The sequence below is a fragment of the Lycium barbarum genome, chromosome 5, assembly GCF_019175385.1.
Source record: "Lycium barbarum isolate Lr01 chromosome 5, ASM1917538v2, whole genome shotgun sequence".
NCBI lineage: Eukaryota > Viridiplantae > Streptophyta > Magnoliopsida > Solanales > Solanaceae > Lycium > Lycium barbarum.
In genome coordinates, this window is record NC_083341.1 from 130,758,379 (window position 1) to 130,830,467 (window position 72,089).

General features: G+C 37.1%; 5 protein-coding genes, 1 non-coding gene and 1 pseudogene across 6 annotated transcripts in view; 3 read left to right on the forward strand and 4 right to left on the reverse strand.

Annotated features, from left to right (window-relative positions):
- Window positions 1–1,736, reverse strand: part of LOC132642734 (F-box/kelch-repeat protein At3g23880-like) — a 2,152-nt gene extending 416 nt beyond the window's left edge. Inside the window, exon 1 of the mRNA XM_060359787.1 lies at window positions 1–1,736. This exon is cut by the window's left edge and continues 416 nt beyond it. Within this exon, the coding sequence (XP_060215770.1) occupies window positions 1–776 (776 nt within the window). The 5' untranslated portion in view covers window positions 777–1,736.
- A 15,810-nt stretch (window positions 1,737–17,546) lies between these two features.
- Window positions 17,547–21,581, forward strand: LOC132639815 (protein SUPPRESSOR OF GENE SILENCING 3-like; annotated as a pseudogene).
- On the reverse strand, window positions 21,552–23,197 carry LOC132642735 (F-box/kelch-repeat protein At3g23880-like). The gene has a single exon (XM_060359788.1). It carries the CDS (start codon window positions 23,146–23,148, stop codon window positions 21,718–21,720), a length of 1,431 nt encoding a protein of 476 aa, XP_060215771.1. The 5' UTR covers window positions 23,149–23,197; the 3' UTR covers window positions 21,552–21,717.
- A 3,452-nt stretch (window positions 23,198–26,649) lies between these two features.
- Window positions 26,650–34,326, reverse strand: LOC132641580 (F-box/kelch-repeat protein At3g23880-like). The gene is made up of 2 exons (XM_060358622.1): window positions 32,910–34,326; window positions 26,650–26,883 (listed from the first exon to the last, which is right to left on the reverse strand). The coding sequence occupies exon 1, from the start codon at window positions 34,087–34,089 to the stop codon at window positions 32,941–32,943; it is 1,149 nt and encodes a 382-aa protein (XP_060214605.1). The 5' UTR covers window positions 34,090–34,326; the 3' UTR covers window positions 26,650–26,883; window positions 32,910–32,940.
- On the reverse strand, window positions 32,046–32,150 carry LOC132643124 (small nucleolar RNA snoR134). The gene has a single exon (XR_009583568.1). It is a non-coding gene; the product is annotated as a small nucleolar RNA snoR134 (small nucleolar RNA).
- Window positions 34,327–39,672: 5,346 nt separating the features above from the next.
- LOC132639816 (uncharacterized) lies at window positions 39,673–40,548 on the forward strand. The gene is made up of 2 exons (XM_060356225.1): window positions 39,673–39,687; window positions 39,997–40,548. The coding sequence occupies exons 1-2, from the start codon at window positions 39,673–39,675 to the stop codon at window positions 40,546–40,548; spliced, it is 567 nt and encodes a 188-aa protein (XP_060212208.1).
- A 219-nt stretch (window positions 40,549–40,767) lies between these two features.
- LOC132639817 (uncharacterized) lies at window positions 40,768–41,238 on the forward strand. The gene has a single exon (XM_060356226.1). The coding sequence runs from the start codon at window positions 40,768–40,770 to the stop codon at window positions 41,236–41,238; it is 471 nt and encodes a 156-aa protein (XP_060212209.1).
- The last annotated feature ends 30,851 nt before the right edge of the window (window positions 41,239–72,089 follow it).

A 72,089-nucleotide genomic window follows, 5' to 3' on the forward strand; every position in this document is an offset into this window, starting at 1 on the left:
AGTGCCAATGGATAGCTGCCTTCTACATATCTCGGAAGCTCCAACCTTCTCCATGTCTCGTCTGCTAAATCAAGAGAGATAATGTTGCACACATTGAATGTATCAACATCAGCAGATAAAGCCCAGTAAAGCTTTCCATCGACAAATTTACCTGAAGAATTTACCAGAAAGTTGCCCTGAAACTTATTGATTGTTCTCCAAGAATCAGTCTTCAAACTGTAAATGTTGACTACAGTATCATACGAACCGCCATCCTCAGAAATACACTGAATAACTACTACTTTATAATCATCACGTGACTCATCATATCCAAAACCATATTTGCAATAGTAAGAGCAATCCTTCCTCAAGTTAGCTCCAAATGTAGGCAATTTCTTAGACTTCCTAATTGTGGGGTTCCATAGAACTGGCTCCTCTATCTTACTGTATAGACAAATCAGTCCATTGACAGAACCCACAATCCAAGTATAAATAGTGGGGTTTCCCATGGGAGAACCCATGTCAAATAGCTCAATCCTTTGTTCTTTGTAAAACAAGGAAGGGAGACAACATACTTTGAAATTGTCGCCGGATTCTTGAAGAATAACCCTATGGCAAATGCATTCTTTGTCATTAGCTATTAATTTCAAATGAGTTTTTACAAACTCAGGGCTAGAGATTAGTTGAAGCCATAATTTTGAAACACACATGAATTTCAACAGGGACTTCGGGGGCAGCTTTAAGAGAATCTCCATGATGATTTCACGGGGAAGAACAGGGATTATCGAATCAGCCATAAGTTTAATGGAGCTTTTTTGTCTTTTTGTTATTCCAGGATGTTGCACTTAAAGTATCCACTTTTTTTTTTTTTTTTTTTTTAAAAATCAAGGACTATTTGACGTCTGGGCAGAAGATGCTACGTGACTACTCATTCCGTCAATATGATCTTGTGGCAAAGCTGATCAATTAAAGAAGTAGTAAGGAATGAGAAGGTACATTCTATTTGAAATCAAACAATTAAGAATGCTAACAATAAGACAAAAAAGAAGATTTAAATTCCATTTTGTTGGAACGAGAAATTTACCAAACATAGGACTGAGTTTAACAATGCTATTTGACACAATGCCTAATTCTTACAGAATAGTCAATCTGGAATATCTATTGGTACCTAAAATGCTACAGTTGTGCCTAGACCCACTCACACGTAACATAAAACTTAATCTTTAAATAGTAGTTGAGAGCATATCAAACCGAAAACTATCTTAAATCAAACTTGCTTTACCGTGCTTGTAACAAAAATGCACGTCATGTCACAATAAATTCAAGTATGATACACTATGGATCTTCTAAATAATCGATTTTTGCATATAACTCAAAACAACCAAACTTCCCTCTGATTGCCATATATCAAAGTGTTGCTTTTACAAAATTGTCACCACAAAAAGAAATCGAAGAGAAGAAATACTGCAACACCATAAAACTAAGTATAATGTCGCCGAAACAGAGGTTTAAAATATCAATCAACACACATAAATTGAGAAAAAAGGTTAACAGAAAGGGGACTTACAAAGAAAGGGGAAGAAAAAATGAAGTAGAAGGGGAAAGGGTTTCTTGTAATAGAAATAGGGAAGAAGCAAAAATAGAAACTTATAGAGAAAGGGAAACGGCTGATATCTTCTCTTTGTCATATCCTATAGCCATGGCTGAGATCCCCAAGCTATGTGGCGAAGAGGATGATGTTTTTGAAATTTTCTGGATTTTGTACAATACATAATTATTTGAAAAGTACAACGAAATGATATGAAAAGGAGCACAAATGCTAGGTGAAGCTTGTACTGAATATGACAAGTTTGTTTTTTTCCCCCAATGTTCAGTTGATTAGTTTATTGGATAAGCACGGGAAGAAGCCACAAGGAAACCTTTGCTTATTTCTTAAAATCTAATATACGGTTTTGAGTATACAAGTCTTCTCTAAAGTATACAAATTAGTCGATATTAGTGTTCGATATGACAATATCAATTTGATTATATGAATCCTCAATCTCCGTATTCTAGAAACATTCAATATCTCAGATTAGATGAAAACCCTTGTATCAAACTCTCGATCAAATGTTACTATGCAAGCATACTCTTTAAAGTTCCAAATATTAATAACTCTCTGGACAAAGCCTGTTAACAATTCTCAGTCGTCTTCATTAGCTTGTTCGCAGTTGCTAAACATACGGACGAATCTGATTATATTTTCTGTAATTAATGCCAGTTGGAGCTTGTATGGAATGTGAGAAATTATCATCTTTTGTTTTTGTTCCAATCCCAAAATGCTTAGTTTACTGGAAGAGCTAATAATACTCTTTCCCCCTGAAAATTGGGGAAGAATCTACAAGGAAGCCTCTGTTCATTTCTTAATAATCAAATATACTATTTGTTGGTCTTGAGTGCACATATTTGTGTACAAGTTAGTCAGAATCAGTTATATGAATCCTCGATATCCATTTTGATTCATTTGGACCAGTTTCATTCTGATATTCAACAATATCGGGTTCTCTTCACATTCTAGACATTCAACAACAACAACAACAACATACCCAGTGTAATCCCACAAAGTGAAGTCTGGAAGGGTAGAGTGTATGCAGACCTTAACCTACCATGGAGGTAGGGAGGCTGTTTCCAAAAGATCTTCGGCTCAAAGAAAAAGGAAAATCTAGAGACAATTATATATCTAATTATACGAAAAAGGCTTATACCAAACCAAGTTCTTAACACGATTGTTATCAGGATTCAGGTTTATAGCAGATGATTGTAAATCTGGTAACAACATAGAACTACAAGTCTGATACTAAATATAGCAGATACGATGGAGAAAGCAAAACAGATCATTGTTCAACTTCAGCAATTAAGAAAGATCAATAACGTAACATACTAAACATCAAAAAAAGAAATCTCCAGGCTTCATTGTTTTGACCCATGCAGTCAGCAACAACGGATATGCGTTCAATATTAGCTTCCACTTCCTGAAATTCAATAGTACAAAACAAGTTAAGGTTGCATCGGAGAAATTTTCACATGACTAGTAAAAGCAGTAGTTTAAGAAAAAGCAACAGCATAGACGTGAGGGGATCATTTATCAATGTAAAAGGATGTTTTAATCAACTGGTTAGCAATGAAAATGAATAGATACATTCAGCTAAAGTCCTTAACTGACATCTAAGCAGCACTATGTTGAAACTTCAGACCTACTATAACTCTAACTCACCACAATCACCATATATACACATCAGTTCCATCTTCTTTTTTTATTTTTTTGGGGTATAAGTCAAAAGTATATCAAAAGTATATCACGAACAGTGTACAGATTTTCATCCTCCAGATGCCTTCGAACAAAAAAAAAAAAAAAAAGAAGTATATCATGAATAATTCATCAAGAAGTTGTGAAGAGTATGCATGGTTGGGCTTATGTCTCACTGTCGCTATCAAATTTAGCCCAACTATATACAGAAAAGAAGATTCTCCGTTTACACCAAAGGTATAGAAGAAAGGAAACTTTTCCAGATAAGAAAAATATAATGAAAACAGAACTCTAAATACTTCAAGGTAGTCCGCTCACACCACATCCTTCTGAAAGCACATCCTATAACGCGTTACCAACAATTTAGACAATATAAATAGTAACCCTGCTAAAACAAAATTACAACATGCAAACAAAGGAGTGAGGATATTTAACGAAGTGAGATGAAAGTTCAAATACATTAAAATTTTTTGGCAATCTCTTCTCATCTGTCTAAGTCATGGTTGTAGATTAAACCAATACATGTGCAAAATTTCTCTTGATCAAAAACAATTTAACACATCAATTTCAAATATGTATGGATGTGCTGCACCAATTAAGATTTAAGTTGTGTATATTTGTAAATCACGCTGACATAGTTTAAAGCCAAACTATTATTCAATATGTACTGAAGTTGTCTAACCTATGGTAGTACCATTGGTGAACAATAGTTTGACTCATTTATGCCATCACCATTATCAAAATGGCTCATCTACGCCATTTTTCATTAACGCTGGTTTTACAATACCAAATATGACACTTGGCCTCCAACCAGAGGTCCACGTCGTTTAACTAAACCTACAAATTAATTCTTAAATTAAACTAAAACCCGACTCATAAATTTGTGCTGGTTTAATTAAACGACGTGTACCTCTAATTGGAGGCCAAGTGTCATATCTTAGTTCGATGACATATCTGAGCCTTTTTTGTATTTTCTTCCCACAACCACGTATGTTACGTGGAACGTATTTATCATAACTAGTGTCAATTTCCTTACTAGCTTATTTACTACTCCCTCCGTCCCAGTTTAACTGTCGCTTTAGCTCAAAAAAATTATCCAAATAATTGTGACTTCAGGAATTCAAAAGGAAAGGTGTTACGGCTATGCGATATGGATCTTGTCACAGGGCAATTCACTGAAAAGTCTGTGCTTAACAGATCCTTTACCTTGTTTTTATTCCGTGAGCGACCTATTTTGCTAAAGGAAACAAATAAGCTCGTTAGAAGGGAGCCTATAACCTTAGGACTCGTTAGAGAGAGTCCCAGACCTCTTGTTCTTTGATAGAAATTTTCCTCCCTTCTTTTATTCCATCTGCGTCTTTAAATAGAGAACCCTATTACAAGATATTTAGAAAATCTAGGAATCTACTAACATAGAAAATCTATTCAGATAAGAATTCTAGTAAAATTAAACTACTGCCTATTTATAAGAATTCTAGTAAAACTAAACTATTGCCTATTTTAATGCGAATAAAATCTGCCAGCTGCATCAGATCTCCTTATCCTCTTTGACATTACTATCTTTCTCAACTTGAGGGCCCCGCCTTGCATAAACCTTACCCACGAATGAGTCTATAACATTAGCCCCCTCCTCTGTAAAGAGCTTGTCCTCAAGCTCGAAGTCTGGATGGGCGTTACGAAAATGTGCAACATCTTCCCAAGTAGCATCTGATAAATCAAACCCACACTAGTGCACTAAAATTTCCCAAGTTCCCCGATTAAGATGAGCACGTAGAATAGAACAAGGCATAGGAACAACACGACCATCCTCCAATGGTGGCAGGGTCGGAGGATCTGTTGGAGCAGCACCCTTAAAAGCCTTGAGGAGGGATACATGAAACACATTATGCAACTTACTATTGCTGGGTAGCTGTAACTCATACGCAACTTCTCCTATTCGACGTAGCAGAGGAAAAGGCCCAAAGAATCGGGGTGCAAGCTTATGGCGCAATTGACCCGCAACAGATTTTTGACGATAAGGATGTAAACGCAGCCAAACTAGTGAACTTGGATCATATGCAACCTCTCGGTGCCCTTTGTCATAATATTCTTTCATCCTAACCTGTGCTTGTTGCAACTTGCTGCGAATTTCACGCAAAACTGAATCAAGATCCAGCAAGGAATTGTCAAAAACCTCCACTCGTGAAGAACCAGCTACATAGGACAATAGACGAGGAGGATCTCGACCATAAACAACCTTAAAGGGAGTTGTTTGCAATGCAGTATGAAAGGAAGTATTATAACAATATTCAGCCCATGGCAACCAGTCAACCCATTTCTTTGGATAATCCCCAATCAAGCAACGTAAATACATTTTAATAGTACGATTTACAACCTCTGTTTGACCATCCATTTGAGGATGATAAGCAGAAGAGAATGCCAACTTCGTGCCACTTAGACGAAACAATTCTCTCCAAAAGGTGCTCGTAAAAACCACATCCCTGTCACACATAATCGATTCGGGTATCCCATGCAAGCGAACAATATTCTCAAAGAAAATGTGGGCAACACGAGTTGCATTATAAAGATGAGACATGGGTATGAAGTGTGCATATTTGGAAAACCGATCTACTACCACAAACAGTACCGTTTTGCCCCACGCCTTTGGTAAGCCGTCAATAAAGTCCATTCCGATATCAGTCCAGACCTACTCAGGGAGTGCAAGTGGTTATAGTAAGCCTGATGGACTTAGGTGTTAAGCCTTGTTGCGTTGGCAAACTGGACAAGCAGCCAAATAATCCTTAATAACTGACTTCATTCCCTTCCAGTAGAAATCTTGTCGTATGCACTGCAATGTTTTCTGTACCCCTTCATAGGCATTACCATGGTATCCTGACAGAATTGGCGAGATCAATTGGGAAGAAGGCGGCAAGTAAACGCGACCTTTATAAATGAGTAGATCATCTTTGATTGACCAGGAAGCATCAAGCTCGTGGCGGAGCACTTGCTGGACTAAATCTTGCAAGGAAGCATCCTTATGTGTATCCTCTCTAATCGCATCAAGTAATAAAACACGTGGTTGAGTGATAGCATACACCGATTCCTCCATAGTAAGGCGACGAGACAAAGCATCAACAACCTTATTCAAGTGTCCAGCCTTATACTCCACACAAAAATCAAACCCCATAAGCTTGCTAATCCAATGTTGTTGGGGTGAAGTGGTTAGCCTTTGCTCCAACAAATATTTAAGGCAATAATGGTCTGTGCGAATCAAGAATGGTCTGCCCCATAGATAAGGACGCCAATGTTGCACTGCTTTAGCTAAGCCAATCAATTCGCGTTCATATGCAACCAATTTAAAGTGTCGAACAACCATTTGTCTACTGAAAAAAGCAATTGGATGGCCATTCTATTGCAACACTGCTCCTATACCACTTCCCGAGGCATCACACTCAATTATAAACGGATCATCAAAATTTGGCAATTGTAAAATAGGAGCAGTTACAAGTGCTTCTTTGAGAGCGTCAAAAGAAGCCAAAGCTGCATTATCCCACTGGAACGAGTTCCTTTTAAGCATGTTAGTTAGAGGGGGTGATAATTGACTGTAACCTTTTATGAACTTACGATAATAACCTGCTAAGCCTAAGAATCCGCGCAAGGTAGTAATGGACTGTGGTTGAGGCCAGCCACTAATGGCCTGAACTTTGCTTGCATCTGCTGCCACGCCTGTTTTAGACACCACATGGCCAAGATATGCTACTTGTCTCTATCCGAATGAGCATTTAGACTTCTTGAGGTATAAGTTATGAGCACGCAACGACTAAAAAACTATGCAAACATATGAGAGATGATGGTCCCATGCCTTGCTAAATATTAAAATGTCATCGAAGAAATCCAACACAAACCGACACAAGTATGGTTTAAATACCTCGTTCATAAGTGCTTGAAATATTGATGGTGCGTTTGATAAGCCGAATGACATGATCAAGAATTCAAAGTGGCCATGATACGTACGAAAGGCTGTCTTCTCAATATCCACAGGATCCATGCGTACCTGATGATAGCCAGACTTCAAATCCAGCTTCGTGAAGAATCTAGTCCCATACAATTCATCTAATAATTCATCCACCACTGGAATTGGGAATTTATCCTTCACTGTCTTGGCATTCAGTTCGCGATAATCAACACAAAAACGCCAAGTTCCATCATGTTTACGGACCAACAAAACTGGGAATGAGAATGGTGATTTACTAGGCCGAATGATCCCTTGTTGTAACATATCTTCACATTGTTTTTCTATCTCGTCTTTCTGTAAATGAGGATAGCGGTATGGTCCAACCATTATTGGTTCGGAACCAGGTAACAAACAGATGCAATGGTCACAATTTCTCATAGGAGGCAGCCCTGTAGGTTCTTGAAATAAGTCAATGAATTCAGCCAAGAATTGCTCCAATTAAGTGGGGTTCTCACCTGAATCATGCAATAAATGAAGCTGCAATTTCGAACTGGTTTGCTGCCCATGAAAGACAACTTTCTTTCCATCTGAAGTAAAACTCATTGTGAGTGAAGCAAAGTACCAGAGAATGGTGCCTAGCGTTTGTAACCAGATTACCCCCAGAACAATGTCAAAGCCACCTAATGGAATAACAAAGAAGTCAGCTTTTAAAAATAGTATCATCAATATAAAAAGACATCGCACGGCAAATTCCTTTGCTGTAAACTTTTTCTCCATTAGCAACTGAAACATTGGCAATTGTCCCAAGTTGTACTTGCGTCCCAAGTTGTACTTGCATCCGCAAGTGTTGGGCTGCTGTATAACTAATGAAATTGTGTGTGCTGCCTGAATCAAGCAAGCTCAACAATGCTTGACCCTTCATGAGTGCCCTTAACTGCATTGTTCTTGCGCTTTTCTGTCCCATGATGGCATGCAAGGAAATTTCAAGTTCTTGCACATCTTTATGGTCAGTATTTTCATCATCTGGCTCAGCTAGTTCCAACCAAAACAACTTCTTACATTGATGCGCAGTCGAATACAGTCATCACAATTATAACACAATCCCTTTATCCTTCTCTCCTCCATTTCAGCCCTTGTCAATTTCTTTATAAAAGGAGCAGATGAACTTACAGATTTTGGTTCAATAATCCCACTTAGTGCATTGTTGCCCTTAAGAGTTAGAATTGTTGAAGTTGCAGTAGTATTGAAATATCCTTTAGTCCCTTGCCAGGTCTCCTTCCGAGAAGATGTTGCCCGCATTACCTTCTGTTTCTTCTCAAATGCTCGAGCTATATTCATGGCATGAACCAAATCTAGTGGACTCTGTATCTCAACATCAAGACGAATGGAATCGATCAGGCCGGCAGTAAAGAGATTAACCTGCTGGTCTACACGAACATATTTGCTGGCCCTAGCTAACCGTTCTTGAAATTGTCGCTGATATTCTTCAATTGAGCCTGATTGCTTCAAGTTAACCAGATCACCTTATGGATTACTTCCCAGTAGAGGCCCGAACCTAAGAGTACAATATTCTTTGAATTCCGACCAGTCAACTGCGTGATACTCTTGTTCTACTTGATGATACCATAACTGTGCCTCATCTAGAAGATGGAATGCAACCAATCCCACCTTATCCGCTTCAGCTGTTCTCTGATTCGAGAAGAATTTCTCACAGCGGTGCAGCCAAATCAATGGGTCATCGGATCCGTCAAAAGTAGGAAAATCCAGCTTTGTGTATCTTGGTACCCCACTATTTCCCGTCAATTGATTAGATCGATTTTCTGGTCTGTTTTGGTCTGTAGGGCTGGTTACCTATATTGCTGCTCACTCCCGCATCAAAATCTCTTCCTTGATTTTTGTCACGACCCAGCTAGGGGCCGTAACGGGTACCCGGGGCTAGCCACCGAGCACCATGTCACGACCCAACTAGGGGCCGCGACGGGTACCCGATACTTGTACCGAGCACCCCTTATCTCGCATCATACTTTTATTACTAAGTGGGCCGTATGAACTATACCGTTGTTTCTTTACTTAGTATTATCATTAATAACACTATTGCAAACATATACTAATAAACTTTACTAATTTAATATACATCGACAGGGACAACCAAGATTATGAAACATCTGACTGTACATGTCTGTCTACGAGCCTCTAAACAAAATACATATGGTAACAAGGAGGGTCGGGTACTGTCGTGCCCGAATATGTACACACAAAAAAATACCAAGAAACCGAGGCTCCGGAACAACTGGAGCGCTACTAGTGTACCGCCGATAGGGCTCCTAGGAACCAAACCTGTCCGCCTGCTCACCTGCGTGGCATGAAACGCAGCGTCCACAAGAAGGGACGTCAGTACGAGTAATGTACCGAGTATGTAAGGCATGAATAATAACATACAGGAAATATAGAACATGGATAACAACATCAAAGAAATACCGAGCATATCATGAGGTAGAAAAATAACCTGTGCATATAAGTGCCCTTGGGCGAATACCATGCATGCTTGACGCTGCGGAACGTGCAACCCGATCCATATACATATATTATTTTACTTTCTTAGGAAGACATTTATTTCCATATATATAGAAAATAGAACATGTCATATCGCCGAGGCGTCGGCTCCGATCCATTTAACCATATATCCCGCGTCCGGGCATCCCGCGTCCGGGACGATATCATGTACCAACTCCAACTGATCAGGTGGCTGTGCGTCTATAGCGCCTTCCCTTTTCCAATCTTCCCCATATACATATACATATACTTATAACATATAAACATCATGCATGAGAGCCTAAAGAAAATCGTGTCCGTATCGGAGTGACATAAGGTCGGTAGCCTCCGATTATCTTATGGAATAACCATGGTCACTTTGTCTCGCCTTGGAGGAACTAGTACTATAAAGCGAGACCATAAAGATAGAGTAGTATTAAGAGAAGACATATAATAAGATCACAAACCTCATAAGGCGTCACCTTGTATTCTTGAAGTCTTTAGAAAGTAGAGTCATGTTCAAAGAAATAAGATTGAGGATTAGGAACTAACTCTATTTTCTCATATTCATATTGAGCCCATAACTCGTGATCCTTGACCATGAAACCATATTCGTCATATTCATCATAGAAATATTCTCATTAGGATAGTCACAACACCTATGAAGGTTTTAGTGTAATCCGATTTCATTTAACAAGTTATAGACGTTAGATGCAATTGTCACAATAAGATATGGAAAGCTTAATTCAGTTCTATTGAATGAAAAAAAGGTTAATTTCAAACTCGGATTTCTAGGAATAGGATCGTCTCCGAGGCTCGTATTCAAACCTATTATGTCTAAGACATGCCAAAGAAGGAAAAGTGAAGCCTTACATACCTTATTTGCCTTTTACGCTTATCCGATCATGTAATATAACACCACTTCCATAGCCTCCATTGGCACACATAAAATATTATTTTCAATTATCGTCGTCACACTTTTTCGTCTTAAATAATTTTGGGACTTCATTCCTCCTATACACCAAGCTCTTGATTTTCATCATTCGACATGGTCGAATTCTCTGGGCTCGGGTAAATTTGCTCATGTTGGACGATTAAATTTTTTAGTCCAAAAATACGGAATATTATAGCTTAGACCGTATTCCATTCAAATAAATTTTGAACCTCGACGAGACTTATTTTGCTTCGATTGGTTTAACTTCAAATCCTTACGATGCATGCGTACCATCACTTTACCCACCTATAAGCTTGGTGGATAATCTCATTCCCGTTACTAATGTCATTTAACTAGCATGCTTTTGGTCACATTTACCAATTCTCAATTGCAGATTTTGGGCGAAACGGGAATTGAATTTGGAGAGGCGTAGAGAGCATACAAGGTATGTAAAGTTATCCCGATTCTTCTTTTGGCATGTCCTAAGTGTACTAGGATCAGATTTGAGCCTCGGAAAATATTCTGTTCATCGGAATCCGCATTTGAAAATATCCCTTTTTCATTCAATGGAATTGAACCCTATAAGTATGTTTTGATAAAGACTTGTGTAAATTTCCGCAAATTGTCTAGAAAGTTATGAAATGTCCTTAGAACCTCTATAGGTGACCCCATAAGCTTAATATACGTAATTTGAGCCCACCGCTTCGTTGTCCCGAGGTGGGCCCACTATTTCTGATTTTACCCTTTTTGTGTGTTTATAACTTAATTTCAAGCGGTTCTGAAGGAAACGCCTTAACTACTCTTCTAACTACCAATGATACTTATTCTAAATACTTTATTGAATCTCTGTAAAGGTATGATATTTTGTGTCTCATTTAGTCTCCCACTATTCCCGCTTTGCCTTTTATTGTACTATTGCCTTATTTTCGAACAATATAAAATGAAACGTTTTAACTATCCTTTTGACTACTAAGGAAAATTGTTTTAATGATTCCCTTGAGTCTGGTAAACTATTTTGGAATATGAAAATGATCCCAGTAAGGATTATTCTTCCGTAATTCATTATGACATACGACATACACTTACTATGATTCTGTCCGATTTCATTGGTTTGATTTGTCATTCGATATGCCTCATTGAGTCTCTGGACATATATGGTATTTTTATTGCATTTAGTTTCTCACTACTCCATTCGTGAATGCCTCAATGTTTCCCACACTGAACCCGGGCCAGGATATGTTGTCAAGCGTATTCCACTGCATTGTTCGCCGTGCCTCGATGTGAGGGAGCAGGTAGGTATATATGTACATGGGTTGTGGAGTATGCTGTGCCATGTACACACATTCTGATATGATATGATCTGATATGGCCATCTGATATGATATGTTACGTTACGGGGTTATCCCCTATTCTGCTCCTTATGTGTTGTGGCACCAGCGTCGGGGGGTGGCCACGTTCTGTTTGCTGAGTCCCTTGGCAGGGGTCGGATATGATATGGTATATGTTTCTGTACACACTCCTCATGTTTTGAAAATATGCATTTGATACTTCGGATGTTACACTCACTCCTCTGTAAGTTCTGTTTCGGTTATGATCTTGTTCCGTAATGGGACCAGGTACGACATATGTTTTCAGCGAATACTATTTATGCTATATGATCAGCATTTTGCTAATCTGGATATTCAGTTCATTTTCTGTATCTTCTGCTTCGATTATGACTTTGTTTACTACGTTCTGTGCTTTACATACTCAGTACATATTTCGTACTGACCCCCTTCCTTCGGGGGCTGCGTTTTCATGCCGCGCAGGTACAGACGACAGATTTGCTGACCCGCCTGCCTAGGACATCTATTCTGCTATTTTGGCAGTGCTCTTTTGTCCAGAGCCTATATGTTGGTACAATCTGCTGCTATTATATATATGTATGCTATTCAGGGGTATGACGGGGCCCTGTCCCGTCTTATGGTTCTGTTATGATCTGTAGAGGTCTGTAGACATACTTGTGTGGGTTCTATATATGTTTTGGGTTGATATGATCTGTGATAGCCTTATCGGCTTCCACGTGCTATATATGTTCATCTATGATAACTAGTACCGCCAACTGACTTTTATATTGATACATTCTGCTAATATGTTGATTTGGGTTATTGGGTACGTTTGGGTGTCCAGCACGGACACTAGTCACGGCCTACGGATGTCACGCCCCGAACCATGGCCTGGACATAACACGGCACTCGGTGCCTGACTACATGTGACCGAGCGAACCACATGACTTGCTGAATCATCATGATGCATAACATAAGCGGAATATAACGTGAATGCATGATGAGCCTTTATAAAACATAATAAGTCATAATACTTAATAAAGTACTTGTTTAAACATGAGTGAGCCAAAATGGCTATGCGACTTCGATTATCTGACATGACATAACTGTCTGTTCTAGTCTATGAAACCTCTATCATGAGTCTGACTGAAAAACATACTTACTGGGACAAGGCCCCCAGCATACCTTTAGATGCATAACTAATCATAAGATAAAAGTTGACTAAACCCCGAATGAGATGGGGCTCACAAATAAGCTGATACGAATGCTGTCCTACTGAGCAGATGTGTCATCCTGTATATCAGTACCTGCATCGTGAAATGCAGGCCCCCGGGCAATAAAAAGGGGACGTCAGCACATTGAATGTACTTGTATGTAAAGCAACCGGAAGAAACAACATGGAACATGGAATAACATAGTAAGAACTGAAACTGAAAACTTGGACATGAACATGAGCATGAGCATGAGTACAAAATCATGAAATTTAAAACTGAAACTGAGTACTGGAAGCATGAGATAGTCTGTAGTAATCTGTAATAATCTGTAATAATCTGTAATAATCTGTAATACCGACATAAACCACCACGGGGAGGAGCGTGGAGTCTGATCTCTGCCCGATCAGCTAAGCCATCTCGTACCTTGCCGGGGCACGAGACATGAACATAACATGAATGGATCCAAATCCCTCAATGGGGAACATATAAAGGAATCGTCCTACTGGGCGGAGCGATTCTTATCCTACGTTGGCATACGTAGTTTCAGGCTATCTGAGCCTTCTCGGTATTATTACAACTCCCGAACATGAAAATAATATAGTTGGCTAAGAAGCCCATGACTTTCGTGAATTAACTTGTACTTGTCTTGAAATCATGATTTCACGAAAGGACTTGTAAACATATTTTCATGAAATAACTTGTAAACTTGATCATGAGAAATACCATAATGCATAATCATACGTTTGTAGCTGACTTGAAAACATGCTTGTAATTTGTAAAATAACATTTTACAATTTCATATAAACATCATGAGAACACATGAGGAAGAATTCATGATTCATGGATTAAGTTAGGATTCCTAATGTCCGAAATGGAGGTTTAGGAACACAATAACGAACATATATACGGAATTCATGTACATACATACATACATAATTACGGGCTACCAATACATTGGGTTTAATGCCCTAGGAGTTGAACTTCATAGAATTTACTAAACGGATCATGGGGAAGAACATAGAAGTTCCCACATGTGGATGGAAGTTCTACATACCTTAACCTTCCGCTTTTGGGCGTATCACAATGTCCTTCACCCCCTTCAACTTCAATCTATAGCATACAAGTCATAGTGATTCTATATTAGCAACAGTATCCATGTTTTGTTCATCTAAGCATTTTATCAAACACTTAGTGGGCATGAAGCTCTATAACCCCCATTAATGGTGTTTTCTTCACCAAATCCCCATTCTTTTACTTCTAACAATTTCTACAGTCTCAATTAGATGCAATTAACATCATTCTTCATAATCCATATGAATACAACAATCCCAAGTCATCAATCCAACAATTCTAACATAGTTCATATAATCATCTTCAACAAACCCAATTATTATACTCCCAAGAATTCATCAATTCATAACTATAAATGATTGGGGAGTCGAAATATTACCTTTTGGGTAGTAACCACGAAATCAACACCCCCAAGTCCGATCTTGGGCTTAAAATGACGACAACGACTTGTACTACACTTTTTCCTTCACGAGCTTTGGGATTCGGGGCCTTAAACTTGGTTGATTTTCTACTTTCTCTCTCTAATTTCCCTTCTCTCTCACTTCCTCTCTCTAAAATCTGAGTTTTGGAGGAAAAATGGGCTATTAGGGTAATATTTTCTTTATATACCAAGGGGAAAATGGGTTGACCCAACTTGAAAACGGGTTGGGACCTATCTGTCTTAAAACGTCCATATCTCCTTATCCCGACGTCTCCTGTGAACCCACAACCTATGGTTGGACAGGTTTTTCAATTATCTACAACTTTCGTTCTTTGAGTTTTCCCAAATTCCCAAGTTATGATAGGGTTATGGCCTCCCGAAGTCAGGTGACCCGAAACGTATATACGGACCAAGATACGGTCACTGTTACGGTCCCGTAACACGAGATACGGACCGTAACTTGGTACCGTATCTTGGTGAAAATTTCCAGTGAGTTTCTGGAAATTTTCGGGACGTTACGGTCCACTGTTACGGACCGTAACACGAAATACGGCCCGTAACGTCGCCGTTACGCTGGCAGAATTTCCAGCGAACAAGCTTCAGTAAAATGGGCATAACTCTTTGCACAGATGTCCGTTTGACCCCCGTAAGATACCGTTGGAAAGCTATTTCAAAGGGCTACAACTTCCATCAAGGAAGTTTTCTCAAATTCCCAACGGATTTTCATGACATTTGACTGGAAGTCAGACGTATCAAAAACTTAGCCGATTCTATAGGATTTCAAGTGCCTTACTATTAGCCATATTGAGACGATCATATCTCCTTGCTCCGATCTCTGATTGGCTTGATCCTTATATCGTTAGAAAGGTATTTCTACATACTACAACTTCATTGATAGTACCTTCCAAAATTCCAAACCGATCAAGGAGTTATCGCTGCCCGAAATAGGCCTATCAACTATTTTCGCAAACCGTTCAAACCTTCCATGTTTCCACTAGAACTCTAATGATATGAGCTTAAACTCAGTCCTAAAATGCGGGGTGTTACAACGGAGTTGGGTCGTGACACACCACTCGTTCTAATACTCATCTTACTCATTTAATTCCCTTTTACCAATTTTATACACGAATTGTAGGAAAATCTTACTTTATATAGAAACATAAATACTTATATACATTTGCCTCTCGACCATCAAAATAATATATACATAATAATATCATCTTGTGAGACCATCTGACCCACACTGCGTATCTACGAGCCTCTACTGACATACTAAACATATAGACGGAACAAGACTCCGTCGTGCCCAAAATATGCATATATACCAAAAGAAGAATCATAAGCACCTCCGGACAATGGAGTGCTCTCAATCAGCTGACAACTACTAAGGGTCTGAACCAAGCTCACCTCTCTGTCTACCTGTGGGCATGAACACAACGTCCAAAGAAAACGGACGTCAGTACGAACATTGTACTGAGTATGAGAGGCATAAATAATAAAGAAAGACAGTGTTAATATAATGTGAACATCAATATGAAACATCTGAATCTGAATGACAATCATAAAAGAAGTAATGCATGTTGTCTTACTCATACTCATCATAATTTCATATATGCATAATATGCAAGCTGCCCGTCCATATCGGAACGGTGTAATAATTAATAACATTAGCCCGCGTCCAGGCCTCCCGCGTCCGGGGTACCATCTCATGCCGCCCACTAGTGGTGTCTGCCCATGCCAAAAGGTCATGGTGTATCCGTATAGCTGCCCGCCTTGGCGGTGACTGCCAGGCCAACTAGGCGCGGTGTAATATGATCATGACATGCTCATAAAAAATACTTGTAGTAATATGCTTATCATAATATGCTTATCATAGTACATGCATAAGACTCAAGATCAATTATACTCTGTCGGGGTGGCGTAAGGTCGTGATCCCCCGATTTCATTATGGAGCAATTATTAACATTCTATCTCACCTTGAAGGAATTAGTACATAAGGTGAGTGTAAGAAATAAATAGCATCATTATCAATATGGCATCATCATATCATATCTCTTATCTCTTATCTTATATAGACATTTATGGACTTAGGCTTCTAGCTTTCCGGAAAATAAGAACTCATGAAGAGGAAAAGAACTTATGCTATAGGATTCATGCCATTAGAAAGAAAGGACTAGCCTCACATACCTTTGTCGTTTAGCTATGTTATCGTTCACTTGCTCTCCCCCAATGTCACGTCGTTACCTTCACGGGAGAATTCATGTTAACATTAGTTAATAGATTATAAGGACGCGTCGTAAATTCTAGAGAAAATTGGGCAGCATTTCCCCTGTAAACTTAACAATCCTCGAAATTCCAACTTAGTCAAACGTCAATCAAAATACCAACAACAACAATACCAACAATTTCATATCAAACTAGACTTAAATCCATTTTTAAATTACTCCCAAAACAGCCCAATATACATTCGGATGCCAATGCTTGTATACACTTCTTTATACACTTTATTCTCCCAAATTCAAGAACAACAACTTATCAACAACATCAACAACAATATCAACAACCTCATATAGCAATATAAGCATCTAGAAATCTCTCAAAGTTCCAATAAAAAAACAACCCTCAAGGCAACCATATCAACCAACTAATCTATGACTTCATAACATAATTCCCTTCACTTTAAACTAGGGAATTCTCCCATGAATAACTTAATTAACAAGAATAGATTATATTACATACCTTATTGCCCAGAAAACTCAACTAAAATCCTAGCTCCAAGCTTCAATAATCAGCCACACATCAAGCACCAAATACTATAATCCTTTCTTAACTAGTTTCCAATTTCCTAAGATGAAATCTTGGTTTGATTTGGAGGAATTCAACTTGAAAGATTTAGAGATCTTTTTAGGAGATTTTGGGAGGGTTTAGAGAGAGTTTAGAGTGAGAGAGAGGGGTAGAAAATGAAAAAAAATCAGATTTTTTTCGTTTTTTTAGTCTCTGATTTTTACTGTTCACTGGCACTGTTCATCCGCGTCTACTGTTTACCCGCAAAATTATTTCATGGATTCAATTTTTTTTTATTTTTTTTTCTGAGGTGTAACAATTTTTGCTAAACCCGACCATGAACTCCTGCAATTGTAACGTTAATTGTTGCATTTTAGTAACCATTCTTGATTCAGATTGTGCCACTGCTTCTGCGATTCGCGCTTCATTGGCAGCCTGCGCCTCTTGAAGGAGAGTTTGTAACTCTTCAAGTTTGCTTGGATCGCCCATCGTGTTTGGCTCTAGTACCAAGTTTTTACGGCTATGCGATATGGATCTTGTCACAGGGCGATTTACTGAAAAGTCTGTGCTTATCAGATCCTTTCCCTTGTTTTTATTCCGTGAGCGACCTATTTTGCTAAAGGAAATAAATAAGCTCGTTGGAAGGGAGCCTATAACCTTAGGAATCATTAGAGAGAGTCCTAGACCTCTTGTTCTTTGATAGAAATTTTCCTCCCTTCTTTTATTCCATCTGCGTCTTTAAATAGAGAACCCTATTACAAGATATTAAGAAAATCTAGGAATCTACTAACATAGAAAATCTATTCAGATAAGAATTCTAGTAAAACTAAACTACTGCCTATTTTAATGCGAATAAAATCTGCCAGCTGTATCAGATCTCCTTATCCTCTCTGACGTTACTATCTTTCTCAACTTGAGGGCCCCATCTTGCATAAACCTTACCCACGAATGAGTCTATAACAAAAGGGTACAAAGGCGACAATCTTTCCGGGACAGACTAAAAGGCAAAGGGAATCACATAAATTGGACAGAGGGAGAACTATTATGTCCAATAAGCGATTGAATTTCCGCTTCCTTTGTTTCCAATAGAAAATTTTGAGTTCTGATAATTTTTGAAATTACCTAATTCAGCTCTCTTTAAAAAGGAAACTACTACTAAAGAACCCTCCATTGCCTCGTTACGGTGTTTAATGTTTAATGTATGTGAGGACATACCAATAAATGTTATTACTCTCCTTCCTTGAAGAATCTACAAAGTAAAACATAACACAACCAAACAATAAAACACATACCTCAAAGTCCTCGATTCTAGGCTAATATGACTAAACTCCTTAATAAACTAACTTTACTTTCTTTGAGATAAGCACAATCAAACAAAAGACAAAACTCTTCATGAAGAAGTCAATGTGATAAAAAAGATTTTAGGCATTTCATCACCCCTTCACTCATAATTTCGTACTGGTGAAACAATCAAGTCCGTGTACCTTGTTTCTAAAAAGTCTCCAAATGCACTTATTTAAGCAAACTAATGCTCTGAAAGATACTCCATCCAATCAAACTCTCTTCTTGTTTCTTGTGTCCATCGTTACATCACATGTAAAATTAAGTAATTTAGCCTCTTATCTTTCTATCCTCATATTCTCAATTTAACAAGTCTCACTATTGAAAGAAGTATAAAATAACTAGAGAAGTAGATTTGCGTCTTGTTCGAAATTATAATGAGAGCTTGTTATTGTTTATCTAGTTTATAGTAATGAACCCTTTCAAACAAGGATCCAATCCATGTACGGGTCAAATTCTGCCTATGCTTGAGACTTTGGAGTTAGGATTTGTATTGGTGTTGGTGTTGAGTATGTTAATATGATTTCTCCGAGACTGAGAACTTGACTATCCTTAGCAGCTATGCAGTAACATTTCAGTGTTTTAATGTGAACCCAATCTTTGAAAGGATTAAACACCTCTGCTTGGATAGGTCTTCCCTAAAGGTGAGAATTTTATATCAACGCCTTGGTTTGTTTTTAATTTTGCAGTATTTTAATTTTGCGGATGTTGGCCAGTCAAGAACTCTCAGGTTCAGAAGATAAAAGTAGAGGAAATGAAGATGTTGTGATGGATGTGTGGGCATACTAGGAGAGATAAAATTAGAAATGACGATATCTGGGACAAAGTGGGGGTGGCTTTGGTGGAGGACAAGATGCGGGAAGCGAGACTGAGGTGGTTCGGACATGTGAAGAGGAGATGCTCAGATGCCCCAGTGAGGAGGTCTGAGAGGTTGCTATGGACGGTTTTAGTAGATGTAGACCGAAGAAGTATTGGGAAGAGGTGATTAAATAGGACATGGCGTAGTCCCAGCTTACCGAGGACATGATCGTAGATAGATTTACACTGTGGGATTACACTGGGTGTGTTGTTGTATAAATTTTCTTATTTGAATTACCATTGTTTAAGATGAAGCTGAGTCAAAGTTGTTATTGTCTCTGTTGTATTCATGTAATCACTAATGTCTCTTGAAGTAAATCAATTAGGAAAATGTGAACTAACACATCAGGTAAAACTATAAAGAAAAGATAATGAAATTCACATAGATTTACACTAAATAGGAAAGTGAATATATGATAATACAATATTTCTTAACAGATATGGCTGTTGAACAAAAATATAAATTTTAATTAGGTGAAAATAGGTTACTATTATAGGAGTCAAAGAAGTGAGAGAATTAAAAGGAAATTTTAAAAGCTTAAACAATTTGTGCGTGATGAAAGGAAAAAATCCATTAAAAGACTAATGTTTTATGGGAATCCTTTCTATTCTATTATACATAATATTATTTTCTTTTTCGTCTCTAATCTGTATATTACCATTATGAAAATGTAGCGTAGACTAAACGCTGGCTTTAGACTAACAAAATCTTATAACCTTCCTTTTCTTAATTCTACATAATTAATCCGCTACTATTTGTGGTTTACAGGGTTGCACTTAAATTACACAGAGAGCTCGATTGCCTTTTGGTGGTGGAGCTGCGTCAGAGGGGAACTTCTGTTGTACATCCAGGTGAGGTGGGATGGCATCGAATCCAAAGATAAGGAAATAGTGTGGCCATGTGTGGTGATTATCATGACACGGCGCTTGAGACATATATTAATGACAAGTGGATTGGAATGGGAAATCCGGAGATACGCCATTATTTCAGCTCTTATGCTGCAGTCAAGGCTGTTCGACATTCATACAGTCCACGAGGCCATTGTGGTATCAGTGTATTGGTTTTTGAGGCTACTGTAGTGGGATACATGGAGGCTCTGCTTCGTAGTGAGCATTTTCCTGAAAAGGGAAGAGATAGAAACGGGTAGAAACGCAATCCAGTTCGCTTTTATCCTGGGGAATACATAAGCTTTATGATTACATGTAAGAGAAAAGAGACATGGACAACTTCAACCAGCATTCAACATGGGAATTCGAGGTTGAAGTTCGAGATGAAATCTTATAATGAAACTGTTTGGAATCCGGCGATGCAAATGTCGGAGGATAATTAACAGCTTGAATGGTTCAAGAACCAGCATACTCCGGTGAGTGAAAATCACCGTTAGACAGTGGAAGAGAACAAGATTATCAAGCTGAAAACAAAGATGCATCATGAACAGAACGAGGAAGAGGGAGTATCAAGAGCAATTTTTCAAGGATCAGTTCAAAATGATTTAGACTGTTGAGGAGGACAATTTGAGAAGATACGGCGTGAGATGTTCAAACAGTCTTTTGCAAATGCTTCCTCAACTGTTGAGGATCATCGAGTCAGGGCAGATAAAGTTACAAATTTTATCAAATTTCAGGACAAAGACATGGAAGTGTTTTTGGAAGAGAGGGAGAAGCCGATAAGAGCTCATGAAGATAGGAGACACAAACTCTGCGAAGTGGCGATTGCACTCGAGAAGAAATTTCACCTCGAACTGGCAAAGCTGATGGAGAAGTACTCCCTGAAGCAATCTGCTGAAGTTATGATGCTCCACAAACTTTTATATCCAAAAAACTTTTTGTTTCATGAACTATGATATAATAAAATGGAAAAATGCTTACAAGAACTACAAGCTATACGAGAAACTAAGATTAATGGGAATATATATAATTCAATGTTCTCTCATCTTAACAGGAAAGAATATATTCAATGCCTTGTCGTATATCTGACAAAAAAAAAGAAGCGTAAAAAGAGCATACCAGCTAAAATAAGCAAAACTCTTACAAGTTATCAGCTAAGTGATTGTGAAGTTCCGTGGTTATGAGGTTCCTGGTCAGCTATGAATACAGGATCAACTAGGCTTTCGACATAGATTTCAACAGCAGTGCACTTCTCAAATTTATCCACAACCTCTAGTTGTCTGGTTGAACCATCACATATCATGATAACTTGGGGAAGCAAAAGTAAAATTTCACCCTTATTTGACTCGCGAAATTGTATAGAGAATGTGTGAGTGGGTGGAGAATACACATATAGTACAACATTTAGAGGATATTCGATAGTGAACAATTTTGTCCAAGATACATTAGCTCCACAATCCTTCAGAATCCACACATCAGAAGTAGTAACACCTAGACGACAAGTATAAAGCAAAGAAAGATCACTTCCCACAACTCCCAGTTTGAAATGAGAATCGACTTCTCCACAAATGGGAAGCTCCAACTTTCCCCATGTCTCGTTTGCTAAATCAAAAGAAATGACATTGCCCACTTCGTGATTACTATAACCAGTAGACGAGACCCAATAAAGCTTCCCATTGACAAATTTACCCAAATAATTTGCTAGAAAGATGCCCTGAAGCTCATCTACTGTTCTCCAAGAATCAGTCCTCAAACTGTAAATGTTGACCACAGTCCTCAGAGTGGAAATTTTACCTAAATAATCGATAACTAGTATTTTATAATCGTCACGAGAGTCGTCATATCCAAAACCATAAAAGTTATAGAAAGAAGAGGTATCCCATGTCAATTTAACTTGTAACTTAGGTAATTCCTTACACTTTCTAGTTGTAGGATTCCATAAAAATCCTTCCCTTGTCTGAGTGAACAAACAAATCAATCCATGCACAGATCCCACAACACTAGTAGAAAAAAAGGGGTTTTCGACGGGAGAATCCATGTCAAGTAGCTCAATGGTTTGTTCTTTGTGAAACAAGGAAGAGAAACTACAAAATTTGAAATTTGTTTTGAGGCGTCGAAATAGAACTCTATGATGGCTGCATCCTTTGTCATTAGCTGTTAATTTCATATGGTTTTTCACAAAATCAGGGCTAGATATTAGTTGAAGCCATGATTTTGAAACAGAAGTGAATTTCAACAACGACTTCGGGGGCAGCTTTAACAAGATTTCTGTTGTGATTTCATTGGGAAGAAGAGGGATTATGGAATCACTCATGGTAGAAGCTGCAACAAAAGAAGTTGGACGGAAAATCTTCGCATACCATAAAAGAATTGTGTAGGAGAGAATGATGTTAATTGCCTGATGAACCCAATCCCGAAAAGATCGAAAGGAAAACATCTTGGAAATATCCGAAGTGAGATCAGTTCTGATGTCTCTGAAATTGTTGTAAGAGAGAGCAGACCGCAGGGAAATGTTTCGAGAGACAGCAGGGATTATGAATGAATATTCTGATGTCACGGCAGTGGTCTCAAGACAAAGCATCAACTTAAGTCCAACAAGGGTTTATGTCTTTTTCTAAATTTTTGGTACTCCTTTCTGTTTCACTTCATTCTAGGACAATTTCTAAAAAATAATGATAATAATGATAAAGATTATATTTGATGAGGCTTTTTCAACGTTCCATGAGTAAATTGATTAGCGGCATTTTTGATATGCCACCATGTTTATAACTATATAAACGATATTTTCAATTCTATTTAATTTGAAGTGTGAGGGACCTTCCAACAGAAATATCGTTTTTTATGGTCGATAAGTTCTTCTTCAGTATCATACTATTTATGAGAAATGTTGATTTAAGAGAGAATTTATGAAAGCCCGATGAGGCTTTAAATGACAATAATGCTCCTTTATGCGGCAATTTCCAAGCTAGCACCTAATTCAGTTCATAGTTTGACTTGATACAAAATTTAATAAAGAAAGTTTAATCAATGGCATTTTTGGTATGCTACCTTGTTTATAACAATATAAACGTTATTTTCAATTCTATTTAATTTGGAACGTCAGGAACCTTTCAACAGAAATAACGTTTTTTTATGATCGATTAGTTCGTCCTCCTTTAGTGTCTTACTATTTATAAGAAATGCTGGTTTAAGAGAGAATTTATGAAAGCCCAGTGATGCTTGCAACAATTTTCAAGCTAGCAGTCATTAATATATGTTGATGTTTTTTCTACCGGGATGCTAGTTTTTTTTTTTTTTTTTTTAAATGAAGTTCATCATCTTCCTTATTAATTATGAATTTTCTTCCATTAATTTCTGGAGTAGAAGAAAGTAACAACTAAATTTAACAACACAATTAGAGTTGAACTAAAATTGTACTCGCTTTGTTTCTAAATAAATAGTGTTTTTGGCTTTTCATTTTGTTTCAAAATAAGTGGTGCTTTAATCAAGAAGAAATTGATCTTATTCTTGTAGTGTTTGTATAACTAATACTTTGTTTGGATGGTTGTTACGTATTGTTTCATAATGTATTGTATTATATTGTATTATGTTATATTGTATTATACTGTATTGGTTTGCTGAATACAATGTTTGGATAGACTGTATCATTTCCCGTCACTACATAATTGCTAGACATCAACAATTTGAACGATAAATTTACAAGAAAAGTAGGGTACAACGTAGAGCTATCATAAAATGGTATAATAAGGTTTAAATATGATTATTAAGTAATAAGTAAAGACAAAATGAGAAAAAATAAATAAAGTAACGACGCAATAACACCAAACCATCGTTACATAAAATGATATTTTTCGTCATTACATAACGACGGATTTAACGATGCGATACAATAAAATTAAAGTAAGAATAAAGAAAAAACATTGTATTTAAACTAACAACACAATACAATACAATAGGTAACAACCATCCAAACAAGCTGTAAAGCATTATCAGGTTCCATGTTAAACAATGAAGGCCATTTTTATTCAAATCCCAAAATTAAGGGTCTATTAAATATATATGTTCTGGCACATAATGGAGAAGAAGGATATATTGTGGGTTAAATGGGTGCAAGGTATGTATATGAACAACACTGATGACTTCATGAATCATGATCCTCCATCGGACTACAGCTGGTATTGGAAAAGGCTAAACAAAATCAAGATGCAAATGCTCAACTGGTATGTAAATGCACGATATGCACTCACTACAAATAGGAAATATTCAGTAACTAAGGGATATATCCAGTTGATCGGAGAAGCACCAAGGTGGGACATTGCAGAACTGGTGTGGAATCGAGTTGCCGTACCAAAACACAGATTCATTCTTTGGCTAGCAGTGTTGGGTTGATTGCTTACTAGAGTAAGGATGCAGGAGATTGGTCTGGGATGTGAGGAGAACCAGTGTGCTGTGGGGACCCCTGGTGGGACCCTGGCCCTGGTGGCCCATGCATGCTTGACATGTCATGACATACTCAGGTATTGTACGTGAGAGGGTGCTTAGCCAGCTCGAGAATACACGCTGCAGCGCCTCGAACCCGCGACCTTGCAGTCACCTTTAAGAGACGATTCCCTCTGAGTATGTCATGACTAGTCAGCAGGGCGCAGATGCCACAGCAGTCAGTTATGGGGTCAGATACCCAGAGGTTCACAGCATGGTCAGCGCCCAGCTGTGGGTCCTCACAATCAGTGGTTGACAACCATCTTAAAGGGTGGTCAATGCTATAGATGCTAAAATATATATGTTCTCATTTTTAAAAGGGCCTTCTAGCGAAGTTACTTTGTGAGATAAGTATGTGAATGTGAGTGACCTTATAGGGACAAAAAAGGGAAAAGTACACAAAATACCCATCAAAAACAAAATATTAATTCAAATTTGCCCCTATACATACTAATAACAAAGTTACCTACACGACATTAACTAATCACCCGAATGCCCCTTTCAAATTGATGATCCATTTAATCTTATTTCCTTATATTATCCGCTTTCACCGTTTTCTTTGTTAATTAACAGCTATGTTCATTTAATTTATTTTTTGTCATTTTGTTATTTTTTTTCTTTTTATGTTTTGATTTTGTCTTTTTCTTTTTATATTTTTGTCTTCTTATTTTTCTTTCAAGGATAAAGATATAATTCGAAATATATTTCTATAATTTTTTAATTTTGCAATGCAAATAAAACTTATATCTAAAATGTAACTTTGTTTTTTTTTTTTCCACATGTAGAACTTGCTAAATAGGATATAAAAATTAAAATATCAAAATGAACATGCGTCTATGCTATCCTGTCAGTATATAATATATACAAGATTTGTATCATAGAGGCTTGAATTTTTTTTTTTTTTGAAGGAATGAACCATTACTTTATGATAGCATGTCAATATATGATATATATCATATTCGTATCATAGACGACTGAGCTCTTTTCTATGGGATGAGCAAGTCCTCTATGATATCATATCAGTATATATATATATATATATATATATATACCAAATTTGTTTTTATTCCAATCCCAAATTGCTTAGTTTACTGGAAGAGCTAATAATACTCTTTCCCCCTGAAAAGCAGGGGAAGAATCTACAAGGAAGCCTCTATTCATTTCTTAATAATCAAATATACTATTTGTTGGTCCTGAGTGCACATGTTTGTGTACAAGTTAGTCAGAATCAATTATATGAATCCTCGATATTCATTTGATTCATTTGGACCAGTTTCATTTTGATATTCAACAATAGCGGGTTCTCTTCACATTCTAGAGACATTCAACAACAACAATAACATACCCAGTGTAATCCCACAAAGTGGGATCTGGGGAGGATAAAGTGTATGCAGACCTTAACCTACCATGGAGGTAGAGAGGTTGTTTCCAAAAGACACTCGGCTCAAAGAAAAAAGAAAATCTAGAGACAATTATATATCTGGAGGTTGTTTTCAAAAGACACTCGGCTCACAGAAAAAAGAAAATCTAGAGACAATTATATATCTACTTATACGAAAAAGGCTTATACCAAACCAAGTTCTTAACACGATTGTTATCAGGATTCAGGTTTACAGCAGATGATTGTAAATCTGGTAACAACATAGAACTACAAGTCTGATACTAAATATAACAGATACGATGGAGAAAGCAAAACAGATCATTGTTCAACTTCGGCAATTAAGAAAGATCAATAACGTAACATACTAAACTTCAAAAACAGAAATGTCCAGGCTTCATTGTTTTGACCCATGCAGTCAGCAACTACGGATATGTGTTCAATATTAGCTTCCACTTCCTGAAATTCAATAGTACAAAACAAGTTAAGGTTGCATCGGAGAAATTTTCACATGACTAGTAAAAACAGTAGTTTAAGCAAAACAACAGCATAGACGCGAGGGAATCATTTGTCAATGTAAAAGGATGTTTTAATCAACTGGTTAGCAATGAAAATGAACAGATACATTCAGCTAAAGTCCTTAACTGACATCTAAGCAGCACTATGTTGAAACTTCAGACCTACTATAACTCTAACTCACCACAATCACCATATATAAACATCAGTTCCATCTTCTTTTTTTATTTTTCGGAAAAGGCTCAAATATGCCATCGAACTATCGGAAATAGCTCATTTATGCCACTCGTCAGTAGTTTGGCCCATTTATGCCATCGAACTATCGGAAATGACTCATTTATGTCACTCATCAATAGTTTGCTCATTTATGCCATCACCCGTTACGAAAATGACTCATCCATGTCATTTTTCATTAACGCAGGTTTTACAATACCAGATATGACACATGGCCTCCAACTAGAATATGGTTGTAGGTGGGTAGGGTGTATGGGTTAGATTTTTTTATTAATTTGAGATTTAAAATTGGGCTAGTTTAATTAAACGACGTAGACCTCTAATGAGAGGCCACGTGTCATATCTAATATTATAAAACCGGCGTTAATGAAAAATGACATGGATGAATCATTTTCGTAACGGGCGATGGCATAAATGAGCCAAACTATTGATGAGTGGCATAAATGATCCATTTCTGATAGTTCGATAGCATACATGAGCCAAAATATTAATGAGGCATAAATGAGCCATTTCTGATAGTTCGATGGCATATTTCAGCCTTTTCCCGTTTATTTTTTTTGGGGTATAAGTCAACAGTATATCTCGAATAGTGTACAGATTTTCATCCTCCAGATGCCTTTGAAAAAAAAAAAAAAAAAGAATATATCATGAATATTTCATCAAGATGTTGTGAAGAGTATGCATGGTTGGGCTTATGGCTCAACCACTGTCACTATCAAATTTAGCCTAATTATCTACAGAAAAGAAGATTCTCCTTTTACACCAAAGGTATAGAAGAAAGGAAACTTTTCCAGATAAGAAAAAAATAATGAAAACAGAACTCTAAATACTTCAAGGTAGTCTGCTCACACCACATCCTTCTGAAAGCACAACCTATACCCGTTACCAACAATTTAGCCAATATATATGGTACCAGTTTAAAAAAAAAACAATTTAGCCAATATAAATAGTAACCCTGCTAAAACAAAATTACAACATGCAAACAAAGGAGTGAGGATATTTAACGAAGTGAGATGAAAGTTCAAATCCATTAAAAAAATTTGGCAATATCTTCTCATCTGTCTAAGTCATAGTTGTAGAGTAAACCAATACATGTGCAAAATTTCTCTTGATCAAAAACAATTTAACACATCAATTTCAAATATGTATGGATGTGCTGCACCAATTAAGATTTAAGTTGTGTATATTAAATCACGCTGACATAGTTTAAAGCCAAACTATTATTCAATATGTACTGAAGTTGTCTAACCTATGGTAGTACCATTGGTCAACAATAGATGGAATATGACCATATTTGCAAAAGACTGTTTGAACATCTCACGCCGTAATTCTCTGGACAAGGCCAGTTACCAATTCTCTGTCGTCTTCATTAGCTTGTTTGCAGTTGCTGAATTTACCAATAAATCTGATTTATACAACAACAGCACCATACCCAGTGTAAACAAGTGGGGTCCGGGGAGGGTGGAGTGAACGTAGACCTTGCCCCTACCTTGGGAGGTAGCAATACAAATCTGATTTATATTTTGTGTAATTTATGACAAATACTTGTTGGAGCTTGTATGGAATGTAAGAAGTTATTATCTTCTGTTTTTTCCCAATGCCGAATTGCTTGGCTTACTGTTAATAATGCTCTTTCCCCCTGAAAAGCAGAGGAAGAATCTACAAGGAAGCCTCTGCTTCATTTCTGAAGAATCAAATATACTATTTGTTGGTCTTGAGTGCAAATGTTTCCTCTAACATTCTTTCTATATAAAAGTTAGCCGGAATCATTTATGAATAATGAATCCTTGATGTCCATTTTGCTTCATTTGGACCTGGTTCATTCGGATACTCAACATTATCGGGTTCTCTTCATATTCCAGAGACTTTCAAATATCTAATTATACAAAAAAAGGCTTATACCAAACCAAGTTCTTAGCGCAATTGTTATCAGGAGTCGAGTTTATAGCAGATGATAGAAAATCTGGAAACCCGGTAGAACTACTAGTATGATACTAACGCGATGGAGAAAGCAAGACAGATCATTGTTCAACTTCGGCAAACAAGAAAGATTAGCAACGTATCATAATAAACATCAAAAATAGAAATGTATAAGAAAGATAGATAAATAGGTTGTGTTATTGATGCGTTTGATGGGAAACAATATTCCAGATGCGAGAATTTATAGGATAGATAATGATTAACATTTTCTATATTATTTTGTTATTCGAATAAAACTTCCCTGAGTGGATTAGGATTCTTGTTATTTCTGTTTTATAGGATTTTTGCTATTGCTAATTTGTTAGGACTTGCTACTGTAATTCTATATAAGAGAGTTGACATTATTAATAAAATAAGTTGGATTTTATCAAGTCACAAAGATTTGGAACTTTCTCAAACAAGTTCCCAGATCTTCAATTCCCCGAATGAAATGCAAAATTAGGCAATCATAGGCAAGTGAAGGAACAAGAACAAGGGCTTAGACCTAAGTGTTTTGCCCTAGAATTTTCTCTCTCGAACTTTCCGCTAACATCTCTCTACATTCGTTTTTTGTCTCTGTTACTTTCCTTTTCTTGCTCAATAATTAGATCTGGGGCATTTCCATAATAAGGTGAGTAAACTCTAGCTGTATCAACTCTTAACTCACCGACATTTCCATCTATACAAATACAATTTTGTTCTTTTTAATTGGGTATAAGTAAAAGAATATCATGAATAATTCACTGAAGGTATGGCTCCACCATTAAGCAAATAAGCGGGACATGACTCATCTTCAGTTTACTGAGGACATGACCCCAGATAGGAAGATATGGAGATCGATTAGGGCAGAAAGGTAGTAGGTATTTTAGTGTTACCCTACTTTTATGTGGGTGAGGCAGAGGCTAGTCTCCTTTTCTCATTTTCCCCGTGTTTGGTAGTGTTATTTAGTATTCGTGTATTATCTTGTTCTTCAATTTTTACTACTCTTGTTGCTTCATTTGTTCTGTTTATTTTGCTATTCTGCTGTCATTATTTTCCTTTCAATCCTGCTTTGACTACACTTCTTTTGAGCTGACGGTTTATAGGAAACAACTTCTGTACCCCACAAAGGTAGGGGTAAGATCTGTGTACACTCTACCTTTCTAGATCCCACTTGTGGAATTGCATTAGGTATGTTGTTTTTGTATAAATTTTCTTTTCAATTACCATTGCTTAAGACTGAAGCTGAATCAAAGTTGGTATTGTCTCTGTTGTATTCACGACACTGTAATAACTAATGTCTCTTGAAGTAAATCAATTAGGAAAATGTGATCTAATACATCAGGTAAAACTCTAAAGAAAATGTAATGGAATTAACATAGATTTACACTAAATAGGAAAGTGAGATAATACAATATTTCTCAACAGATATGGTTGTTGAACAAAATATAAATTTTAATTCGGTGAAAATGGGTTACTTTTATAGAAGTCAAAGAAGTGATAAAATAAAAAGGAAATTTTAAAAGTTTACATAATTTGAGCGTCATGAAAAGAAAAAGTCGATTAAAAGACTAATGTTTTATGCGAAACCTTTCTAATGTATTATACATATTGTTTTCTTTTTTTTGCCTCTGATCTGTATATTACCGTTATGAAAATATAGCGTAGACTAAACACTAGCTTTAGATTTACAAAATCTTATAACCTTCCTTTTCTTAATTCTACATAATTAATCGTTTACCAGCAAGTTCTACTCTCACTCTTCCTTCTCCGGCGGATTTGTCCCGTCATTTTGATTTCATCCAACTTATGAGTTCCAGCAATAAAGGGATTGGAAAGCTTTGTAATAAATCAACAAAGCAGAAAGCTATCTCTGAAACAAGTACTGTTGATGAGATAAATGTAGGTGTTGGAGACTGAGAAATAGTGTTGTAACTGGGTATTTTAGAAATACCCAGTTAACTGGGTATTTTAGAAGTACTTGTGGTCATTGTTCGGAAATTGGGATTGAGCAACAATGCTCATCTAATTCCCCTGTCACAGATGATGATGTTAAGGCATGTGAGTCTGATGAATTGGATTTGCCTGATGATGACAGTGATGAAGATGAATATCAGAGTGATGATGACTTTGATGATCACTCACATGTGACATGAGTTATCGAGGCGCGAGAGAAAAGCTGTTGGTTCAAGAGACTTTTTGAATGTCTCGACAGTTTGACTGTTACTGAGATTAATGATCCTGAAAGACAGTAGCACTGCCCTGCCTGCAAAGGTGGTCCGGGTGCAATTCTGTGGTTTACAGGGTTGCATTCATTGGTGTTCCACAAAAAAACGAAAGGTGGATCAAGGGTTACATACAAAGAGAAAAATGTTAATGACAAGTTGATTGGAATGGGAAATCAGGAGTTGCACGACTATTTCAGCTATTATGCTGCTGTCAGGCTGTTCGACATTCACATGGTCCATGAGCCATCGTGGTTACATGGCAGAGAAAATATACACAGACAATTTCAACTAGCATTTACATGGGAAATCAAGTTTGAAATTCAAGATGAAGTCATATAATGGAACTGTTTGGAATCAGGTGATGCAGATGTCGGAGGATAACCAACAGCTCATATGGTTCAAGAACCAAGCAGTTAAGAGCCAAAAGAAAGCTAAAGCTCTTGAAGAGACTCTCACTCTGGTGAGTGAAAAGTACAATCAGACAGAGAAAGAGAACAAGATTATCAGGCCGAAAACAAAGATGCACTATGAACAGAACAAGGGTCCATCTCAAGAGAAGTTTTCAAGGATCTTTCAAATGATTTACAATGTCCAGACTGTCGAGGAGGACAAATTTCAGCACCATCACAGCTTTAAGTTTCTGCTAAAGTTGTGATGCTCCACAAATCTTTTTTATTTTTTGAGACTAATTTATTGTGTAAAAAGGGATTTAGCTGTTGATTTGACACAGATAAGCCATGGGATAAAAGGTACAAAAAGGGCTTTAACTGCAACACTTAACGGCGAATGAGTATAGCAGGAGCTTTGCACTACAAAACTTTATATTCTAATAACTTTTTGTTTCATGAACTATGATATAATAAAAAGGAGAAACACTTACAAGAACGACAAGCTATACAAGCAACTACGATGAATGGATTTTCATATATATTTAACGGAAAAGGCTCAAATATGCCATTGAACTATCAGAAATGGCTCATTTAAGCCACTCATCAATAGTTTTGCTCATTTATGCCATCGGACTATCGGAAATGACTCATTTATGCCACTCATATTAGTTTGGCTCATTTATGCCATCGCCGTTACCAAAATGACGCATCCATGCCATTTTCATTAACGCTGGTTTTATAATACCAGCTATGACACATGGTTTCCAATTAGAGGTCTACGTCATTTAATTAAATCAGCCCAATTTTAAATCCAAAATTAATAAAAAATCTGACCCATACACCCGACCCACCCACAACCATCTAGTTGGAGATCACGTATCATATCTGATATTGTAAAACCAACGTTAATGAAAAATGGCATGGATGAGTCATTTTGGTCACGACGATGGCATAAATGAGATAAACTATTGATGAATGGCATAAATGAGCCGTTTTCGATAGTTCGATGACATAAATGAGCCAAACTATTGACAAGTGGCATAAATGAGTCATTTCCGATAGTTCGATGACATATTTGAGCCTTTTACGTATATTCAATTGTTTTGTCAGCTTATCAGGAAAAAATATATTCGATGTCTTGTCCTATATTGACAAAAAAAGAAGTGCAAAAAGAGCATACCAGCTACACTAAGCAGAACTCTTCCAAGTTATCAGCTAAGTGATTGTGAGGTTTCAAGGCTACGACGTCCCTGGCCAGATATCGTTAGGGGATTAACAAGACTTTCTACATAGATTTTTGCGGGGCATCCCTTAACATCATCAGCGTGCTCTAGTTGTCTGGTTGAACCATCATATATCATGATCAATGGGGGGAGAAAAAGTAAAAATTCACCCTTATTTGACTCGTGAAAATGTATAGAATATGTGAAAATGGGTGAACACATATATAGCCCATCATTTTGAGGATATTTGATGGTGAACAATTTTGTCCAAGATAGATTAACTCCACAATCCTTCATAACCCACACATCAGAGGTAGTAGTACCTAGACGACAAGTATAAATCAGAGAAAGATCACTTCCCACAACTCCCAGTATGAAATGAGAATTGACTTCTCGATGACTGGGAAGCTCCAACTTTCCCCATGTCTCGTCTGCTAAATCAAAAGAAATGATGTTGCACACATTGTTAATACCAATACCAGTAGATGAAGACCAATAAAGCTTCCCATTGACAAATTTACCCGAAGAATTTAGTAGAAAGATGTCCTGAAGCTCATTGGTTGTTCTCCAAGAATCAGTCCTCAAACTGTAAATGTGAATATAGGAAGAATTACCATAATAATCGATATATACTACTTTATAATCGTCATGTAACTCATCATATCCAAAACCATATTTGCAGTAGTAAGAGCAACCCAACGTCAAATCAACTTCTAACTTAGGTAATTTCTTTGACTTTCTAATGGTGGGGTTCCATAGAAATGTCTCCCTCTTCTGCTTGAACAGACAAATCAATCCATTAGTAGAACCCACAATGTAAGCAGAAAAAGTAGGGTTTTCCACGGGAGAATCCATGTCAAATAGCTCATAGCTTTGTTCTTTGTAAAACAAGGGAGGGAGACAACAAAACTTAAAGTTTCCTTCGAGGCCTCGAAATAGAACTCTATGATGGCTGCATCCTTTGTCATTAGCTGTTAATTTCACATGGGTATTTACAAAATGAGGGCTAGAGATTAGTTGAAGCCAAGATTTTGAAACACACATGCATTTCAACAATGAATTCGGGGGCAGCTTTAAAAGAATCTCTTTGATGATTTCATTGGGAAGAACTGGGATTATCGAAATCGAATCAGCCATTAATGTAATAAAGGACTTTGGAGAGCAAATCTTGTGATAGCATGAAAGAATTGTGTAGGAGTGAATGATGTTAAAAGCCTGATATGTTGTAAGAGATATTTTGTAAGAGATATCTCATAGGAATATCAGAGCTGAGTTCAGTTCCGATGTCTGTGCTATGTTGTAAGAGATAGCAGACACTCTCAGTGATAGCAGACACGCAGTGGATTTGGGTCTTTTTCTCAAACTTCTTGCTACTCCATCAGTCCATCTGTTTCACTTAATTATAGGACATTATTATATAAAAAATAATAATAATATTTATATTTGATGAACTACCATGACTAAATTGATTAGCGGCATTTTTGGTATTCCGCGTTGTTTTTAACTATATAAACGGTATTTTCAATTCTATTACGGAATATCGTTTGTTTGTGGTCGATAAGTTCTACTTCAGTGTCCTACTATTAATACGAAATGTTGATTTAAGAGAGTATTTATGAAAGCGCAGTCAGGCTTCAATTGACAGCTAAACTTCGTTATGCGGCAATTTTCATGCTAGCACTCTTTTCCGTTTATAGTTTGACTTGATACAAAATTCAATAAAGAAAGAATTTTTTCAAATCATTGATACCATGAAAGAATTGTGTAGGAGAGAATGATGTTAAAAACATGATAATCCTGAAAAGAACGAAAGCAAAACATTGTAGGATGTCCGAAAAGTGAGTAATTTGCACGATTGCCTTATTCGGGGGTGGTCTTTAATTTTTACCTCTCAAATTACTGGTCTTTAATTTTTATCTTTCGCCTAAAATACCCCGAGGTTCTTGGTTACCTTTGGTTCCGTAAAAAAAAAAAAAAAAGAAAAATCGTAAGGCAAAGTTTCGTACCAAAATTAGGCCTAACTTTTATATAATTCCAGCAGAGTAAAAAGAAATCTGCCTTGTAAAATTTCGCAAGACAAATTTTGCCTTAAGGCAGAATGTGCCTTAAAATTCTACCTTATAAGGCAAACATTTCTCTAAGCCTTGTCTTGTGAAATTAATTTTTTATGCTGAGCAGGGATTCGAACCCAAAACCTCGAGGTATTTTCGGTCACTTTTTTAAGCAAAGAGAAAAAATTAAAGACCAGCAATTTGAGGGGAAAAAATTGAAGACCAGCGCCTTTGAAGGGAAATCCGTGCAAAAAAAAATTGTACTAATTCTAGGACTTAAGTCCAACATGGATTTGGATATTTTTCTCAAATTTTTGGTCCATCTGTTTCACTTAATTCGAGGGCTTCTTTCTTATAATAATAATACTTCCTCGGTTCAAAAAGACTGTCTACTTTGCCATTTGCACATCCGTTAAAAATATTAACTCCGAAATAAAAATAGGTAATTTGACCAAGCTATCCCTAATTAAATAGATATTGGAATTTAATCGCTTAACACTTAATAAGGGTAAATTTTAAAAAATAAGATTATTTTTTTCTTGATTTAGTAAGTGAACACTCTTTTTGAACCTGAGGGAGTACAATTTATATTTGACGAGGCTTTATGTTCCTTGGTTAAATTGATTACCGGCATTTTTAGGTATGCCACCTTGTGTTTATAACTATATAGATGGTATTTTCAATTCTATTTAATTCGGAGCGTAGAGACCTTTCAATAGAAATATCTTTTATTTTTTTTGGTTGATAAGTTCTGCTTCAATGTCCTACTATTTATAAAAAATGTTGATTTAAGAGAGATTTTACGAAAGTCCGGTGATGCATCAATTGACATCTAAGCTTTGTTATGCAGCAATTTTCAAGGTAGTATCGGTTTCAATTCATAGTTTGACTTGATAAAAGTTTAAAAGAAACAAATTATTTTAAAATTTGTAATTAAATACTCCAATCATAACATTCTTGTGGCTATGAAACTTATGGTCTGCAATATATCATATCATTTATGTAGCTGTAAAAGCTTGTCGTGACATACCTTTTTGGAACAGATTAATAAGAAAATAATTCCAAAAAAAAAAGAAGTTAAATGGGGGGTATCGTACTAATTAAATAATATGTTGTGGTATTTTGAGTTTTTGATAAAAATTTCTGGTGTTTATGATTAAATTATTTTATTCACAGTTTCAATTGATTTAACAACTAGAGTTCGGTAAGTATATGACGGAGATCAAAAGTGTTTTCACAAACTTAAAGGACCAAAACTGCTTAAGTATATAGTTAAGTGATTTGACATTTTTGTTAAATCCCAACTTAGAACACTTGAAAATCTCATTTTTTGATCTTTAAAATTCATGGGGAATCATGTATATAACGCAAGAAAAATCTGAGAATCCTTAAGTTTTATGGTGATTCCTCTTCAAATAGGGTGCAATCCTTAACATATTACATAGACTGAGAATTGAAATTATCTAAGGGTAAAATAGATATCAAAAGGATTATGTATATATAATTATATATCACACAGCAAGATAGAAAATCAAAATAAGGAACCAAATATTAATTATTCAAAGTCCAATTAGAAGGATAAAATAAGATTTGTTATATTGTTATTACTCTTTCAAAATAAGTAAAATTCATCGCTAACTTTATTTAGCGATGGATCAGTAACGATTGTTTTTTAAACAAATATTTAGCGATGGATTAACGACGAAATTCGTAACTATGTCCAATTTTTCATTTGGTCACACGCAAAGCCATTATTAATTTTGGTTCAATCGCATAATGATCTTTGTATTAAAACTCTCCGTGGAATGCTTTGTTCTCTGTCCAATTAGAATACAAGTTCGAAAACTGCAACAAAGAGAAAAAACCCATTACACCGGATATGTTGTTGTAGTACCCTTAATTTTCTTAATACAGCTATTTCCTTTCGAGTTTCTCTCATTAATTCTATTGTCTTTTATAGCTTTCTCACTATGTATGGAACTAGACGTGTTTGAGATGCTACCTGGGAGGACGAGACAATGTTGTTGGGCACTGGGTAGCTCACACAGTCCTCCGAGCTCACTGGCACAAAGACCTGGTTCTGGCTCGAACTGGGAGGGTTCACTTTCTCCTGGTATTGAAAGGGTCTGTTAGGAGAAATTTGGGGTTTCAGAGTTCAGAATTTGGGCCACTATTTGCCCCATGTTTTAATGTAAAAAGTCCTTTCCTGTTATTTTTCCACAACTTCCTAAAACATAAATAATGTTGATCTTGATATGAGTTCTTTGTATTTTGCACCCTAATGTATGTACTCACATTTTTCTTCTTCTCTTTCTTCCAAGAGCGTCAACACAAATCAACTAAATCATCTGGACACAGAAAAAGTTTTCATTATCTTTCACATTATCAACTACTACAACCCAAAAATGTCGTATTTACTATGATAAAATGAGAAAAAGAAAAAAGTTCGGGAAAGATCATATAAATGGTAATATCAGTTTGCAAATAATTTTATAAGCCCGCAACAGTTGCTTGAATAATTCATCTGTTTGTGGTGCTAAAAAAAGCAAATCAGAGAACTATAGAAAGACTTGACACTAGATTTAATATATTATATAGGTCTAAGTCGACCAAAGGGAAATAATTCCTATGTGAAGGGGCAAAATGACATATTTTGGCATCGTAAACTTATCATATCTAGTGTAAATATTTTAAAAAGATCTCGAATAAACAAGTTTGAAATCAATTAACACTGTTAGCAGGAACATTAGAACATGTAAGCTGTTACACTTTTGGTCCTCATTCATCTTTTTTTTTTTGGCTAACTGAACAATTTTATTCAAACAACCAGATGATCCATTAATACACCACTGACTCTGTTTTGACTATAGAGTCAGATCCTATCAACTTCCTATACTAGGCATTCATAACATATTACTGAGATACAAAAGATGCCTATACAGGATATTGATTAAGCCCATCTAAAAGCCTAGTCCATTTACAATTTCTCTGCCCTCTGATATGCAGCTGCAAGATGATGTCCCTGATAATTTGCACAGGCTGCTTCTCCTTTTCTTGAAACCTTCTAGCATTCCTTTCTTGCCATATGTGATATATAACTGCTGCACTAAGAAATCCTAGTATACTTGCTCTTGGCCTTCCATGATGCACATGTTGTGCCATCCACTTCACTTCATCTGCCTAGTTTGTAACCTGTCTTGTAATGCCCATCCATTACAAAATTGTTGACCAGATGTAATTGGAAAACCTGCATTCAAAGAATAAATGTTGCATTGTTTCAGTAGCACTGGTGCTGCATAGGACACACTCCTGATCCACTTGTATGCCCCATTTTGCAAGCCTATACACAGTTGCTAATCTCCCCTGCACAGCCAACCACATGTCACGACCCCGCTAGAGGCCATGACGGGTACCTGGTAGTAGCTTACCGAGCACCTCTGATCTAGCATTCCTTTCTCACTACTAGGTGGGGCACACGGATAATTTATGAACATCTCACTTAATATAGCTATCCATAGTTATGCCCGCTATCATATATCAATAAGCTTGACCAAAATATTATACAACAACAAGGACGGACAAGGTCACGAAACATCTACCCACATACGTCTGTCTACGAGCCTCTAAATAAGATACATAATTCACGAGGATGGGGCAGGGTTTCACTGTGCCCAAATATATACATAAGAGTAGTACCAATAAGCTGTAGCTCCGGAACAACTGGAGCGCTTTTGAGATGCCGTTGGTGGAACTCCTAGAAGCCAGACGCGTATACCTGTTTACCTGCGAGCATGAACGCAGCGTCCACAAGAAAGGACGTCAGTATGAACAGTGAACTGAGTATGTAAGACATGAATAGTAACATGGTAAGAGATACCGAACATGGAAAATAATATAATGAACCTATGAAGATAAAGCAATATAAAAGAGATTAACCTATGCCTCTTAATGCCCTTTTAAGGCGAATCTCGTGCATGCTTAGCTTTTAAAGAAAACCATTTCCTTATATATCCATAAATAATACATGGGCGGAGCCAAACCCGACGAAGGGTGGTCATATGAATACCCTTTGTCGGAAAAAAATGTCGAGTGCCTATGTTAAATATAGAACTTTGTAGATATATACTAGTAATGAACAACCTTGACATAGAAATGGAGGATAGCCTAGCGGCTAAGGGTGTGCAAACTATCGCTGAGGACGCGAGTTCGAATCCCGGCTGTGGCACAACTTTTTTTATTTTTGCATTAGAGAAACTAGTAGTCTATTTTCACTGCTCCGTACTGCCACAAGTCCAAAACATTTAAAAAGTGTTGACTTTTTCTTTTAAAATAAAAAAAAGTTACTCATCAAACTTTTTATCTTCTAACAGAAGCCATCTTATTTTGTATTAACGTAGTCAAAATTCTATCTTCTACCCAAAACACCTCTTTTCCTCATAAACTAAAAACCCCCTTTTGCTTCTCTTTCCCGCCACTGCCTGCCCCTCTGCCTTCTCTTACTCCATCAAAAAACCACCTGCACCACCGACCACCGCTATCAACTATCACCGCAAGGTCCGCAACCATAACGCCAGTTAATAGATGTAAGTAAATAACATCATTGAGAGCATGTAAATTTTGTTGTACTTTTGTCTCTTCAATTGTCTAATATCAACTTCCAGAAACAGAGATGGCGAGGATGAGAGTAAGTGCAAAGTATTAGGACCTATCTTTTTTTTTATTTCTAGGTGATGGGAAGAAAAATTAGGGATTTTCATATATTGCTACTTTTTCAGTAGAGATATTTTTTTTTATTTCTAGGTGATGGGCTGATGGCAAGAAAAATTATGTAGTTAGGACCTATCTTCAATTGTAGAAGTGTTAGACGTACCAACTGCAATTTTTGTGTTTTTTTAATTTCTTTACATATTCAGTGAGTAATGTGTATGACTGATTTCTAATAAGTGCATCGCATTCAACTGTTATTTCAGTTTGAATGGAGAAATATTTTCAGAAAGTACCAAAAAAAAGTTTGGTGTCTCACTCTTCTCAGAATCAAAATCAACTAGGCCGAGATGAAAATGCCAACCAAGCAGAAATACCACTGTCTCACTCTTCTCAGAGACAAGAATTTGATGTAAATGATCTAAAGGCTGACCCGACCGAAATAACTCCAATTTTGGATTATCATCCAAACATTCGTGATGAGGTAAGGAGGGCATACATTCAAAAAGGTCCTTGCCAACCTAAGGATCATAAGTTTCCTAAAACTGCTATTTCTAGAATACCACGTCGTTTTGTTTCTAAATGGTTTGATGAATTTCCTGATTGGTTGGAATATAGTACAAGTGCAGATGCAGCTTATTGTTTGCCTTGTTATTTGTTTCAAGGTGAAAGCATTCATCAAGGTGGTGGTAATGTATTTTCGACTAAAGGGTTTAAAAATTGGTATAGAAAGGATAGCTTGCTATCGCACGTTGGTCCACCAAATAGTGTTCATAATCAATCAAAAAGAATGTGTGAAGATCTAATGCGAGAAGAACAATCCATTCAGGCTGCATTTTAAAAGTTGGATGATAAAGGTAAGCATGAATATTGGGTTCGCTTAAATGCTTCAATCGATGTGGTACGACTTCTCTTGAATCAAGGTTTGGCACTTCGCGGTCATGATGAGAGTGAATCGTCATTGAACAAAGGTAATTTTCTTGAAGTTCTTTCATGGTACGCGGATAAATGTGATCAAATTCAACCTTATGTGTTAGGAAAAGTTCCAAAAAATAATAAAATGACTTCTCATGATATCCAGAAAGATATTGTGAGTGCTTGTAAGATTGAAACAATTAAGGCTAAAATAGAGGACTTAAATGGTGACTACTTTGCTCTGTTGGTTGATGAATCTAGAGATGTGTCACGCAAAGAGCAAATGGCTATTTGTTTACGATATGTTGATAAAAGGGGATTTGTGATGGAGGCATTTATTGGACTTGTTCATGTTAAAGATACTAGTGCGTTATCTCTAAAGAAAGCAATTGTGGATGTACTCGCTCACCATTCTTTAACTTTATCCTATGTACGGGGGCAATGTTATGATGGGGCAAGCAATATGCAAGGTGAGCTTGGTGGTCTTAAAACGTTGATCAAACAAGAAAGTAGATCGGCTCATTCCGTTCATTGTTTTGCTCATCAACTTCAACTAACTCTTGTTGCGGTTTCTAAAAAGTGTGTTCAAGTGGGAGAACTTGTACTCTTGGTTTAAAATGTTTTGAATGTGTTGGGAGCTTCTTTTAAATGTGTGGATGGATTTCGAGAATCTCAATAACAAAAACTCCGAGAAGCATTAGATATGGGTGAGCTAGAAACGGGTAGAGGCCTGAATCAAGAACTTGGCCTTATTAAAGCTGGTGATACTCGTTGGGGATCTCACTACAAGTCGTTTGGAAACTTTATTAGTAACTTTGCCTCTATTGTTGATGTACTTGATGCTCTTGTTGTAAATGTAAGTACTCCGGATGAAAGAGCTAGTGCATCGGGATTTCTTAGAAGTTGTCAAACATTTGGGACTGTTTTCTTGTTGCATTTGATGACTGATGTTTTAGGAATCACATATGATCTTAATGTGTAATTACAAAAAAGGAACAAGATATTTCAAATGCCATGATTCTTGTTAAGGTTTGCAAGAGAAGGTTGCAAGCTTTAAGAGATAATGAATGGGCTCTTAGAAAAGCATTCTGGATGGGATTCACTTAAAGAAAAGGTAGAAACTTTTTGTATCAAGCATAAAATTTCATTGCCTAATTATGATGATCCATATGCTAACATTGGAAGATCACGACGTAAAGTAGTTTGTCACGACCCAACCCCGTGGGCCATGACTAGTGCCCGACCTGGACACCCGTATACGTACCCGTTAGATATAGTCAAACTGAAACTACGAACAATATGGAAACCTACGAAAGAACTCTAACGGTTCATAATGTCATCATCATCATATATATATATATATATATATATCTAGATAGACTGTATCCTAAGGAGTCACAACTAATCAGATCATAAAATGATACTCAAGCCGACAAGGCTGCCACTACACATCAATATCATGTCATATGCAAGCCGACAAGGCTGCCATTATAGATGAACATATACATAGCACAACGTTTAGACACAACCGAACAGAACTTATACACAACCCACACATATGTCTACAGACCTCTAAGAGTATCAACAGTGAAATATGACGGGACAGGGCCCCGTCGTACCCCTGGATAAACATACATATATCTATCTATCTATCTATCTATCTATATATATATCATAAGATCTGTACCAAAAGTCTAAACTCCGGAATAACGGAGCTCTCCAAGACAGCTGAGTAGAAATCCTATGCTGAAGGGTCACCAAACCGACTATCTGTACCTGCGGGCATGAAACGCAGACCCCCGAAGAAAGGGGGTCAGTACGGAATATGTACTGAGTATATAAAGCATGAAATACAGTAAAAAGGATCATAATTGAAATAAGGAGTACAGAAACAAGTACAATGTCCAGAATACCAAAACACTTGCCCTTTTGAAACATAAATCATGCATGTCAATATCATATATCATACCCGGCCCATTATTGGGACTCGGTGAACATGGTCGCCACCCCGTCTGTGGTGCCATAACACAGCATAACTCCATAAACACATCATAACTCCATAACACAGCATAACTCCATAAACACAGCATAACGCCATAACACAGCATAACTCCATAAACACAGCATAACGCCATAACACAACATAACGCCATAACACAGCATAACTCCAGTATATATATATATATATATATATATATATATATATATATATATATATATATATATATATATATATATATATATATCATATTCCGGCCCTCTAATGAGGGACTCGGTGAACAATGCAGTGAGACTGCGCACGATAACATACCCGGCCAGGGACTCGGTAAAAGACATATTGAGGCATGCACGAGCATAGTAGTGAGCAACCATATGCAATTTAAATCATTATCAAGACTCAACAGAATAAGAAGAAGAGATTAACACCTGAGTATCAATAGCGACAATCATATCAAGTATCCTTCGAATGTCATTATAGATCATATCAAAAGAGCCTTAGGAATCATAGACATGTATCAAGATCATATGAAATGGCTTATAGAAGTCAAGGACATTAGTTATCGTAGAGTCTCTAAGAATAGGAGCTTATATATATCGACTACTATCCAACGTATAGAAAACTGAAGGGGAAAGCTCAATCATTTTAAGAGTTCTAACATCAAGAAGTGAATAAGAATCATGAATCACGCTCGAAAATTATGAATAGAATTACCCCAAAGCTCATATCATTCATCACTTAAATCTAAGACATGCCAAAAGAAAGAAGGGACAGCTTTACATACCTGTTAACGATTAATCGTAATCTCGTTCGCTTCGTTGCTCCTTTAGCCTATTTAATATAAAAGTAACGCTATCGTTAGTAACTATACTTCCTAGTTCATAAATCTGTGACCAATCGCCTATAGAACTTATTCTTTAACTTACACTTTCTCAATTAGGGGTTTTCATTAGTTAAGGGCTTAACGGAAATCGGGCAACATTTCCCCTATATATTCGCCTAACCCGAACTTCCAATTATCCTCCTGCTAACACAGAAATACCAACAACAACATATGGACATAATCATACCTTCAATCCTTTAAACTTAACAAGGATTACAATATGTTCACAACAACACAACTTTAACTTTAACCATCTAATTCCTTCATTCTTTTATTGTATAATCCATGATAACAACAACCACAATGTTACTTAATAAAAACAACCCCATTACATGGCTCAACTTGAACTCCCATATCAACATATATAACCCTTTATATTCAACACACATCTATCAAATTATACAAGTCTAAACTACCTCCAAAATGTGTAGAAAAGATTGAATCTTACCTTAAGTCACCACGCCACAATTTGCTTGAAATTTGAGGACTCGATAAACAATTTTTTTTGCGGCTCAATGATCCAATTTTGTTGCGATCACTTTGAACATCTACCACACTTGAAACTTTAATTTTTTTCTTCACCAAGCTCGGCTATGGCAGCCATGGCCGAGAGCCCTCACCAATTTTTCTTCCACTCCTCTCTCTATTCTATCTATGTTGAAGATGAAATGAACTAGTACCCAATGTGCTAGTCATCAATTTAGTATTTATAGGGTGTCCAAGGGCTGGACACGTGTCCATCTAATGTGACACCTATTTTCCCTTTTTTTTTTTAAATCGGGTGGGGCCCACTAAGGTAACTAATCTTAGTTAATTTAATCAGTTACTAATTTTTACTTAATAATCTAATCACAATTAGTCAATCCCTAATCTCCAATAATATTCCTACACGAAATAAAATTTGTAAACAATTTATGTTCTAATTAAAATTGAAAGTTAAAGATTCCTATTTCGTGTCCGAAAATGATCCCGTCTTTAACGTGAGTCGATTCTCTTTGCGAATAATTCGACGTATAAAAATACGGGGTATAACATAGTTGATTATACTACTTTGCATCATTACCGTGTGGATTTGTTTTATAAAATTATTGATTGGCAGCTACAAGAACTCAATGAGCGTTTCAATGAGGTGACTAGTGATTTGCTTAATCGAGTAGCTTGCTTGAATCCAATTGATTCATTTTCTAGTTTTGACATAAAACAAAATATAGTGAGAATGGCTGAATTATATCCTGATGACTTTGATGGATTTAGCATGAGGGCCCTTGAGAATCAACTTGCTAATTACATTATTGATGTCCGTGATATTGACAAAAGGTTCTCCAATTTAGGTGGACTTGTGGAACTTTCAAGAAAGTTAGTGTCACGACCCAACCCCGTAGGCCGTGACTAGTTCCCGATCTGGGCACCCGAACCCATCTATCAAATATTATCTCAAATTCTATTAACTCATTCTAGTATATGGCGGAAGCCGACAAGGCGTTATTTCAAATTTAGGTAATTTCCAGAAAAATTTCGGCAGAGTTTCCTTTGTTTTACGGACTATCCAATATACCCTGCACGCAGAAAATACCAACAAAAGCCACACAGGGCTAACCAAGCAATATATAAACATATGCGGACCGGCCGCCTCGGCGTATAGGATCGCCCAAACAACATATGCGGACCGGCCGCCTCGGCGTATGGGATCGCCCAAACGACATGTACATACATCCATACAGAAAGACCCTAACCCACAAACATGTCCACAGACCTCTAAACAGACCGACAGAATCATATGACGGGACAGGGCCCCACCGTATCCATGAACAAATATATACAAATGCACTAATAAATATATATACCAAAAGTATAAGCTCCGGAAAGAGAGGAGCACTCCGAATAGCAGAAAGGGTGTCCTAAACAGGTGGATCACCAGGCTGTGCGTCTGTACCTGCGGGCATGAAACGCAGCCCCCGGAGAAGGGGGTCAGTACGAAATATGTACTGAGTATGCAAAGCAGAAGGTACAGAAATAAATCTGAACAATAATCGAATCAGATATATAGAAAGTAATACATATAAAAAAAATATCAAAATGTTTATTTCCAAAGTATAAATTATGCATAGGGCACAGGAAAATGTGGTCGCCCGCCTGTCGATGGCGCCACAACACAACATAACACCAGAAAGTTTCAAATCTCCGAATCCCCGTCACACATCACAACACAGCATAACGCCATACACAGCATAACACCAAATATATGTGGAACCCGACCCTCTTTTGCGAGTAGCTCGGTGAACCATAAACACAGCATAACACCGGAGTATATCAAAGTGCGCACGACAACAGAACCGGCCCGGGAACCGGCGAAAGATATAACAGAACGCACGAATAGAGTCGTGAGTAGTCATATGCATAAAATCAATATCATAAATTCAAACATAAGCAAAATGATCATATTTGAAAATCGAAATAATAATCTTAACAAATTCTTTCAAATGCTCCCGAATTTCATAAAGGGAAGCCGCGGGACCCACAGACGGAAATTTACCCAAGTCGGGCCCGCTTATGGAAAACATACTCGTTATACGTAATGCAAACTTTTATAAAAATATATTGGAGCAATCCGAGCACTTATGTGAAAGATATGACATTCGGAAATTTCGAAGTTCTTTAAAGTGAAACCTTTTTGCGCAAAGTTCGGAAAGTGATTATTTCAAATACATAAAGGTTCATATTTCATCAAATCATACATAAGAGTGCCAAGGAACATATACGGATCATAACATGCTCGGATTTCGAATTTAGAATTTCCTTAAGGCTTATAATTTAGCCTATACAAACTAAGGCATGCCAAAAGAAAGAAGGTTGCCTTACATACCTCGTACGCACTCCAAGATGGCCAATCTTAAGTAAATATCCAATCTACGACTCAGGCTCCCCAAGGTCTACAAATATGCCAACGAATACCAAACATCAGCTAAGGGCACTTATGCCATTCTTCCCAACTAACCATTAAATTCTACAGAAAATTCGGCAGCATTTCCCCTGTAAATGCTACCATCCCCGAGAATTCCACTCGGCTATATCATCAACAATAAATCCGAGAATTTAACTCGGCCAAAACATCAACAACCATACCAACAATATCAACAACCATACCAATAACATCAATAATCAATTCAAAACACATTCTAACATTAGTAACCTTCCTTTCAACATAATTCATCAACAATCATTTCAATTACGAATTTTCAAGTCGATATCGGCACTTGCATATTCACTACCAATTCAAGACCATTCAAGTGCAATTCAAAAGCATTTTGTACCATTCTACAAAATACACAAAAAAACAAATCCCACCAAAACTATAATTCACCCGAAACCTCCAACCTTCGACACAAAATTCACAACACACTTTTCATCTTCCAATTTCATCAACTACAACCACAATTTGCATCTTAACAATTCCATTTTCATAATTACATAAAAACCATTTATCCGATTTCCCGCAATTAATTTCGTAGTTCCCATCTAACAATTTAGCTATACCGGGATGAATTTAAATATACTTAGGGGAGAATAAATCTTACCTTATATGCCAAGAAATGATCTTCTTCCGCTTTACTTTCCTTCGAAGAAAGCCCAAATTTAATAACGCGATAAAATAAAAACAACGATATCAAAGCGGTGAACGAAACTCGGATATTGTTCCTGAGAAATAGTAGAATTTGCTTCCTAAAAATAATAATTATGTTGCTACTATCATGAACTGCTCGTTGATGTAGCTAAGAGGAAATGACTGTTTGTTGCAAAAATATGCCTTTAGATAGCATTATACAGTGAGACAAGTAAAATGGCTAATTGCCTTTACACGTGCCAAACATATGGAATCCCCTTAATATTCATCTTGTCTACAACCTTACGTGTCCTTGAGTGTGGACATATTGTTGTCCATTTGTGAACCGAACATGTGGAGTATGTCCACATTAATGATTATTCAATAAACCCAATTAATTGTTTTACTTCCACTACAATTCTAACATTTGGTCAATCACACACATAATTAATTTTTTGATCTCAGTTCACTTAAATAATAATCATTTTTAACACACTTCACATACTCATTATCATAATCATGTGGTATAATCCTAGTCCATAGCCTCTTTATATCTAAACAAATATTATTCTCAACCACCGTCGTCATACTTGTTAAGGCCTAAATTATATCGGGACTTCTTTCTTTATATGCAAGGCCTTTTTACACAAGATTTTTTTCAATTCCAATTATATCACTTTTGGTCCTAAATTTTCCTAAGTGTTTAATGTCAACAATTTTCATGCACAACTTATCTCTCAAAATAAAATCAAAGGCCAAAAGTCCCGACTTCAAATCCCGGAATGGTCTTGGCCTTAAATTATCATAGTTAATCCGGGTTGTCCCAATGTATAAAAATACGGGACGTAACAGTTAGTTGAGACAAAGAAGCATTTAAACTATTCTCTTGTATTCCTTTTGGTGAAGTTTGCTTTGCTTCTACCAGTTGCCACTGCAACAGTTGAAAGAGCTTTTTCGGCGATGAAGTTTATCAAGAATGACTTGCGGAATCGAATGGACGATGAATTCTTAGATGGTTGCATAGTACCTTATGTGGAAAAAAAGTATTTAAAGATGTCTCTAATGAGTGTATTATAAAAACATTTCAAGGGATGAAGACTCGTCGAGTGCAATTGTAATTTATTAGTTTGTAATAGCATATTTTGTTGTTGACTTCTTTATGTTAATTTTATCTTGTACAAGTATCTTCCCGACTCCATTATATTTTTTCATATTATGTTACAACTCTTTCTTTTTTCCTTCCTATCAAAGTTGAATTTTATGATCTTCGGTTGAGATACACTGCAGATAAGTTGTTTAGACAGTTACACCTGAAGACTCGACGTCACACTCTTTTGTTTTTCCTTCCTACAAGTTGTGACTATTACACCTGAAGAGAGTGAGGCCATTGAACGTGTAAGTTACTTATTTATTCTTTAGCTTGCATCAGATAAAGTGTTTTATGGTAGAGCGTATTTCATAATAAATTCTATGAAGGGGTAGAGTGTCGGTGGGAGCTTAAATGAATAATTCACTGTTGCAACTATTTTGACGCAATACTGGGCCATATTGATAGTTGGCAGAGGCATTGTGTTTTTTTCATGCGTTGTTTTTTCCCCCCTCACACATCCCCTGTCCTAAAATATGAACACCCTTGATAAAAATCCTGGCTCCGCCCCTGCGCGGTAATATATATATAGCATCTTGCCCGACCACTAAGGCACGGTGTTATCTTGCCCGACCACTAAGGCACGGTAATATATATAGCATCTTGCCCGGCCACTAAGGCGCGGTAATATGTATATAGCATCTTGCCCGACCACTAAGGCACCGTGTTATCTTGCCCGGCCATTAAGGCGCGGTGTTATCTTGCCCGGCCTTATAGGCGCGGTGTTATCTTGCCCGGCCATATAGGCGCGGTGTTTTCCCCAGCTGATCAGTGGGATGCAATGCATATATACATACATACATATATACACATAAAAATACATAAATGAAAACAACATCATCATTAGCATTACTATTGTCACTATATCATTCCTCGAAGAATCAACCATCGTACGATGAAATCGATAATGTCATGGGAGTCTCGAGAATCATGAACTTAGATAGCACTGGAAATAAAATCATTACCTTCGCTATATCTCACCTCGAAGGAACGAGTAACATGAGGTGAGACCATCAACAATAAGTAAGATCAAGGGATTCTTGGAATGGCTCAATAATCTCCTAATGCTCTCAAATCAGAGCTTCGGAGTTGCTAGAATTAAAATCATCATCGTCATGTTCATCAAAGAAAATATCTCATCCTTAGCATCATAAATTTTTTTTAAGAATCATGAACTTCTAACTTTTGGAAGTAATAAGATTATGAAAAATATGTATGGAATCATAACATAGGAATCATGCCTTTTGAAAGAAAGGAACTAGCCTTAACATACCTTTTTGGCTGCCTTAACTTTAACTACTCAACGCTTGTCCTCCCAGGCTCGTAAATCTATATTCAAGAAAATTTATACTATTGTTAGACTCACCTTTATACGCTTGTCTTAATCCTTCAAATAAATCTTTCTAGAATCAACCGAAATTTCGGTAGCATTTCCCCAGTTTATATGCCTAGCCCGAAATCATAATCCAGCAACCAACAACAATAACAACAATACCAACATCAACCACAATATTATCAATACCAATATATTCCATAAAATATCCCACACGACGTTTCTCCAATTTTCAAACCAACAAATTCATTATATGATCATTTAATAATTTTTCCTCCGTAAATAAACCTAAACCAATATAAATAAGGGTAGACTCATACCTTTCACCCGCTAGAACCGCAATATCTCCAATTATCACCCTTAATTCATGCCAAGATTCCTCGCAAAACGATACTATAACCGCAACTACGCGTTGTCCGAACTTGAATTCGGGGATGATACTTAATTTGCGTTAAAATCTAGTGGACAGAAGTTGAGAGAACTTTCTAGAAAATTTGGGAAATATTTGGAGAATTTTTGGGCTGAAAATGAGGGGTTTTAGCCCTTAAATAGTGAGCTAAAGTCGGGGGTACTGTAGCAGCACTGTAGAAGTACTGTAGCAGCGCTGCTATTGTAGCGCGCATTTCTGCGTTGTCAACCTAACTTGTAACGTCCGTAATTCTCTACTGCGATGTCGTATCGATGAGTGGTTTGTTGCGTTGGAAACTAGACTTCCCGAACTTCATTTTGGGCTTTTGCTTTGCTCCAAAACTCTTCATAGAGTAAAAGATATTCTTGGGCCAAAATTGCCCCTCATACTTCCTCCAAAGTCCCACAAACTTAATTTTCTTGATTCACTTGACCTCCAATCCTTTACATAACTTGTAATATGAACGTAAAACGTCATAACCATAGGATTAGCTCGCATAATATCATATATCCTTGAAGGGAACTCTTGTATGCTCACTTAAAACCTTCAAAACTTATAAATCTCGACGTACAAAACTACAGGGTGTAACATTTGAATGTTAGATCAGAGGTGCTCGGTAAGCTAGTACTGGGTACCCGTCATGGCCTCTAGCGGGGTCGTGACAAAGTGGTATCAGAGCAGTTCGTCCTTGGGTATGTCTACGAGGCATGTCCAGTAGAGTCCTATTTATGGGTGTGAGGCGCGCCACACTTATAAACAGGAGGTTGCGGGGCATATAGGAATAATTGACCTTATTTATCATCTTAGATCGTGCGGTAAACCCTTGTTATTAGGTTTTCCCTTTTTCCTAACTGTGTGTTATGATTTCAGTTATGCCTGTGAAAAGTAAAGCTATAGTGGCCCAGAAGGGTAAGACGGTGGCCGAAAGGAGAACTGAGCGGGGGTCACCCGCAGAAGTAGAAGAAGGTGAGTTTCATAACGATGTCCCATCTCGGACCACTCCCACTTTACCCATTTCAAAGGAGCAAGAAAGGGCCCTAGGTCCAGCTCCAATACCCTAGTTCCCTCATCTGATGCCTCGAGCCAGGAGATAAAACAGGCCATTCTCTTGCTGACTCAGTTAGTTGCCGCTCTAGCCCAGCGAAAAAGTACGGGACATGGTGATAGAGCTATAAGCGCTAGAGCCCATGACTTTATCAATTTAGACCCTTCAGAGTTCTTTGGATCGAAACCAGATGAGGACCCGCAGAGCTTCATAGATGAGATGTCGAGAATGTTACGACTAATGCATGCTTCTGATACTGAGTCAGTAGAATTGGCTTCTTATAGATTACGGGATGTTGCAGTACATTGGTATGCAGTTTGGATGTCATCTAGAGGAGTCAATGCTCCTTCACCGATATGGCAAGAGTTTGTGGATGCTTTTCTCTGACATTACTTGCCGCCAGAGGTTCGACGAGCCAGAGCTGACGAGTTTTTAAATCTTAGACAAGGGAATATGAGTGTTCGAGAGTACAGTATTCTCTTTAATTCCTTGGTAAGGTATGCCCCAATAATGGTAGCTGATATGGGAGACCGTGTACATCGGTTTGTGAGTGGATTGGGGCCACATTTGATTAAGGAATGCTTGACGACCTCAGTCCAGTAAGGAATGGATATCTCTCGTATTCGGGCCCATGCCCAAAATTTGGAAGAATAGCAGCAGCCGCAAAGAGGTGAGAATGATTCTGATAGGGGTTGCAGTAAGAAGGCCAGATCTGTAGGGGCCGCCAATGAGTTTAGAGAAAGTCAGAGGCAGCAAAATTCTAGGTACTCAGGCCATTCGGTGGCTAGTACGCCTCCTCAATTTGCAGGCAAGAGGTTCAATCATCCTGATTATTTCGGACCGGGTCAGAGCTCTAGAGTTTCAGGTTCTCAGTATGGAGGTGAATCAGGTCAGATAAGAGCGCCCTTATCACAGTGTAATCAATGTGGTAAGCCACATTTCGGACCGTGCCATTTTGGTTCTGATGGTTGCAATCCTGTGGCCAGCCAGAGCATATTATGCGTAAGTGTCCATTTCTAGGCCGCTGAAGGATGATGCAGCCTACCGGATTGGCAGCCTGATCATCATCATAGGTGCTCCCTTCAGGATGATACACCCAGACATCAGCAGGTCGTGGTCGAGGTAGAAGGGGAGCGCCCAGCTTGAGTAGTCCTCAAAACCGTATTTACGCATTGACCGGCCGACAGAACTTTGGAGTCTTCACCCGATGTTGTTACAGGTCGTCAGTATTTTCTTATGATGTGTATTCATTGCTTGATTCGGGTTCTGCGTTGTTATATATTACTGTTGACACCCAATTTTGTCCCTCTCCTATTTCATTTACCCGGGTTTCTAAATTTACTAACGAGCTAAATACTTTATTTTCACTACTATTATTTTCACTACTCTTATTTTTTTTAAAACATTACGAGCATTACTTTATCACAAATTTTAAACGGTTAGTCATCGTTTCATTTTCGGGTCTGGAATCGTTAAATTAATTACAAGACAACACTTTGTAAAATCCTTACTTTCTATATACTAATTACTATTTATCTTCACATAATAAATATGGTACTAGTTATTAAATTAGAAGCCCGAAAATAATTAAAATAGCGGAGGAAGGATCAACAATTTTCAGCCAATTAATGGCTTAAAATACAAATACAATATTATTTTCATACCCAAATAAATAACCCACACTTTTTATACCCAACCCACATTTTAAACCCACATTTTCAGCCCATGTTTAAATTAATGGGCCAGCCCAAACGGACCAGCCCATTACCCGCGACCCGACCCGGTCCAATTCTCTTCTTTACCCTAATCCCCCTTCCGCCTCCTTCACCATCATCTCCTCCTTTTCTCTCGCCCTCCCATCTTTCCTCTCACCTCTCATCGCCTCCTCCGCCACCTGCCACTTCCACCACACCTGCTCCACTTACCTTTGTCCCCTCACCTCCTTGTCTGCTCCCACTCTCCCCTGTCTCCCTCACGTTCCCTCCACTAACTATTTCTCTCTGCTCCTCACCCTCGTCTCCCTCACGTTCACTTCCACCATGCCTGTCCTTCACTCTGCTCCACTTACCCTTGTCCGCCACGCCTTCATCTTCTCTCATACGCTCCTTTTCTTTTTCAAAATACAAATGAAACCCTATAAATAGAAGGGGAGTGGAACGGTTGAAAGGGGGGATTTTTTCAGTATCTTTGGGGATTTGGGGGAGACAACACTCAACATTTCCTATTTGTGTTACTGTAAATCTGAGTTTGTTCAAATGCTCTTGTTAGAATTCTGGGAGTGAAAACATAGGTTTTAATCATAAAAGAGGGCCTTACTCAAAAAATAACGGCCAACATATCACTCTATTTTCATTTGGGTTTGAAACTTTAACTACTTTAATCGGGATTCGTTCGAGTTCGAGTAGATTCGATGACGTCGACGTCCCACTTCACTGTACTTACAAAAGGTCAGTAAATCTCCCTTCGTTATCTGTTTATCAGTAGCTTAAGTATTTTCCTGTTTGTTTCATACGTTGATGCGTTCCATTTGTTCGACAGTTAGCTGTTAGGATAGGATATTAACAGCTAAAGAATGAGTTGAAAGATGTATACTGTAATTTGGATGCTTTAGACTAAATTTTCTAGGATTTAGAACCTATTTAAAAGTCGAATATACATAGGGTATACAATGGTTTATCAAAGTAAGAAGGAGACATACATTCGATATACATCCGATATACACACTGTGGTGTATATATCTTAGGTATATTGTGTATGCAGTTAAAACATATCAGCACTGAGTCATCTCTATAATTGTCTTTCATCTGTAAGTTTAAGTTTCTGGTTGGTCTAATATTATGTCTAGTGCCACCTTATTGACTTCGGATGGATTAGTCTATTAATGGGCCCTTTATATATTTGTTTGATTGGTTTAGCCTGTTTTAGTTACTGCTTCAACCTCACCTGAGTTAAGATAAATTCACCTAACCATTGGCATTCCTATAAATTTTGTTCAAAGTGGAAATCATCCAATTAGGAATTGATTAGAAGCTGTTTAGTCCATATGCCTTAATAACTCTGTGCTTGATTCATATTTGTGTCTTAGCCTGTTGATTCAAGGTAGAATATTTACTTGGTTACTTTGATTACCTCTAACATGTATTTAGTTATGAGAAGGTTCATGTGATAGTGTTTTGTATACATTATTATTTAACTCTAGCCTATGTTGAAATATTGTTTGGTTGTGTTAGTTATAGATGTCATTCCTATCTAATATAGATAAGTGATATTAGACATCAGCATACTTGTATCTACTTACTCAATATAGTCCCATGATATGAAGGGTAACTTCGTTTGGGTTTCAATCTGAATCTTATACATATTCACGTGCTGTTTTCTTTGTAGAGTTGATTATGTTAGTTGTCACATGATATGACTGATAGCATTTGTTTGTCTCCATTAGATTAGTTGATCCTCTGGTTAACCAGCTAGTCTGAAATTTCTGGACATTGTGTTCATGATGGTTTTAATAAGATGCATGTGTTTAAGCTGATCTAATTCTGTATGCTTAAAGTCTGTAATTTATCTAAATGTGTCGCATGTTGCCCCTGTAATTTATACATAAAAATGCATGATCCTTGTGCTATACATTTAACAAGTGTGTTGAGTATGCATATTTTCTGCCAGTCAACTACAAGGGATTGCATGCATAGAGTCCTGAAGTGACATGTTTAGATGGGTATAGATGTTTTGAGGTTCAGTATTGATTAATCAAGTGTTCAGAATGTCAGTTGCATCTCAAAATATTCACTCTTCGATGCATCTGAATCTGCCTCTTTCATTTTATTTTATTTTATTTGCACATTGGTTACCCTCCAAGCATCATATGAATCTATAAAAATGTTTTCCTTTTCTTAGAAATGCATTCTCCACTTTAATTGCTTGTGGTATATTTTTCTTTCATGTAGGATATGCTTATTTCCCTTCCACAGGTGCTGCATATTAAGTCCTTTGCATATTAGAATTATATGAAATACCCCAATGTATCAACCATGCATCTGATGGTATATTAGTACTGGATTGCTGTTTTTGTGCACATTAGGAATTGGGGCTGTTTGTGATTTGTTATGAAATAATACTACTTTGACAAATGCTACGCTTGATGGAAAGAGGTCATTGCACTTTGTCATTGTTATGGCTATTTGCTGGTTTGGAGTATTAGGTTGAAGAAAAGGTTGTTGCTTTATTAGAGGAACTGGTCTAGTTTCCAATGCCTCTAAATGCATCTCCCCCTCTATAATCTCTAGATTCTGTTATGAACGATGCCCAGACTGTTATTTGTTTACCTTCTGTGATGATTCCTTAATTTGGCAAAGTTATTAAGTCTTACATAGGCATAAGAATAGGTTGCTTGAGTCATTTTGATAATTGGTTGCTGGTTCAGTCTGTGTATGCTTGTCATTGGTGTAGAGGAACTTAAAATAGCAGGCTGTGGGTAGCAGAAATCATTAGAGGTTAATGTATTCATGCAGTTGACTGCTATACATTGGGCAGCGACTGAAAGAAAAATGCCCTCTGCCATATTGAACTGTTGCATAAAGAATTTAACTATATGGAGATAAACCTGCAAAAACATCTTATGTCTGCTTGTCCATTTTTACGCTCTTGCATCGCAAATGTGTTGCTATCCATTATATATGTGCATGTATACACGAGATATACATAATATATACATAATTTATTGGTTTACTTACGTTATATATGTTTAACCGTATTTACTGAGTGTATACTAATCCTTTTCTTTCATTGTTTATGCATGACTATCGCGCACGAGTCCGAAGGACTTTTTCCTCCTCCGCATTCGATGTTGGGCTAAAATCCTAACAAGATATTCTTCTCGTATCCAGTCCACTCGAAGCAGTAAAAAATGTTGGGCCGAAGCCCAATGGTACCAGCAGATCATACAACATATCGAATGGGTCAAACCCATTTAGCACATCTGTTTCTTTTATTCAATCTTTGTGTGTTTGCTTACTTGCCTAACATTTATCTTGTTTTTTTTGTCTTTCTTAGCCTAGATGAATTTTAATAGAATCAGTGGGATAGTCTAGTAACAATGGATAATTAGAGTTTTGAATTTGCTTTCACGGTTTAATAACTCAGTCTAGTTCGTTAGTTCAAAGTTTTCTGTTAATTGCTCTTTTACAGGTCTAAACAGGATTGAGTTGTCCGATCAAGAATTAAATTCGATTTTAACTACCCACTTACTTTAAATTATAACTTAACTTTATTTTTATAAAGTGTTTAAAAAGTTTTCCGAGGGGGTTCTATTTAAAGGGGTAATAATAACTATATCTCCCAAACAAATCATGTTGATCTCAAAAAATACTTTTAAAATGATCATTCTTTTAAGCATTAAAATCCTCTCCGATTTCCGACGTTTTCGTCATATTTTGATATTGTGAAACTTTAAAATTTCACCGATACTAATCTTGTAATAACTCTTTTAATTTGTGCGTCGGCATAGCTCACTTCTTTCCAAATACATATAAATATCATATATTTTGCTTCTTTTAGTTTATTTTAACTAAATCCTTTACGCAAATTATTGTGTCTTCTACAAGTATTATTTTTAAACAACACTATTACACTTTCATTTAAAACTTTAACAACATTTTATAAGTTGTATTTCAAAATAGCATTAAAAGCATTCTTTTATACAAATTATTATTTTCTACAAGTTCTATTTTAAATAGCATTCTGACATGTCTATCTATAACTTTAGTCATACTTACAAAGCTACTTTCTTTTTCTATAACATCATATTTACACTTAGCCTAATTAATTATAAGTCCGGTCGGTCAACCATTGTTAATGGGTCTTAAAGGGTGCCTAATACCTTCCCTTTAGACTAATTGAACCCTTACCTAGAATCTTAAGTTTCGCAGACCTTAAACAGAGTTAACTTTAAACATAACTTTAATAAACTTTAGGTGTCCTAATTCACCATAATTAATTAGGTGGCGACTCCTCCTTAAAACAAACAAAAACAGGAATCTCCAATATGTCATACTTCTAACTTTAATCCCGGGTTAAAAAGGGGTGTGACAATTACTCCTTATATTGCTGGTCATATTGGGGAGAAACTTGAGTTAATTAAACCTTTCAAAGTGTTTTATTAATGAGATGTCAGTATGATTAAATGAGGGATAAGTATATGTTTAAGTACAACCCTTGAACATAAGTATATCAATGAGTTATGAGTACAAAAGGTTAGAAGGGTAAGCGGATGATGTACGTTAGTAACGACCCAGATGTCGACAAGAGCTTTTTATCGCAAAAAGTATATTGGCAAGGGTGTTGTGCGGAAAAGCAAGTATGTATATATACGATATCCCATATGTAGCTGCGTCAATCAGCATGTGTACCCGACAACCGACGTTGCGATATACAAAAAGGTACCAATCGAACAGGGTAATGAAGTCCAAGTGGCAAATGCTACAGAGTAAGTTGACGTTATTTTCACTGAAATCTAGAGGGGGATAATTCTAACGCAACAATCTCGGGGGAAAACAGAAGATGAGCATACAAAAGTAAAAAGAGATTGGAATGCCTTGAAAAAAAGGGAGAAGTGTAAGTAACGAGGGATAATGAACGATTAAGGCAAGGGACGATTGAAATGAAATTCAGAAGTAGGCATACGAAAAGAATAGAGTATGGTGGCATAGAACAAAAGATGAATGTACAGAGCCAGAAAATAGATGTCGATAAGTGGGATTAAAGGGAAGTAACCACGAATAGGAATGTGAAGTAATCAGGTCGTACAACGATACTAAGGGATATCCAGCCTGGGGGAGGTATTTAAAGAGATAAGTGTGCAGTCATATTGACATGATTACCTCATAAATGGAGTTGCCTTCCCAAAAAATGACATAAGAATAGAATGGGTTGCACTTTTGAAGGGGATATTTCACGAACTTCAGGGTCAATACTATCAAATGACAAAGTGCAACAAAAGAGGGGATAATAAGTTAACAAAGTTAACCGGGATGTAGTGCACCAATAACATGGGATAAGGATGAGGAGTATCAAATTTCGATCATAAAGGAATGATGTATGGGAAATATTTATGAATATAGACCAACTTTGGCCATAGGAAGGAGGAGAAAGGAGAAGGTGTAGTTGTAAGGATTTTATGATAAGAACTAGAAGCAACAGGACACTGGAAGAACAGATTTAATTTTGAAGTAACTTATGACCTTTCCAAAATCTCAAAGGAAAAAATGTAACAGCTTGAAGAAGCTAAATTTCGAGATGTACTAACATACCAAGAAGGTATTAGGGAAAGCAGAAACAGATTGGAAATAAGTATATTAGGGGTAGCAAGACAGCAGTGCTACCGGGGATTAAAGAGTCTCTTATGAGATGCCAGCGAAACCGAATATAGCACGCATTATAGAACGATATGAATAATCGTCATAAGGAACCGACCAACAACATGGTGTAAGAACAATGAGGGAAAGACAACGAAGAACAAAGGCTAAGCAAATGGTCACAGGTACAAGAGAACCGAGGATGAGCATCATCGTGTTGAAAGAGGGTTATGACAGATTGAGGTTTTACCCAGTGCTATGCTTATAAAGTTATAGTGCAAGATTTGAGGAGAAGAAATTAAAGGAAAAGTTCCAATATGAGTTCGAAGATATTTTGAGCTACGGATTAGTTTGAACTATGATTATTAGTTTATCATAAGTGTGGCCCCGCTATGAGGAATGATAATGATGGTGGGGAAATATTACATATATACGTGTATAAGAGATGATTTGAGATAACTAACCACTACGAATAAGGATTCATTAACAAGGAAATGCTATTACAAGGCATTTGAGCGCTACCATATGTGAGACTATGACGAGATTTTAAAGGATAGAGCCTGACCAATGAGCTAGAAGGAGACAATACAGTGCATATACGAAATCAGCGAGCACTAGAAGGGATAGCCAAGATATCCCCAAGGGCAGTCGCTTCAAGACATTGCTTCAAGACATCATGGATTTGCAATTACAACATTCAAGGACGAATGTTTTTGAAGGAGGGGGGGGGGGGGGGAGAATGTTACACCCCGTAGTTTTGTACGTCGAGATTTATAAGTTTTGAAGGTTTTAAGTGCGCATACAAGAGTTCCCTTCAAGGATATATGATGTTATGCGAGCTAATCCTATGGTTATGACGGTTCACGTACATATTACAAGTTATGTAAAGGATTGGAGGTCAAGTGAATCAAGAAAATTAAGTTTGTGGGACTTTGGAGGAAATATGAGGGGCAATTTTGGCCCAATTTGAGAAAGAATATCTTTTACTCTATGAAGAGTTTTGGAGCAAAGAAAAAGCCCAAAATGAAATTCGGGAAGTCTAGTTTCCAACCCAACAAACCGCTCGTCGAAACAACCTCAGAGTAGAAAATTACGGACGTTACAAGTTAGGTTGACAAGTTATGTAAAGGATTGGAGGTCAAGTGAATCAAGAAAATTAAGTTTGTGCTGCTACAGTACCCCCCGAATTTACCTCACTATTTAAGGGCTAAAACCCCTCATTTTCAGCCCAAAAATTCTCCAAATATTTCCCAAATTTTCTAGAAAGTTCTTGTCACGCCCCGAACCATGGCCTGGACGTAACACGGCACTCGGTGCCTGACTGCATGTGACCGAGCGAACCACATGGCTTGCTGAACTATCATGAGGCATACATGAGCGGAAATATAACGTGAAGTGCATGATGAGCCTTTATAAAAACATAGTAAGTCATAATATTAAATATAAATACTTGTTTAAACATGAGTGCGGAAATAACATGAATGAGCCAAAATGGCTATACGACTCCGAATGTTTGGCCTGACATAACTGACTTGTCTAGTCTATGAAACCTCTATCATGAGTCTGACTGAAAAACATACTTACTGGGACAAGGCCCCCAGCATACCTTCAGATGGATAACTAAGCATAAAACAAAAGTTGACTAAACCCCGAATGAGATGGGGCTCACCAATAAGTTGATACGAATGCTGTCTTACTGAGCAGATGTGTCGTCCTGTATATCAGTACCTGCATCGTGAAATGCAGGCCCCCGGGCAATAAAAAGGGGACGTCAGCACATTGAATGTACTGGTATGTAAAACAACTGAAAGAAATAACATGGGACATGGAATAACATGATAAGAACTGAAACTGAAAACCTGGACATGAACATGAGTGCATACATATATATATAAAACATGGTAAAAATATCATAAGTAGGGAGAGCAATAACTTATAACCGATCCATGGTCTGGTGCTTGCGTCCCGCCAGCAAAACACTCAGTCCTTGCCAGGGAACATGAGATTTAATAAAATATGAAAGGATCCAGTCATTATGAGAGATCGTCCGGGACATGGGTGGAGCGATCCTCATCCTACGGTGGCTACGTTGTTTCAGGCTATCTGAAGCCCTCCTCGGTAATTAATGCAACTCCCAAAACATGAACATGTAAAATAGTGGCACTTGCTACCCATGGTATATCATGAATCGTAACTTGCTTGTACATAGTATTCATGATCATAACTTGCTTGTACATGGTTTTCATGAATCATAACTTGCTTGTACATGATTTTCATAAATCATAACTTGCTTGTACATGGTTTTCATAAATCATAACTTGTAAATATAGTTTCATAAGTTAACTTGTCATAGTCTTGCAAAACATGTTTTTGATGCATGAGTAATAACAATAGTTCATAATCATATATATATATATATACTTGACTTGAAAACATGCTTGTAACTTGCTGGATGAAATCATAAAGTTTCATATAAACATAATGAGAACACATGAGGAAGAATTCATGATTCATGGATTAAGCTAGGATTCCTAATAACCGTAATAGTAGATTAGGAATACAACAACGAATATAGATACAAAATTCATGTATATAAATACATAAATACGGGCTACCAATATGTTGGGTTTAATGCCCTAAGATTTGAACTTCATGAATATCAAGGAAACGAAGCATGGGGAAGAACATAGAGATTCCCACATGTGGATGGAAGTTCTACATACCTTAATTGCTCCAAAACTCGAATTAAAGACTTGGATTTTGGAGAAGATTTCCTAAATCTTGATTCTTGAATCTTGAGATGGGTTTACTTGAAAACCCTAGATTAGGATTGATGATTTCTTGTTTAGATTACAAGGATATATGTTAGAATTGAGTTGGAATAATTAGAATGGACTTACCTTGGTGTTCTTGATGTTGGAGGAGAGTAGGAGGTCGTTCTAGGGTTTGAAGGAATGAAAAATAATGAGTTGAACTGATATGGATGAGTATATACTGTCCTGTGAAATTGCAATTTACGTTCTGAACAGTGCTGGTCGTAAATTCAGTTTACGGGTCGTAAACTGCAATACGGGCCGTATTTTGCAATACGGACTGCACTGCGTCTCTTCAGTAAAATGGCCATAACTCTTTGCACAGATGTCCGTTTGACCCCTGTAAGATACCGTTGGAAAGGTATTTCAATGCTATACAACTTTCATCAAGGAAGGTTTCCCAAATTCCAAACACGTTTTGAAATACGGGCCGTAAGGTAAAATACGATCCGTATTTAACCATATGACCTCAAAATGTCAAATTCCAGAATGTTCAGAAATTCTTGGTTTCAGTTTACGGGCACTGTTCATGGTCGTAAATTGGAATACGACCACTGTTCATGGGCGTAAACCACCATATCACAACTGAACGGAAAAATTTCAATTCCCACATTCTTTATCTGATGTTCTAAGTCTAGGATCGTGGTCAAAACCTTCGTTAAAGGTACGGGGTATTACAATATCTCCCCCTTGGGATCATTCGTCCTCGAATGATGGGTCATGGTTAAGGATATGGATGGACATGGCTTGAATACATGGACTTGAAGAAACATGACATGGAACATGGAAAACTGACATGACATAGTTTCATGAAAACATGAGTGCTAAAACGTGAGACATGAATAGAGAATACATGAACTTGGACGTGAAACGTGAGGCATGAATACATAAGGGACATTATAACTCTTCTCCAAAATGTCATTAAGCCATCATTAATTCGATACTTGTAATTCTTGCCCGACACACAACATATACCTTGCTTTCCTTAACAACTTTCGTCTCTTACCTCAAATGTCTTTTAAATCTCATTTAGAATCATTAAATATTACTTCTTACTCGTCAACATATCGTATACTTCATACCATTTGTGGTTCTATTCGCGGTACGCTAACGGGGAAATTTCCAAGGTGTAACATTCTCCCCCCTTTTTGGAGCATTCGTCCTCGAATGTTAAACATTCGGGATTCTACAAAAATTTCGCCAGAGTTTCCCCTGTAATATGGCACTACCAACCTGTCACAACAGCCCATAATATCATTGCCTCACAGGGCTACATCACAATAGCACTGTAAATTGGCCACACACGACCAAAAACATGAAAAGAAAGCTTACATACCTCAAAATCTTGGTGTTTCATCATAATTCTCTTTTGCGGGCTGAAACAAGTGCGGGTACATGGATTTCATACCCTCATCGGCTTCCCATGTAGCTTCCTCAACCTTCTGACTCCTCCACAGGACTTTCACTGAGGCTACTTCCTTAGTTCTCAACTTGCGAACTTGACGGTCAAGAATGGCTATGGGGATCTCCTCATAGGTGAGGCCATCCTTAACTGTTATAGTATTAGCAGGAACAACCAACGATGGGTCTCCTATACATTTCCTCAACGTGGATACATGAAACACTGGGTGTACAGCAGCCAAATCTTGTGGCAACTCAAGTTCATAAACTACTAGACCAACCTTTCGTAGAATTCTGTAAGGTCCAATATATCTGGGACTTAGCTTCCCTTTCTTGCCAAATCTCATGACACCTTTCATAGGTTAGACTTTAGGGAACACCCAATCATCAACTGAAAATTCTATGTCCCTTCGCCTCACATCTGTATAAGACTTCTGGCGACTCTGAGCCGTTTTCAAACGCTCCTGTATTAACTTGACTTTCTCCATAGCCTGATAAACCAAATCTGGTCCTAACAACTCTGCTTCACCAACTTCGAACCAGCCAATTGGTAATCTACACCTTCACCCAAAAAGGGTTTCAAACAGTGCCATACCAATACTAGCATGGTAATTCCCCTTTTTTTGTTGTTGTAAGTAAACTCAATAAGAGACGGGTGGTCATCTCAATTACCATTGAAATCAAGGACACACGGTTACTGAACTGAATGAATACAAGATTACTAAACTGCTGAGATACTAAACTGAATGTCTATTGTACTGATTGAAGACTGGGATGACTGAATACTGAGCTAATTGAATACTGGATTAGCTGAATACTGAGCTGACTTAATACTGGATTAGATGAATACTGAATTAGCTGAATACTGAACTGGCATGAATACGTGAGTACTGGACTGATATCTGAGTATTGAACTAACATGAATATTATAACATGAGATCTGAATAACGTATCTGTCTGACCATTTGTCTGAGGATGAAAAGCTGTGCTATGGTTCACCTCTGTACCCAATCCTTTCTGAAAGGATTTTCAGAAGTTCGGTGTGAACTGAGCACCATAATCTGAAATAATGGACTCTAGGGTCCCATACAATCCAGCAATTTCATTAACACATGACTTAGCATAATCTTCTGTTCAATCTGTGGTCTTAACTGGCAAGAAGTGCGCTGACTTCGTAAGTCTGTCCACAATCACCCAAATTAAATCATGCCTCATAGCTGAACGAGGTAGACCTGATACAAAGCCCATATTGATCATTTCCCATTTCCAGACAGGAATATCATTATCCTGAGCCAAGCCACCAGGCCTCTGGTGTTCGGCTTTCACTTGCTGACAACTCGGACACTCAGCTACGAACTCTGCTACATTCTTCTTCATATCATTCCACCAATAAATCTCCTTAAGATCATGGTACCTCTTAGTGGAGCCTGGGCGAATGGAATACCTAGAGTTGTGAGCTTCTGACATGATTCGCTCTCTGAGCCCATCTACATCTGGAACACATAATCTGCCTCGATATCTCAAGGTACCATTATCTCCCCCTTGTTCAAAAGCTAACGCTTTCTATTCATGAATCCCTTCTTTCATCTGCAGCAAGTAGGAATCACCAAACTGCTTCTCTCTAACTTCGATGACTAAGGAGGAATAAGCCATGTTCTGGGCAACAACTCCACCTACTTCGGAGCCTGAAAGTCGAATTCCTAGCTTGGATAAGCGGTGAAATTCTTTCACCATAGTTCTTTTGTCTGTTTAAATCATGAGCCATACTTCCCATACTTGATTTTAGATACTTCCTAAAATACTCATAGTACTGTTGTGCGCTAAGTCTATGACTAGCACCCTAAAGATTAGAGTCTTATGCAATGACACTACCTTTGTGACACATAACTGGGCATGATCTTATAGCTTTTCTGTGATCTCCTAATTGATAGTAATTGAACTTGACACGATTCGTTTGACGATCATTCTACTCATTTCGGGTTAGGCATATTCCCTATGGAGGCTATCTCATTATGCCAACCTAACTGAATTAAGGTTCTTCATATCTCATACTAACCCTTCGGGTCTTCAATTATCTCACTGGACTTACTGGAGATTTATGCATCTCCCCCTTAGATCAAGGCTAACATCTTATACTTACAAACTCTTCTCCTTTGATGGGATCCAATTAACATTCCTTATCTTCTGTAATTCCTTTGTACTCTACAACATTGATGAATCTTTCGACTCCCATTTGAGCAATTTCTCGTGGGGAAAAACTAAATTTACTTACATGAACGGTTGCTACTGTATTCATAACTGGCATACTCCATCTTAATGACTTTACTCTGCTCACATTGTAAATCTTAGGTCAACCCCTTTTGACAACTCTTAAAGGCTATTCTTCTATAGTTTGTTCTCTTACGGTTTAGCTGATTTCTTCTTTCACTAATCACTCTACTCCACGCTTAACGTAAGCCCTTGGTTTCTAACACACGTTCGGATGTATCCGAACTGTCACCTACTCAAGGTATTCATCTGAATAGGAAATAAAATCATATTTCTCAAAGTCAGCCGTACTAGTAAAGTCAAATCTTATCATTACTGTTGACATGGCTTTTCTAGACATATTACGAACTTATATCTCATTCTCCTTATATTTCTAGGAAAATTTTGGCAGAGTTTCCTCTGTATTTCTTAGTATCCCAAAAACCTGCACGCAGGAAATACCAACAATGCCTCACAAGGCCAACATATATACATATATATATCATATCATATCATAGCCACACAGGGCTCCCAATTTCAACAACAGTATAAAAATGATGAACTTACCTCATATGTCCAACTCAACTATACTTGTTACAATTTCCTGTTTATTTTCCCTTTCAATCTTTAACAGCAGATGGAGTGGGTCCTGATGACCTCCGGTAGAAAACTGTCTGCCACCACTTCCTTGAGATCCTTTATGATTTACGTTTCTTGCAAACTTAGCTCCTTTTCTAATTTCTCTAATATCCTCTCCCTGTGGTCTCCCATTCTCCTTTCTGAAGAACATCATTATCATTCAACATACTATTCATTCCACTACACCCCTTCTCGGGCAACTTACATTGTATTCCACTTTCAATAGCACTTGATGTCTCATTCGTTACCAGAAAGTGCTGCACAATTGTACTCCCTATGGGTAAACATCCTTACTTGGACCTTGAATTACCTGTTCATCTCTTGCGCATTCGAAACGAACGTAATTCGGGCGGAAGAGAAGTTACTTATTGCTCTAAGCTTCATGGCACGATCTAGAGTAGAAAGAAATGAGACAAATCCTGAATGTCTTGGTGGTCAACTATTTATATGTATGGGGCCCTCACACATATAAAAGTGACCCCACTGGACACGGTTTCATAGACTCCCTAAAGACTCTTGAACCTAGGCTCTGATACCAAGTTTTGTCACGCCCCGAACCATGGCCTGGACGTAACACGACACTCGGTGCCTGACTGCATGTGACCGAGCGAACCACATGGCTTGCTGAACTATCATGAGGCATACATGAGCGGAAATATAACGTGAAGTGCATGATGAGCCTTTATAAAAACATAGTAAGTCATAATATTAAATATAAATACTTGTTTAAACATGAGTGCGGAAATAACATGAATGAGCCAAAATGGCTATACGACTCCGAATGTTTGGCCTGACATAACTGACTTGTCTAGTCTATGAAACCTCTATCATGAGTCTGACTGGAAAACATACTTACTGGGACAAGGCCCCCAGCATACCTTCAGATGCATAACTAAACATAAAACAAAAGTTGACTAAACCCCGAATGAGATGGGGCTCACCAATAAGCTGATACGAATGCTGTCTTACTGAGCAGATGTGTCGTCCTGTATATCAGTACCTGCATCATGAAATGCAGGCCCCCGGGAAATAAAAAGGGGACGTCAGCACATTGAATGTACTGGTATCAAAACAACTGAAAGAAATAACATGGGACATGGAATAACATGATAAGAACTGAAACTGAAAACCTGGACATGAACATGAGTGCATACATATATATATAAAACATGGTAAAAATATCATAAGTAGGGAGAGCAATAACTTATAACCGATCCATGGTCTGGTGCTTGCTTCCCGCCAGCAGAACACTCAGTCCTTGCCAGGGAACATGAGATTTAATAAAATATGAAAGGATCCAGTCATTATGAGAGATCGTCCGTGACATGGGTGGAGCGATCCTCATCCTACGGTGGCTACGTAGTTTCAGGCTATCTGAAGCCCTCCTCGGTAATTAATGCAACTCCCAAAACATGAACATGTAAAATAGTGGCACTTGCTACCCATGGTATATCATGAATCGTAACTTGCTTGTACATAGTATTCATGATCATAACTTGCTTGTACATGGTTTTCATGAATCATAACTTGCTTGTACATGATTTTCATAAATCATAACTTGCTTGTACATGGTTTTCATAAATCATAACTTGTAAATATAGTTTCATAAGTTAACTTGTCATAGTCTTGCAAAACATGTTTTTGATGCATGAGTAATAACAATAGTTCATAATCATATATATATATATATATATATACTTGACTTGAAAACATGCTTGTAACTTGCTGGATGAAATCATAAAGTTTCATATAAACATAATGAGAACACATGAGGAAGAATTCATGATTCATAGATTAAGCTAGGATTCCTAATAACCGTAATAGAAGATTAGGAATACAACAACGAATATAGATACAAAATTCATGTACATAAATACATAAATACGGGCTACCAATATGTTGGGTTTAATGCCCTAAGATTTGAACTTCATGAATATCAAGGAAACGAAGCATGGGGAAGAACATAGAGATTCCCACATGTGGATGGAAGTTCTACATACCTTAATTGCTCCAAAACTTGAATTAAAGACTTGGATTTTGGAGAAGATTTCCTAAATCTTGATTCTTGAATCTTGAGATGGGTTTACTTGAAAACCCTAGATTAGGATTGATGATTTCTTGTTTAGATTACAAGGATATATGTTAGAATTGAGTTGGAATAATTAGAATGGACTTACCTTGGTGTTCTTGATGTTGGAGGAGAGTAGGAGGTCGTTCTAGGGTTTGAAGGAATGAAAAATAATGAGTTGAACTGATATGGATGAATATATACTGTCCTGTGAAATTGCAATTTACGTTCTGAACAGTGCTGGTCGTAAATTCAGTTTACGGGTCGTAAGCTGCAATACGGGCCGTATTTTGCAATACGGACTGCACTGCGGCTCTTCCGTAAAATGGCCATAACTCTTTGCACAGATGTCCGTTTGACCCCTGTAAGATACCGTTGGAAAGGTATTTCAATGCTATACAACTTTCATCAAGGAAGTTTTCCCAAATTACAAACACGTTTTGAAATACGGGCCGTAAAGTAAAATACGGTCCGTATTTAACCATATGACCTCAAAATGTCAAATTCCAGAATGTTCAGAAATTCTTGGTTTCAGTTTACGGGCACTGTTCATGGTCGTAAATTGGAATACGACCACTGTTCATGGGCGTAAACCACCATATCACAACTAAACGGAAAAATTTCAATTCCCACATTCTTTATCTGATGTTCTAAGTCTAGGATCGTGGTCAAAACTTTCGTTAAAGGTACGGGGTATTACAGTTCTCTCAACTTCTGTCCACTAAATTTTAACGCAAATTAAGTATCATCCCCGAATTCAAGTTCGGACAACGCGTAGTTGCGGTTATAGTATCGTTTTGCGAGGAATCTTGACATGAATTAAGGGTGATAATTGGAGATATTGCGGTTCTAGCGGGTGAAAGGTATGGGTCTACCCTTATTTATATTGGTTTAGGTTTATTTACGGAGGAAAAATTATTAAATGATCATATAATGAATTTGTTGGTTTGAAAATTGGAGAAACGTCGTGTGGGATATTTTATGGAATATATTGGTATTGATAATATTGTGGTTGATGTTGGTATTGTTGTTATTGTTGTTGGTTGCCGGATTATGATTTCGGGCTAGGCATATAAACTGGGGAAATGCTACCGAAATTTCGGTTGATTCTAGACAGATTTATTTGAAGGATTAAGACAAGCGTATAAAGGTGAGTCTAACAATAGTATAAATTTTCTTGAATATAGATTTACGAGCCTGGGAGGACAAGCGTTGAGTAGTTAAAGTTAAGGCAGCCAAAAAGGTATGTTAAGGCTAGTTCCTTTCTTTCAAAAGGCATGATTCCTATGTTATGATTCCATACATATTTTTCATAATCTTATTACTTCCAAAAGTTAGAAGTTCATGATTCTTAAAAGTTTTTTATGATGCTAAGGATGAGATATTTTCTATGATGAACATGACGATGATGATTTTAATTCTAGCAACTCCGAAGCTCTGATTTGAGAGCATTAGGAGATTATTGAGCCATTCCAAGAATCCCTTGATCTTACTTATTGTTGATGGTCTCACCTCATGTTACTCGTTCCTTCGAGGTGAGATATAGCGAATGTCACACCCCATTTTAACCGAAGATTAAAGTAGAAGTACGACATATTGGAGATTCCTGTTTTTTGTTTATGTTAAGGAGTCGCCACCTAATTATTTTATGGTGAATTAGGACACCTAAAGTTTATTAAAGTTATATTTAAAGTTAACTTTGTTTAAGGTCTGCGAAACTTAAGATTCTGGATAAGGGTTCAATTAGTCTAAAGGGAAGGTATTAGGCACCCTTTAAGACCCATTAACAATGGTTAACCGACCGGACTTATAATTAATTAGGCTAAGTGTAAATACAGTATTATAGAAAAAAGAAAGTAGTCTTATAAGTATGACTAAAAGTTATAAATAAATATGTAAGAATGCTATTTAAAATGGATCTTGTAAAAATAATAATAATTCGTATAAAAGAGTACTTTTAATGCTGTTTTGAAATACAACTTATAAATATGATTAAGGTTTTAAGACGAAAGTATAATAGCATTATTTAAAATAATACTTGTATAAAATAGTAAGTGTACAAAAGAGTTTTATTAGAAATAAACCCAGAGAAGTGGGGCATGTAATGTTTATATGTGGAGGAAATGACTAAAATTTAAAAGAGCTATTTGATAAGTGTTTTTTAAAGATTTATTCCAGAGAAATATGTATTTCAATATGTATTTTTACTTAAGTGCTGGGAAGAACCTAAAGTGAAAGAGTTGTTCTTCGAAACTAGTTTGCCTATTTTTAGAGTAAGCTAACGTTAATGTAAAGAATAGTAGCGTCTTAAAGTTTCTAAGATATTAAGAATGAATCTTGATCCTCAAAATATGTAGTCATACTATTTTGAAATGAATTATTCTAATAATAGAAAAAGACAGTATGGATATTATAAGTAGTTAAACTTATGGGATTAATAGTTGATTTTCTTTAGATTAATTACTTATTACTAGAACCAAACCCCACTAATTTTGCCAAGGTTTAATTAATCTAAGCAAATAAACAAGTAAAAGTATCAGTCATACAATTATCAATTAAATGCACAAAAAATAAAATGGAGGAGCAAATAGATTTAAATGGGCTCAGCCCATTTTTAAGGACTGCTGCTACGCCACTGCTGCTGTTGGGCTTGGCCCAAATTTTATCTTCTATTGGTGCTGCAGGCTGGGCTGAATAGAGAATGGAATCATGTTGGGCTTTTAGCCCAACGCCAAAATACGGAAGAAAACGAGTCCCTCGGGCTCGTGTGCGAGATGATCATGCATAAAACGAGAGGAAACGATTAGTATATGATCAACGAATATGTAAAATACACACTCAAAACAGATCAGCAGGTTGTATATATTCTGTGTATATTTAAATATATCTCATGCATACATATTCATAAGGATGTGTAAAAGGTTAAGGTTGGAAAACCTCCTCTCCATCTTCCCGATGTCGCACAAGTTCCAAGGGATTTCATGAATCCCAAGCATGGCTAGCACCGGGAAAGGCTTGGATGACCCCAAACTGTCATGGTCCATCTAAAAAAAACAAACATGTCCAAAAATGGGGCAAGGGAGCGCAGGGAACTCGAAACAAAAAAAAAAAAAAACTCAGAACGACTCAAATGATAACAGCAACATTCAAAAGAGTATTGAGCTTATAGGATTTCCAGAAAGGAAAGAGGAAACGACCTATTAGCACGACACACACATATTAAGCATAGAAATTAAGTCCATGACTTAAGCAGGTCTAGGCAAGAGTGTTAAACCAAGCAAATTACTCAAGATAGCATGGATGATAGTGTACAGTCAGATTTCAGCTGGGCAAAACAGTTAAGCATTTCTATTCTTTTAAGTAAAGGAAAGAAACAAAACACAAAGTCACAAAATGGGAGAAACAGCAGCCCAATGTTATTGAGGATACAACGAACATAGCATTCAATAAAAAAAATCCATGGAATAACAGAATTAGAACAATTCCCAATAGTTCAGATAATGTGAAACAGAAGTAAAAGGTATGTGTTCCCAAGAGTTTCAGGTTTCAGGACTGAGACAACATACAACATAAGATCAATATCTGATCCATAGAAGTTGCATCTCATTTTGTGGCCACAGAGGAAAAGATGAGAAGCCTCTCAATTGCAAGATTAATTAGGGTGACATTCAGACATGAGAGCACAAAAAGAAAGCATAGGACAGTGGAAAATATGGAAAATGAAACGCCTGATATACCCTATAGCTAGCAGAAACATGTCAAGGAATCACTGATATATTTAAACACAGTTGCATGCCCAAAATTTGTACACAAATCAGGGTAAGGCTCAGCTAGTACGCAAAAGGTTCAGAATTTTGACTAAAGATTGACTTGTACTCTATTATCAGATTAGCCAGAAAAAAACAATACAAAGATACAAGACTCACTACGAGTTACATACTTAAGCACAGATAGAGAGAGTTTACACTCAGGTCCAAGGTAGGTTAAAGTATATATATTCTGGAGGACAAACAAGATAATGCAGGAGAAAGAAAAAGAAAAAACATAGGGACATGGCAGAAGCAGTGTCAAAGGAAACAACTCATGCTTCAAAAAAAATGTAAGGAAAAGGAGTACACTATTTCAAATCAAGTTCAATATCATAGAGCATTTCTTATTTCAAAGAATTAGAAGAGTTTTGAGGAGAAAAGTTCAGTACCCAGATTCAAAAACAGATTGAGAGAAAAAGAATGCAGTATTTGTCACATCCCATTTTTACCCGGATTAGGTTAAAGTAGAAGTATGACGTATTGGAGATTCCTGTTTTTTATTGGTTTGTTAAGGAGTCGCCACCTAATTATTTATGGTGAATTAGGACACCTAAATTTATTAAAGTTATGTTTAAAGTTAGCTCTGTTTAAGGTCTGCGAAATTTAAGATTCTAGGTAAGGGTTCAATTAGTCTAAAGGGAAGGTATTAGGCATCCTTTAAGACCCATTAACAATGGTTAACCGACCGGACTAAAATTTAATTAGGCTAGGTGTAAATATA

What these genes read in the sequence shown, in the direction of transcription:
- LOC132642735 (XM_060359788.1), bottom strand. Translation starts at nt 23,148, where the DNA reads ATGCTTTGTCTTGAGACCACTGCCGTGACATCAGAATATTCATTCATA.
- LOC132639817 (XM_060356226.1), top strand. Translation starts at nt 40,768, where the DNA reads ATGACTTCTCATGATATCCAGAAAGATATTGTGAGTGCTTGTAAGATT.
- LOC132641580 (XM_060358622.1), bottom strand. Translation starts at nt 34,089, where the DNA reads ATGGCTGATTCGATTTCGATAATCCCAGTTCTTCCCAATGAAATCATC.